Source organism: Oncorhynchus gorbuscha, linkage group LG11 (assembly GCF_021184085.1).
Source record: "Oncorhynchus gorbuscha isolate QuinsamMale2020 ecotype Even-year linkage group LG11, OgorEven_v1.0, whole genome shotgun sequence".
In the NCBI taxonomy this organism is placed as follows: Eukaryota; Metazoa; Chordata; class Actinopteri; order Salmoniformes; family Salmonidae; genus Oncorhynchus; species Oncorhynchus gorbuscha.
Window position 1 is genome coordinate 39,964,010 of NC_060183.1, and position 51,802 is coordinate 40,015,811.

General features: G+C 40.6%; 2 protein-coding genes and 1 pseudogene across 3 annotated transcripts; all 3 read left to right on the forward strand.

Annotated features, from left to right (window-relative positions):
• Positions 1-4,757: 4,757 nt before the first annotated feature.
• Positions 4,758-9,588, forward strand: LOC124047780 (procathepsin L-like). Its single transcript, XM_046368087.1, has 8 exons — positions 4,758-4,859; positions 5,994-6,132; positions 6,512-6,634; positions 7,258-7,410; positions 7,674-7,898; positions 8,167-8,335; positions 8,558-8,675; positions 8,876-9,588. Exons 2-8 carry the CDS (start codon positions 6,004-6,006, stop codon positions 8,973-8,975), a joined length of 1,017 nt encoding a protein of 338 aa, XP_046224043.1. The 5' UTR covers positions 4,758-4,859; positions 5,994-6,003; the 3' UTR covers positions 8,976-9,588.
• Positions 9,589-19,576: 9,988 nt separating this feature from the next.
• On the forward strand, positions 19,577-24,165 carry LOC124047781 (procathepsin L-like). Its single transcript, XM_046368088.1, has 7 exons — positions 19,577-19,709; positions 20,089-20,211; positions 20,834-20,986; positions 21,250-21,474; positions 23,313-23,481; positions 23,703-23,820; positions 24,021-24,165. Exons 1-7 carry the CDS (start codon positions 19,581-19,583, stop codon positions 24,118-24,120), a joined length of 1,017 nt encoding a protein of 338 aa, XP_046224044.1. The 5' UTR covers positions 19,577-19,580; the 3' UTR covers positions 24,121-24,165.
• An 11,506-nt stretch (positions 24,166-35,671) lies between these two features.
• LOC124047782 lies at positions 35,672-42,217 on the forward strand (annotated as a pseudogene). The gene is made up of 8 exons (XR_006841129.1): positions 35,672-35,773; positions 36,891-37,029; positions 37,409-37,532; positions 38,156-38,308; positions 38,572-38,796; positions 40,811-40,979; positions 41,202-41,319; positions 41,519-42,217. The product of XR_006841129.1 is annotated as a procathepsin L-like (transcript).
• Positions 42,218-51,802: the final 9,585 nt, after the last annotated feature.

Below are 51,802 nucleotides of genomic sequence, written 5' to 3' on the forward strand. Positions count from 1 at the left end.
TCTTTGTTAACCCCTCAACACAGAATAGCCACACTCCCTCAAATCGTTTGGAGAAACATCCTTTCTATTTTATTCAGCTATGTTCAATTGCATTCTTCATGCTATAAAATAATGCCACAGAATTCTAAGCAATTCTTGTCTGCTAAGATAACTAGTGTAGCTCACAGCGATTTGGCATAGCCAGATCAGGGAGTAACATAAGGATACCTCAGAGTATGCTATTCCGTTCTTCTGAAATAGACTACATTTTCTTCCTCTCATGTTTCTTTAGACCTGTGGAAAATAAATAATGGATGTGATATTGTGGATATTGTGATGGTGTAGGCAATATTACATGGATTTATTCGACTTTTTAAAATGAAAATGTTCCAAAGGTCTGCATCGGTGTCTTTTAGGCTATACGTGGAAGCCAGGAGATGCTAAGTGTGTTTATGTTAATTAACGGTCAATTACCGTGAGACCGGCAGTTATTTGCTTGACAATCCCCGGCTGACACATTTTCATGACCACCACAGCCCTAGTCATGACTCATGACAACTGGTGTGGCGGTAATACATTCGTGGCAACAGCCCTAGTCATGGTCGAGTGTTTTAGTCCCCTTCCTGTGTGCATTGAGCAGTGTGTTTAAGCTCGTGTTCATTTGAGAAGACTGGGCGGGCGGAGAGAAGCTGTGAAACTCGGCCTCCTTTGAGTAGTTGATTCCAGACTTTTGACTGGTAGTGTATATACTGTATTCTCGACATCCTAATATAGCTACTACTGTACATACTCTTCCATAATATACTGTTCATGTTCTGTTTATATTCTGACACATTCTCATGCGTATATCTATTCTGGATTGTTAATTGGACTTGTTCTGTCATTTGTGTATTTATTTGTGTATTTTTATTGTATTTGCTAGACATTCTACTGCACTGTGGGAGCTAGTAACATAAGCCTTTCGTGCCATCTGCTAGAACACCTGCAAATCTGTCTACACAACCAATAAAGTTTGATTTGATTTAGAGCGATATTATCCCTGTGTTTTTATTTTACACACTCTAGTCCATTTAGTTGAAACTGACAGAGAGAAGTGTAAGGTTAACATAGGGTTTTCTACCACACACAAGTTTACCTGCCTTTAGTTCTCTTTCATTAAGTCAAGTTATCATTTGTCAGAGTAGGCTAAACTTGTTCATTGTAGGCCTGGGATCTACTGCTGAGCTGAATAACCGTTAGAAAGTCGCTCTCTAGTGGGAAAGAGGAGGAGAAGCTGAAAAATAAGTGGATCTGCTTTCTCGACCTCTGAATGTTCGGCAATGAAAAGCCAACTGACATTTACTCCTGAGGTACTGACCTGTTGCACACTATACAACCACTGTGATTATTATTTGACCCTGCTGGTCTTCCATGAACGTTTGACTACTCGCGGCTGTAATCAATATCATAGGGGCTTGAGTTTGAGTTTATTTTTATTTTTTACAGGGACAGTGCACATTAATCAACGTTTCAGTAAAAATGCCGGTTTTAGCCAGCCGGCTAACTTTCAACCGCAGTCCCTGGGCAGGTTATTAAAAACAATTACAATATAGACAATAGCAACATAGAACAAGCAAGACATAGCAACATAGGACAAGCAAGACGTAGCATACAGACAGAGCAACATAGACCAAAAAGCAGCAAGACAAAATTCATAAAAGCAACAAAGTGTTTCCACACCTCACAAGCTACAGACAACAGACAACATGGAAAGCGGCAACACACAGCTAGGGACCATGTTCACAAATCTGATTGACCTTTAGCCATGTCTTCAAGCATTTTGTGAAAGTGTGATATGTGGTGCAGTTATGTGTGTCTGATGGCAGTGTATTCCAGACATGGGAAGCTCTCACAGAGAATGCAGATTTACTAAAGGTGCTTTTCCTTAGGGGAACTATACAGTCACCTCTCATGGCAGACCTTGTGGATCTGCTGCCATATGTCTGGGTTTTCTGTTTCACAAAAGTATTGAGTGGAGGGGGAGCCAGGCCATTAAGGATCTTGAATACAAGACATGCGTCGGTGTATTGCACAAGATTTTCCCAACTCAAGAGCTCATGCTTTTGTAACATTATAATTTTAAACCGTCCCCTCACCCATACCCAGGCGCGAACCAGGGACCTTCTGCACACATCAACAACAGTCACCCACGAAGCATCGTTACTACTACTACTTCAAGGTCTTAGAGCAAGTGACGTAACCGATTGAAACGCTATTTAGCGCACACCGCTAACTAAGCTAGCCGTTTCACATCCGTTACACTCACCCACCCCCCTTTTGACCTTCCTCCTTTTTTCCGCAGCAACCAGTAATCCGGGTCAACAGCATCAATGTAACAGTATAATTTTAAACCGTCCCCTCGCCCATACCCGGGCGCAAACCAGGGACCTTCTGCACACAACGACAACAGTCACCCTCGAAGCATCGTTACCCATCGCTTCACAAAAGCCGCGGCTCTTGCAGAGCAAGGGGAACTACTACTTCAAGGTCTCAGAGCAAGTGACGTAACCGATTGAAATGCTATTTAGCGCACACCGCTAACTAAGCTAGCCGTTTCACATCCGTTACACTTTCTAAGGATGTGACAATGATGATGGCTATTGGGCTTCCTATCAAGCACTTTGAGAGCCTGTTTGTCGACAGACTGAATAGGGCTTGGGCCCAACTAGTCAAGCAGTATGTTAAGTGGGGGAGTATCATAGATTTGAAGTACAGTTTTGCTACCTCTGTAGTCAAACAATTTCATATAAATTCGAAATTAGCTAGGTTGAATTTGGTTATCTGAATTACCTTTTTAACATGCTTTTTAAAAGAGAGGTTGGAATCAAGTATGATGCCAAGGTACTTAAAATCAGATACCACCTGGAGCTTCTCCCCTGACACATAGACATCTGGCTCAGTAGCATCTGTTGCCTTCTTTGTGAAGAACATGCAAACAGTTTTTTTCACATTGAGATGCAAACACGAGTCACTGAGCCACTTTGTAACCTGGACCATTACAGTAGTGAGTTCTTGTGCAGCTTGTTGTTTGCTCTTTGCATGCACATATATCACTGTATCATCTGCATACATTTGAACTTCAGACCCAGTACAGACAGAAGGCAGATCATTAATGTACAGGCTGAACACCTAGGATAGGATAAAGTAATCCTTCTCACCCCCCTTAAAAGATTTAGATGCACTATTGTAAAGTGGCTGTTCCACTGGATGTCATAAGGTGAATGCACCAATTTGTAAGTCACTCTGGATAAGAGCGTCTGCTAAATGACTTAAATGTAAATGTAAATGAACAGGAGGGAGCTTCTACAAAGTACTGAGTAAATGGTCTGAATACTTATGTAAATGTGATATTTTTGCTTTGTCATTATCGTATTCTGTGTAGATTGATGAGGAAAAATACGATTGAATCAATATTAGAATAAGGCTGTAATGTAACAAAATGTGGAAAAAGTGAATGGGTCTGAGTACTTTCCAAATGCACAGTTTTCAACTCTGTATTGAACTCAATGGTCATGACAGTTACATTACCTGTAGTACACTTCAAGTCTGACAGGGGGAGTAAAGTGCATTTGTTTCTGTTAGATTGTAATCAGTGTCAGCAAAAGTTTGAAGTTACACAGATACATTACTGCATTGTTATCAAAACATACTTCTTAGTATGATCGATCAATACTAGGAAATCTTAAACAAACCTAATGAACTATTCAATACCCATCCATTCATTGATTTCCCCGTAGTGTTTTTGTAGACACACCAATACCAATCAAGGAATCACTTTACTAACCACATATATACAGGGTTTGTGTGTGTGTGTGTGTGTTTCCTATCAGTAACAACAGATTCAGCAGCAGCCCAAGAAGATAATCCCTCCCCTTCTTCCTGTGTGAATGTTTGGTCGACAGGCAGAAATTCCTAAAGCTGACAAGGCAAAAGTGACATTACACAATTGTTTAGAAACAATGTATTGATTAATGTGTTTTCTGTGTGCTTTGATTAAGTGGGTTTAAAATGTATTATCAATGTTTAAAAAGAAAACATGTTAAGAAGAGGTAGGAAAACACTGAAAGGCTTGTAAGAAACCTTTCAAATGAAATTGGAATGATTATTTACACAAACAAATGATTTACAAGAGTATCACACAATAATTAATCACTATCTAAAGAATGCAGATAATCTTAATATTTGAGCTAGATAAATGTAGGTTAATTTGTTCATTCTCTCAACTTCAGGCTATTATTTGAATCTATCATATTAGGACATGAACAAACACTGAAGCTGTTGTATGCTTCACAGAGCAGGAACATATGTGGCGTTTGTTGTTGGCCACTCAGTTTCAGGTACTAGACTACATGTAACCTTTCTACCCATATTCATGTCATTACTGTTCAATGAACATGTTTAGCATTTTTTTCTGGTTATTTCTTTGTCATTGCTGTATAAGCATCAGCGTGCCATGCTCTCATCTCCTCCGCGCCCGCACATGATGAGAGAACTGTTACAAAGTAACCGAAGATGAAAAAATGAAAAGGGATGTGTCTTTCTACCCTTTTGCTTCCCAGTAATCTAATCCACCCACTAAAGATGTTTAATCAAATTTGATGTTTTATCTTTACGGAGTCGATGAAAACGGCCAAGTGGTCAGGAATCACGTGCTGGGCTATTTAAATTATCTTTCAGCGGGCCGGCAGTGTGATATACGGTCCCCTTTCAGCCAATCACAAGCCAGCCCCCACCACTATAGGACATATAGCTGGCTGTATAAATTGTCGTGTCTTGTTCACTGACTACACAGCAACAGCAGCATAAATCATCACCCTGCTACTGCAAATTGACGGGAAAAAGTAAGTACTGCTTTCCATTCTGTCCTTTGCACAGTGTTAGGATCTTGGGTTATGGACATTTTCCAGGGGCATTTGCTCTTTGATTTGATTGATACAGAAAGACAATATTAGTCTACAGTTTCTGATGTTGCTTTTTCTGCCGGCTGTTACCAAACATTCCCTCGAATATTTCGGGATATCACATAAAGTAATACATAACAATTTATTTAATTTGGAATACCGGTAGTGTAGTATCCATATGTTTAATCTATTTTCTTGTGTTGAGCGGAAGGTAGTTTGGAGGTTTTTTTGTTTTGTTCTCACAAACCACATTTCCATCCAACGGTGGTAAAGCAAGTAAAGTACATATCGGATAAAAGTAATGACACACCTGATGGAAACAATTTTTCAGTTAACTTTCCAAATGTCGACAACACAAAATAGTCTAGGTGACTAAGTGGACTAGGTGGAGTCTTTTTGTGTCAGTAAAATTAATTTTGTGATTGTTGGTGAATATAATAACCATCATATCGAAGTAAACTTGGAGTAGTAGTGTGGACCTCACTTTACTACTCGTTGGGAAAGCATGCAGTTTATTAGGCTGCAGATTAAATACATTATGATGAATTAACTTCACAGGATGGTGAAAGTGCAAGGTGATGTGTTTGTGGACCCTAGGTTGAATTAAAACAATAGCTGCTGATGACTTCACAAGTGATTTATTGGCGTAAATATTACAATTGATATGACTTATAAAGGATGGTTAAATTTCACTTTCTCTGTTAAAGCTACCCTTTGTAATGACTTCATAGTAACAGCGATTTAAAAAAAAAACATTTTTATTAAACGTAATTTAAAAACAAATTAAATTGAGATTTTTCAATCATTCACACAATACCACATTGGTAGTAGTCAGTGACATGTCAAAGCTAAACTGGCCTTGGTTAAAACACTGGATGGGAGACCAAATGGATAGTTGTTGATCAAATCTCCAGTAGGAGGTACTGCCCAGATTTTTTGTTGTTGTATATAACGTTGAAGATCTGCCGTTGTTTCAAAGGTACAAATTCAACATTTTAGCCTATATAGCTTCTTTACACTGAAAATACAAGGCTGACTCAGCTCTTCTCTCTCTCTCTCTCTCTCTCTCCACAGCTGTTTGACCATGATGTCCCTGTACTTGGCAGCGTTGGTGCTCTGTATGAGTGCTGTGTATGCAGCCCCTATGTTTGACTCTCAGTTGGAGGGCCACTGGCACTTGTGGAAGAACTGGCACAGCAAGAACTACCATGAGGTGGGTGTTTCAGCACAAGTAGAGGAGCACATAGTTATAGGAACCCCTCAGTAGCTACCAACGGGTGGAGGCTGGTGGGATGAGCTTTTGGAGGATGGGCTTATTGTAAAGACTGGAATGGAATTATTGGAATGGTATCAAACATTTAGAAACCACTTTTGACTCAGTTCCATTACAGCCAGTACAATGAACCTGTCCTCCTTTGACTCCTCCCACCATCCTCCACTGTTCTCAACAAGGGGCTCAAATTGATCAAGTGGTGCATACATGTAGCTGTAAATTACACCTATGTATCATTAATTGCATGGATTGTGCACATAGTTCTGGGACAGTATATGATTGTGTATATTTTCTCACTGTTTTTCACTCATTGTTACAGAGCGAGGAGGGCTGGAGGAGGATGGTTTGGGAAAAGAACCTGAAAAAAATTGAGATGCACAACCTGGACCATTCTATGGGAAAACACTCCTACCGTCTGGGCATGAACAACTTTGGTGACATGGTAAGAAGAATCACCTTGCTGAGCAGTGCTTGACATGGATGAAATGGGTGCCGCTACTCATTCTTGGGCCCTGTACTGTATATATTTATATCCAGGAACACTGCAGGACTTTTGAGCTAATATTCTATGAGGTGCAGGAACTAAAGCAGTGGACATTTTCAGGTGCTGATATCAGTTCCAGTGAACTTCTGTCCAAGTCTGTTGCTGAGACATTTTACTGTGGAGCAGGAGCTACTTTTCAGCAGCTCTTTCCCATACTGTGTGTGTGGTGTAGCTGGATCTTTTTGTTGCCATGCCATAGATTTGCTGAAGCACATACAGTATGAAATATTTCACAGGCACAGGTATCTGCGTTGACAATGAAAGCAGGAATGTATTCAGACTCGCAGGTTAGGTTTCTTCAACTATCAAGCAGAAATGGAATAGTTCTCCCGAGAAGAGAATTGAAACTTACTCGTAGTATTTTAAAGATGCACACAGGATTTATGGCTAAGTGCACAACTTTTAAAACAGCCCTAAGACGTTAAAAAACATTACATTTCCCATTCAGATGGTAAATTACAAACCACATATTTTCAGGGAAGACATTACATTTCAACGTGTTCTGATTCTGTCCTCCCTAGACCAACGAAGAGTTCAGGCAGCTCATGAACGGCTACAAGCAGACGACTGAGAGGAAGTACAAGGGCTCTCTGTTCATGGAACCCAATTACCTGCAGGTCCCTGAAGCTGTGGACTGGAGAGAGAAGGGCTACGTCACTCCCATCAAGAACCAGGTGAGACTTGAATCAATCATGAGTCATGACTCATCCACACACTACTGTGTCACTAAATAAGCTTTTACTTCCAGAGAACTATCTGGCTTGTTTGCGTGCTGTTTACCATGATTGTAATTTACAGTATCCTGAAGATAAGGTGGCAAATTGCGCATACATATTGTTATTTATATTTTAAATGTATTTATTACTGGCGTAATATGCACATGTCGTTTTCTGGCATGAAAAAGTAACAAGATGTTTAACAACCTTTACCCCCTCAGTGCTCATGTGGGTCTTGCTGGGCGTTCAGTTCCACCGGAGCCATAGAGGGCCAGCAATTCAGGAAGACTGGCAATCTGGTGTCTCTGAGTGAACAGAACCTGATGGATTGCTCCAGACCCCAGGGCAATGAGGGCTGTAATGGAGGTCTCATGGACTTGGCGTTCCAGTATGTAAAGGACAACGGCGGCCTGGACACAGAGGCGTCCTACCCCTATGTGGGCAAGGTAAGGCCCTGTGTTCTATTAGTCTGAATTCAAATATAATAGGGTATGAAGATGCATTTATTAAAAGTAAGGTCCTGTTCTTTTAGCCTGGTCCCAGATCATGCAGTTTTTGCTGTCGATCTGGAATGACTTACAACTTCAACTTTGAAAATTTGAGTTTCCACTTCATTACAGTGGGATTTGTCTCCAAGAATGACCGACTTGTTTGAATATTTGGAATATGTTGTTTTTTACTAATCATGGCCATTGTTCTTCCCTGGTAACTCAGGATGATGATCTTTGTCACTACCGACCCGAGTTCAGTGCTGTCAATGAAACTGGCTTTGTGGACATCCCCAGTGGCAAAGAACACGCTCTGATGACGGCTGTGGCGTCTGTCGGCCCCGTCTCTGTCGCCATCGATGCCAGCCACGAATCCTTCCAGTTCTACCAGTCTGGTGAGTAGCAGTTAGCGGTGCAACTTACATTTTGTGTAACATTATTTGCAAGGATTGGATTCCCTACCTACTATTTTTTGAGGTAGCAGTGATCTGTACTGGTCTATTGTCCTGTTCACCATGTACAAATGGTGATGTCTTTGAATCAGATCAGGTGGTTTTACATACTGAGGTAAACTCCGTATCTTAGCCCACTAATTGAACCATGTCCTCTCCCTGTAGGGATCTATTATGAGGAGAAGTGCAGCAGTGAGGAGCTTGACCATGGAGTTCTGGTGGTGGGATACGGTTTTGAAGGAGAGGATGTAGATTGCAATAAATTCTGGATTGTCAAGAACAGGTACAGTACATAGTATCTTCCTAGGATGTTTTTTGTTTGTTACATCACCACTACGGGATTGGTTGATTTCCTCATCGGGGAATATGCCTCTCTTGTCCTGATACTATGGTCTAAGTCATACATTTTTCTAAAGCAGCAGTGAATCTATAATTTCCTACTAACTAGAACTGTGGGACTAACATGTTTTGTCTCTTCCTCAGCTGGAGCGAGAAATGGGGAGACAAAGGCTACATCTACATGGCCAAAGACAGGAAGAATCACTGTGGCATTGCCACGGCAGCCAGCTACCCACTGGTCTAGTGTTCTGTAAGTTCTCGAACACTAGACCCAGAGTTGTAGTTTTAGAGATGTTTGACGAACGTTCTGAAAAAAGAGCCATGATGACTGCAGTGCTGCCTTAACTAAGTCTGTGAAATGCGCAAGAGAAACCTGCTGCATGGGTTTTAAAGAAACACTGTTTTAGGGAAATTATGAAAATTCTACCAATTTTGTTTTATACTTGATTTTATGTGTGTCGGTGCGATTGTATGTGTGTGTATAGTTCTATTTGAGTTAACCATTCCGTTTATTTGTAACTTTACTTGATGAGACCAGCTAGACTACATTCTCTAGCACATGTCAGTTTGTGCTTACTGTTTGTGTTTACAAGACACAGAATATATATATATTCCTGAGGTTTGTTTCTGAAAGTGAGGGACAAAAAGAGAACGGTACACCTGGGTTTGTTTCCCCCACTGCCTTTTATCTGCAGCTTGTGTTTGAGTAAAGGTGTTGAATAGTAATGCCTAGACAAGAGCCTAGTGATGCTGAGACTGATATGCCTCCGGGTGGTGAGAGGAGATGTATAACATTCTAACACACACATGTAGATGAGTTCAAATTGTGTTTAATAATAATAAACTACATTCATCAATCTGACTCCATTATCATGTGACTAACGGCTATAGATCATAAATGTATACTGGTGAATCTAGCCCACTTGTGAATCTACACATTATCACTCAGATGCTATAATTACATTTGTTCTAAGATAACTGATTATTAAAAGGATTATGCGCTGTCTATAGCACCCATCGTCCAAGCTTTAATTTATCTAGTTGATCTTAGACCAAGATGTAAAGTACCAATGTGTAATCTAATGTGTATAGTGTACATAACATTTACCATTAGACTTCATGAAATATTAGCACAACTGTAGTCTCAAGTTTAAAGTCATCTGACGTGTTACAGTTTAAACAGTAAGCATACTATTATCAAATGGTACGTCACAGTGGTCGTAACACCTTAGAAAATACACCCCTATGACATAAAATGTACATCAAAAGATTGGTTTACCATTGACTCCACTAATTTATGAGCTTATATTCAATCAAAGAATGGCTCTGTAAAACGAGGACTTCATTTACTCAATTCAACTAACAGGATGTATTACTCACAAAACAATTGACAAAAACGATTACAGTGTAGGATACATACAACACATGATACTTTTACGGAATAATTCAGAGTAAATGACTACATCTAATAGGCAAAAACTTACAATGCCTTCAGAAGGTATTCACACCCTTGATTTTTAAATGTTTTTGTGTTACAGCCTGAATTTAAAATGAATTAAATTGAGATATATTGAGTCAATAAGTATTCAACCTCTTATGGCAAGCTTAAATAAGTTTAGGAGTCACAAGTTGCATGGACTCATTATGTGTGCAATAAGTGTTTAACATGATTTTTGAATGACCACCTCATCTCTGTACCCCACACATACAACTATTTACTAGTTCCCTCATTCGAGCAGTGAATTTCAAACACAGATTCACCACAAAGACCAGGGATGTTTTCAGATGCCTCGCAAAGAAGGGCACCTACTAGTGGATGGGTAGAAATGAAAAAAGGCAGATGTTGAATATCCCTTTGAGCAAGGTAAAGTTATTAATTACACTTTGGATGGTATATCAATAAACCCAGTAACTAGAAAGACACAGTCCTTCCTAACTCAGTTGCCGTAGAGGAAGGAAACTCGTCAGGGATTTCACCATGAGGCCAACGGTGTTACGGCTCTCGTTTGTGGTAGGAAGAGGGGACCAAGATGCAGCGTGGAAAGTATTCATGATTTTAATATTCAAAAAGCACTCAAACAAAATAACAAACGTGAAAATGAAAGCGAACAGTTCTGTCAGGCAAAAACACTAATCAGAGAACAAGATCCCACAAAACCTAAAAGGAAAATTACAACTTAGATATGATCCCCAATCAGAGACAACGATAGACAACTGCCTCTGATTGGGAAACACACACGGCCACAACCAAAGAAATAGAAAACATAGACTTTCCCATCCGAGTCACACCCTGACCTATCCAAACATAGAAAATAATAAGGAACTCTAAGGTCGGGGCGTGATAAACGGTGACTTTAAAAAAGTTACAGATTTTAATGGCTGTGATGGGAGAAAACTGAGGATGGATCAACAACATTGTAGTTACTCCACAATACTAATCTAATTGACAGAGTGAAAAGAAGGAAACATGCACAGAATACAAATATTGCAAAACATGCATCCTGTTTACAATAAGGCACTTAAGTAAAACTGCAAAAAAAAATAAAAAAATGATGTCCTGAATACAAAGCATTATGTTTGGAGCAAATCCAACACAACACATCACCGAGTACCACTCTTCATATTTTCAAACATGGTGGTGGCTGCATCATGTTATGGGTATGCTTGTCATCGGCAAGGACTAGGGAGTTTTTATTTTTATTAAAATAAACGAAATAAGGCTAAGCACAGACACAATCCTTGAGGAAAAGACTGGGGGACAAATGTACCTTTCAGTAGGACAATAATTTATAACACAAGGCCAAATATACACTGAAGTTGCTTACCAACACGACATTGAATGTTCCTGACAGTGCAGGAAATTGTACTATTTTGTCATACTTGAGTAAAAGTAAAAATGCCTTAATATTTAATGACTCAAGTAAAAGTGAAAGTCACCAAGTAAAATATTATGAGTAACAGTTTAAAAGTATGGTTTTAAATATACTTAAGTATCAAAATTAAATGTAATAGCAAAATATACTTAAGTGTCAAAAGTAAAAGTGTAAAAATGTCTAATTCCTTATATTAAGCAAACCAGATGCATGGCAAGGGGCACACTCCAACACCCCCGACAAATTAAGCATGTGTGTTTAGTGAGTCCGCCAGATCAAAGGCAGTAGGAATGACCAGGAATGTTCTCTTGATAATTGAGTTATTTGACCATTTTCCTGTCCTGCTAAGCAATCCAAATGTAATGAGAACTTATTGGGTGTCAGGGTATATGTATGGAGTAAAAAGTAAGATGTCAAATATATAAATAGTAAAGTACAGATACCCCCCAAAACACTACTTAACTAGGACTTTAAAGAAGTTTTACTTAAATATTTTACACCACTGGTTCCCGAGTAGCCTATTTACAGTTTTGACTTAAATTGGCTTAAAAATCTATGGCAAGACTTGAAATTGGCCGTCTAGACAATGATCAACAACCAACTTGACAGAGCTTGAAGAATTAAAAAAAATTATAATGTGAAATATTGTAAAATCTAGGTGTGCAAAGCTCTTACAAATTTACCCAGAAATACTCACAGCTGTAATCTCTGCCAAAGGTGATTCTAATATGTACTGTATTGACTCAGGGGTGTGAATACTTATGTAGGCTAAATTAGATGTTTCTTTATTTAATTTTCAATACATTTGAAAACATTTCTAAATTTGAAACATGTTTTCATTTTGTCATTATGGGGTATTGTGTGTAGATGGGTGAGAAATATAATCTCTAAGAGAAAAACTGTGTGTCTGATACACACAAGAGGTTTGTCAACAAGCAAATGAGCGAATTCACTTCCCTTTTTACCAAATTCAAGAGGAAACACCCATAACCTGAATGAACAATTGCTTGCACTTTACTAGTGAAAACAAAATGTAGGAACAGCACACCCAGAATCTAATATAATCATCTCAACCTTTTTAATTTCCACATGTAGGAAGCTTTTGTGTTTTGTGTTTTACAATAATCTACATTAGTAGTAGGTGAGTCAGAGACAATAGGCCTATCATTGTCATGCATCTAATTGGCCTATTGCTCAACGGAAGGAGACAGCCTGCCCCACCTACTTACTTAATTGGCAATCAAGTTCAAAAAAGTAAGTTGAATCAGCAGGTCGAACTCAGATACAGAGAGTGGGATGGATAAACAAAAGGCAGGACCAAGTGATGCACAAAAACAGGCTTCAGGATGCAGAGGAACATTTTACAGTGTCTGTGTTCAATGCTACTTTGATATTTTAACCACACAGCTCAAACGCCGGTTCACCAGTATGAATGAAATCGCAACCCTCTTTCTTTGATTGAGCCGTCAAGAACTGTTGTCCGCTAAAGATTATAATATGTTTGCATCTGCCAGTTTATTGGCTGCCCAGTATCCAGACGACTTGTACCCAGAGCTTCCTATACAGTAAATATCTTTCCGTAACTTGTTGAGGCTGGAAATTAAGGAGAATATGAGATGAAGCACCAATCCCTTCTGCCCAGTTTCCCTGACGTTACTACTGCAATCCAACTATTTTTAACCATCCATGCAACTGTCACTTCTGCAGAGAGATCGTTCTCTAAACTAAAACTAAACTAAAACTCATAATGAACAACCTTAGAAGCACAACGTTTCAGGAAAGACTGTCTGGGTTGTCAATACTCAGTACAGAAAACAATTCGGCCCGCAACCTGGACCTACAAGCTGTGGTGAAAACATTTGCACACAAAACTGCAAGGCGATGCATTCTGATACTGTAGCAATAGGCCTCTAAATTGATTTTTTTTGAGAGAATCACAGACCCAAAGAGATACTTTTTTCTAAAATAAGGAAATAGTGAAAAAAAAACTTAAACGTTCAATTTTCACCTAAAATGACATACCCAAATCGAACTGCCTGTAGCTCCGGCCCTGAAGCAAGGATATGCATATTCTTGGTACCATTTGAAAGGAAACACTTTGAAGTTTGTGGAAATGTGAAAGGGATGTAGGAGAATGTAACACAATAGATCTGGTAAAAGATAATACAAAGACAAAACCAACCGTTCTTTTGTATTTTTTGTACCATCATCTTTGAAATGCATGGGAAAATCCATAATGTATTTTTCCAGCCCATGTGAAATTTAGATTTTGGCCCCTAGATGGCAGCAGTGTGTATACAACATTTTTGACTGATCCAATGAACCATTGGATTTCTGTTCAACATTTTGTATCAAGACTGCCCAAATGTGCCAAATTTGTTTTATATTATCGTTCATGTTAAAAAATCTGCAGTCTCCTCAAACAATTGCATGGAATTATTTCACGGTAATAGCTACTGTAAATTGGACAGTGCAGTAAGATTAACACGACTTTAAGCTCTCTGCCAATATCAGATATGTCCTGGGAATTGTTTTTGTTACTTACAACCTCATGCTAATCACATTAGCATATGTTAGCTTAACAGTCCCGTGGACGGCACACTGATCCCCCCCAAAATAAATAATAATAATAAAAAATTGGATTGAATTATACTGAACAAAAATATAAATGGTATAAAAATACAAAATATAAATATAAATCCAACAATTTCATTGATTATACTGAATAACAGTTCATGTGAGGAAATCAGTCAATTGAAATAAATTCATTAGGCCCTAATCTCTGAATTTCACATGACTGGGAAAAAAGATATGCATCTTTTGGTCACAGATACCTTTAAAAAATGTGGCCTCACAATGGGCCTCAGAATCTCATCACGGTGATTTTGTGCATTCAAATTGCCATGGATAAAATGCAATTGTGTTCGTTGTCCGTAGCTTATGTCTGATCATACCATGAGAGTAAATAGAGACTGATGTATTGATAAAAGTCCTCTTGTCCGAGAGAGGTTATCAAAACGTTACTCTAGGGTAAGCCTACACAAAACACAGCCATTATTTGAGCTGTTTCTAAAATCCCATATGGGAAAATGAATGGTGGAAAAACGATTGGAACCATTTCCCTGTTTGACCGCTAGGTTTTATGGGTATTATGACTCATATTGTGGTGCTCTGTTTGTGTAGGCTATTAGCCAGACAAAACCATCTGAGTGCTTTTGTCACTTCTAGGTTAGACTACTGCAATGCACTACTTTCCAGCTACCCGGATAAAGCACTAAATAAACTTAGTTAGTGCTAAATACAGCTGCTAGAATCCTGACTAGAACCAAATAATTTGATCATAATACTCCAGTGCTAGCCTCCCTACACTGGCTTCCTGTCAAGGCAAGGGCTGATTTCAAGGTTTTACAGCTCACCTACAAAGCATTAAATGGGCTTGCTCCTACCTATCTCTCTGATTTGGTCCTGCCGTACATACCTACACGTACACTACGGTCACAAGACGCAGGCCTCCTAATTGTTCCTAGAATTTCTAAGCAAACAGCTGGAGGCAGGGCTTACTCCTATAGAGCTCCATTTACAATATAGACAATAGCAACATAGAACAAGCAAGACATAGCAACATAGGACAAGCAAGACTTAGCATACAGACAGAGCAACATAGACCAAAAAGCAGCAAGACAAAATTCATAAAAGCAACAACGTGTTTCCACACCTCACAAGCTACAGACAACAGACAACATGGAAAGCGGCAACACACAGCTAGGGACCATGTTCACAAATCTGATTGACCTTTAGCCATGTCTTCAAGCATTTTGTGAAAGTGTGATATGTGGTGCAGTTATGTGTGTCTGATGGCAGTGTATTCCAGACATGGGAAGCTCTCACAGAGAATGCAGATTTACTAAAGGTGCTTTTCCTTAGGGGAACTATACAGTCACCTCTCATGGCACACCTTGTGAATCTGCTGCCATATGTCTGGGTTTTCTGTTTAACAAAAATATTGAGTGGAGGGGGATCCAGGCCATTAAGGATCTTGAATACAAGACATGCGTCGGTGTATTGCACAAGATTTTCTCAACTCAAGAGCTCATGCTTTTGTAACATTATAATTTTAAACCGTCCCCTCACCCATACCCGGGCGCGAAACAGGGACCTTCTGCACACATCAACAACAGTCACCAACGAAGCATCGTTACCCATCGCTCCACAAAGGCTGCGGCCCTTGCAGAGCAAGGGGTACTACTACTTCAAGGTCTCAGAGCAAGTGACGTAACCGATTGAAACGCTATTTAGCGCACGCCGCTAACTAAGCTAGCCGTTTCACATCCGTTACACTCACCCCCCTTTTGACCTTCCTCCTTTTTTCCGCAGCAACCAGTAATCCAGGTCAACAGCATCAATGTAACAGTATAATTTTAAACTGTCCCCTCGCCCATACCCGGGCGCGAACCAGGGACCTTCTGCACACAACGACAACAGTCACCCTCGAAGCATCGTTACCCATGCTCTTGCAGAGCAAGGGGAACTACTACTTCAAGTTCTCAGAGCAAGTGACGTAACCGATTGAAACGCTATTTAGCGCACACCGCTAACTAAGCTAGCCGTTTCACATCCGTTACACTTTCTAAGGATGTGACAATGATGATGGCTATTGGGCTTCCTATCAAGCACTGAGAGCCTGTTTGTCGACAGACTGAATAGGGCTTGGGCCCAAATAGTCAAGCAGTATGTTAAGTGGGGGAGTATTATAGATTTGAAGTACAGTTTTGCTACCTCTGTAGTCAAACAATTTCATATAAATTCGAAATTAGCAAGGTTGAATTTGGTTATCTGAATTACCTTTTTAACATGCTTTTTAAAAGAGAGGTTGAAATCAAGTATGATGCCAAGGTACTTAAAATCAGATACCACCTGGAGCTTCTCCCCTGACACATAGACATCTGGCTCAGTAGCATCTGTTGCCTTCTTTGTGAAGAACATGCAAACAGTTTTTTTCACATTGAGATGCAAACACGAGTCACTGAGCCACTTTGTAACCTGGACCATTACAGTAGTGAGTTCTTGTGCAGCTTGTTGTTTGCTCTTTGCATGCACATATATCACTGTATCATCTGCATACATTTGAACTTCAGACCCAGTACAGACAGAAGGCAGATCATTAATGTACAGGCTGAACAGGAGGGAGCTTCTACAAAGTACTGAGTAAATGGTCTGAATACTTATGTAAATGTGATATTTTTGCTTTGTCATTATCGGGTATTCTGTGTAGATTGATGAGGAAAAAATACGATTGAATCAATATTAGAATAAGGCTGTAATGTAACAAAATGTGGAAAAAGTGAATGGGTCTGAGTACTTTCCAAATGCACGGTTTTCAACTCTGTATTGAACTAAATGGTCATGACAGTTACATTACCTGCAGTACACTTCGTGTCTGACAGGGGGAGTAAAGTGCATCTGTTTCTGTTAGATTGTAAACAGTGTCAGCAAAAGTTTGAAGTTACACAGATACATTACTGCATTGTTATCAAAACATACTTCTTAGTATGATCGATCAATACTAGGAAATCTTAAACAAACCTAATGAACTATTCAATACCCATCCATTCATTGATTTCCCCGTAGTGTTTTTGTAGACACACCAATACCAATCAAGGAATCACTTTACTAACCACATATATACAGTGTGTGTGTGTGTGTGTTTCCTATCAGTAACAACAGATTCAGCAGCAGCCCAAGAAGATAATCCCTCCCCTTCTTCCTGTGTGAATGTTTGGTCGACAGGCAGAAATTCCTAAAGCTGACAAGGCAAAAGTGACATTACACAATTGTTTAGAAACAATTGATTGATTAATGTGTTTTCTGTGTGTTTTGATTAAGTGGGTTTAAAATGTATTATCAATGTTTAAAAAGAAAACATGTTAAGAAGAGGTAGGAAAACACTGAAAGGCTTGTAAGAAACCTTTCAAATGAAATTGGAATGATTATTTACACAAACAAATGATTTACAAGAGTATCACACAATAATTAATCACTATCTAAAGAATGCAGATAATCTTAATATTTGAGCTAGATAAATGTAGGTTAATTTGTTCATTCTCTCAACTTCGGGCTATTATTTGAATCTATCATATTAGGACATGAACAAACACTGAAGCTGTTGTATGCTTCACAGAGCAGGAACATATGTGGCGTTTGTTGTTGGCCACTCAGTTTCAGGTACTAGACTACATGTAACCTTTCTACCCATATTCATGTCATTACTGTTCAATGAACATGTTTAGCATTTTTTTTCTGGTTATTTCTTTGTCATTGCTGTATAAGCATCAGCGTGCCATGCTCTCATCTCCTCCGCGCCCGCACATGATGAGAGAACTGTTACAAAGTAACCGAAGATGAAAAAATGAAAAGGGATGTGTCTTTCTACCCTTTTGCTTCCCAGTAATCTAATCCACCCACTAAAGATGTTTAATCAAATTTGATGTTTTATCTTTACGGAGTCGATGAAAACGGTCAAGTGGTCAGGAATCACATGCTGGGCTATTTACACCCGGCACACCCGGCGGGACCTGAGATATTTAAATGATCTTTCAGCGGGCCGGCAGTGTGAGATACGGTCCCCTTTCAGCCAATCACAAGCCAGCCCCCACCACTATAGGACATATAGCTGGCTGTATAAAGTGTCGTGTCTTGTTCACTGACTACACAGCAACAGCAGCATAAATCATCACCCTGCTACTGCAAATTGACGGGGAAAAAGTAAGTACTGCTTTCCATTCTGTTCTTTGCACAGTGTTAGGATCTTGGGTTATGGACATTTACCAGGGGCATTTGTTCTTCAATTTGATTGATACAGAAAGATAATATTAGTCTACAGTTTCTGATGTTGCTTTTTCTGCCGGCTGTTACCAAACTTTTCCCCTTATATTTCGGGATATCACATAAAAAGAAATACATAACAATTTATTTAATTTGGAATACCGGTAGTGTAGTATCCATATGTTTGATCTTTTTTCTTGTGTTGAGCGGAAGGTAGTTTGGAGTTTTTTTTTGTTTTGTGCTCAGAAACCACATTTCCATCCAACGGTGGTATAGCAAGTAAAGTACATGTCGGATAAAAGTAATGACACACCTGATGGAAACAATTTTTCAGTTAACTTTCCAAATGTCGACAACACAAAATAGTCTAGGTGACTAGGTGGAGTCTTTTTGTGTCAGTAAAATTAATTTTGTGATTGTTGGTGAATATAATAACCATCATATCGAAGTAAACTTGGAGTAGTAGTGTGGACCTCACTTTACTACTCGTTGGGAAAGCATGCAGTTTATTAGGCTGCAGATTAAATACATTATGATGAATTAACTTTACAGGATGGTGAAAGTGCAAGGTGATGTGTTTGTGGACCCTAGGTTGAATTAAAACAATAGCTGCCTATGACTTCACAAGTGATTTATTTATTACAATTGATATGACTTATAAAGGATGGTTAAATGTCATTTTATCTGTTAAAGCTACCCTTTGTAATGACTTCATAGTAACAGCGATTTAAAAAAAAAAACATTTTTATTAAACGTAATTTAAAAAATAAATAATTGAGATTTTTCAATCATTCACACAATACCACCTTGGTAGTAGTCAGTGACATGTCAAAGCTAAACTGGCCTTGGTTAAACCACTGGATGGGAGACCAAATGGATAGTTGTTGATCAAATCTCCAGTAGGAGGTGCTGCCCAGATTTTTTGTTGTTGTATATAACGTTGAAGATCTGCCGTTGTTTCAAAGGTACAAATTCAGAATTTTATGCTATATAGCTTCTTTACACTGAAAATACAAGGCTGACTCTGCTCTGCTCTCTCTCTCTCTCTCTCTCTCTCTCTCTCTCTCTCTCTCTCTCTCTCTCTCTCTCTCTCTCTCTCTCTCTCTCTCTCTCTCTCTCTCTCTCTCTCTCTCTCTCTCCACAGCTGTTTGACCATGATGTCCCTGTACTTGGCAGCGTTGGTGCTCTGTATGAGTGCTGTGTATGCGGCCCCTATGTTTGACTCTCAGTTGGAGGGCCACTGGCACTTGTGGAAGAACTGGCACAGCAAGAACTACCATGAGGTGGGTGTTTCAGCACAAGTAGAGGAGCACATAGTTATAGGAACCCCTCAGTAGCTCCCAACGGGTGGAGGCTGGTGGGATGAGCTTTTGGAGGATGGGCTTATTGTAAAGACTGGAATGGAATTATTGGAATGGTATCAAACATTTAGAAACCACTTTTGACTCAGTTCCATTACAGCCAGTACAATGAACCTGTCCTCCTTTGACTCCTCCCACCATCCTCCACTGTTCTCAACAAGGGGCTCAAATTGATCAAGTGGTGCATACATGTAGCTGTAAATTACACCTATATATCATTAATTGCATGGATTGTGCACATAGTTCTGGGACAGTATATGATTGTGTATATTTTCTCACTGTTTTTCACTCATTGTTACAGAGTGAGGAGGGCTGGAGGAGGATGGTTTGGGAAAAGAACCTGAAAAAAATTGAGATGCACAACCTGGACCATTCTATGGGAAAACACTCCTACCGTCTGGGCATGAACAACTTTGGTGACATGGTAAGAAGAATCACCTTGCTGAGCAGTGCTTGACATGGATGAAATGGGTGCCGCTACTCATTCTTGGGCCCTGTACTGTATATATTTATATCCAGGAACACTGCAGGACTTTTGAGCTAATATTCTATGAGGTGCAGGAACTAAAGCAGTGGACATTTTCAGGTGCTGATATCAGTTCCAGTGAACTTCTGTCCAAGTCTGTTGCTGAGACATTTTACTGTGGAGCAGGAGCTACTTTTCAGCAGCTCTTTCCCATACTGTGTGTGTGGTGTAGCTGGATCTTTTTGTTGCCATGCCATAGATTTGCTGAAGCACATACAGTATGAAATATTTCACAGGCACAGGTATCTGCGTTGACAATGAAAGCAGGAATGTATTCAGACTCGCAGGTTAGGTTTCTTCAACTATCAAGCAGAAATGGAATAGTTCTCCCGAGAAGAGAATTGAAACTTACTCGTAGTATTTTAAAGATGCACACAGGATTTATGGCTAAGTGCACAACTTTTAAAACAGCCCTAAGACGTTAAAAAACATTACATTTCCCATTCAGATGGTAAATTACAAACCACATATTTTCAGGAAGACATTACATTTCAACGTGTTCTGATTCTGTCCTCCCTAGACCAACGAAGAGTTCAGGCAGCTCATGAACGGCTACAAGCAGACGACTGAGAGGAAGTACAAGGGCTCTCTGTTCATGGAACCCAATTACCTGCAGGTCCCTGAAGCTGTGGACTGGAGAGAGAAGGGCTACGTCACTCCCATCAAGAACCAGGTGAGACTTGAATCAATCATGAGTCATGACTCATCCACACACTACTGTGTCACTAAATAAGGTTTTACTTCCAGAGAACTATCTGGCTTGATTGAGTGCTGTTTACCATGATTGTAATTTACAGTATCCTGAAGATAAGGTGGCAAATTGCGCATACATATTGTTATTTATATTTTAAATGTATTTATTACTGGCGTAATATGCACATGTCGTTTTCTGGCATGAAAAAGTAACAAGATGTTTAACAACCTTTACCCCCTCAGTGCTCATGTGGGTCTTGCTGGGCGTTCAGTTCCACCGGAGCCATAGAGGGCCAGCAATTCAGGAAGACTGGCAATCTGGTGTCTCTGAGTGAACAGAACCTGATGGATTGCTCCAGACCCCAGGGCAATGAGGGCTGTAATGGAGGTCTCATGGACTTGGCGTTCCAGTATGTAAAGGACAACGGCGGCCTGGACACAGAGGCGTCCTACCCCTATGTGGGCAAGGTAAGGCCCTGTGTTCTATTAGTCTGAATTCAAATATAATAGGGTATGAAGATGCATTTATTAAAAGTAAGGTCCTGTTCTTTTAGCCTGGTCCCAGATCATGCAGTTTTTGCTGTCGATCTGGAATGACTTACAACTTCAACTTTGAAAATTTGAGTTTCCACTTCATTACAGTGGGATTTACATTTAACATTTACATTTAAGTCATTTAGCAGACGCTCTTATCCAGAGCGACTTACAAATTGGTGCATTCACCTTATGACACCATTGGGGAGCCAGAGCAGCGAACAGTTTTGACTGAGCTGAGCGGGAACTGTACTTCCTCAGTGGTAGGGAGGCGAGCAGGCCAGAGGTGGATGAACGCAGTGCCCTTATTTGGGTGTAGGGCCTGATCAGAGCCTGGAGGTACTGAGGTGCCGTTCCCCTCACAGCTCCGTAGGCAAGCACCATGGTCTTGTAGCGGATGCGAGCTTCAACTGGAAGCCAGTGGAGAGAGCGGAGGAGCGGGATGACGTGAGAGAACTTGGGAAGGTTGAACACTAGACGGGCTGCGGCGTTCTGGATGAGTTGTAGGGGTTTAATGGCACAGGCAGGGAGCCCAGCCAACAGCGAGTTGCAGTAATCCAGACGGGAGATGACAAGTGCCTGGATTAGGACCTGCGCCGCTTCCTGTGTGAGGCAGGGTCGTACTCTGCGGATGTTGTAGAGCATGAACCTACAGGAACGGGCCACCGCCTTGATATTAGTTGAGAACGACAGTTTGTTGTCCAGGATCACGCCAAGGTTCTTAGCGCTCTGGGAGGAGGACACAATGGAGTTGTCAACCGTGATGGCGAGATCATGGAACGGGCAGTCCTTCCCGGGAGGAAGAGCAGCTCCGTCTTGCCGAAGTTCAGCTTGAGGTGGTGATCCGTCATCCACACTGATATGTCTGCCAGACATGCAGAGATGCGATTCGCCACCTGGTCATCAGAAGGGGAAAGGAGAAGATTAATTGTGTGTCGTCTGCATAGCAATGATAGGAGAGACCATGTGAGGTTATGACAGAGCCAAGTGACTTGGTGTATAGCGAGAATAGGAGAGGGCCTAGAACAGAGCCCTGGGGGACACCAGTGGTGAGAGCGCGTGGTGAGGAGACAGATTCTCGCCACGCCACCTGGTAGGAGCGACCTGTCAGGTAGGACGCAATCCAAGCGTGGGCCGCGCCGGAGATGCCCAACTCGGAGAGGGTGGAGAGGAGGATCTGATGGTTCACAGTATCGAAGGCAGCCGATAGGTCTAGAAGGATGAGAGCAGAGGAGAGAGAGTTAGCTTTAGCGGTGCGGAGCGCCTCCGTGATACAGAGAAGAGCAGTCTCAGTTGAATGACTAGTCTTGAAACCTGACTGATTTGGATCAAGAAGGTCATTCTGAGAGAGATAGCGGGAGAGCTGACCAAGGACGGCACGTTCAAGAGTTTTGGAGAGAAAAGAAAGAAGGGATACTGGTCTGTAGTTGTTGACATCGGAGGGATCGAGTGTAGGTTTTTTCAGAAGGGGTGCAACTCTCGCTCTCTTGAAGACGGAAGGGACGTAGCCAGCGGTCAGGGATAAGTTGATGAGCGAGGTGAGGTAAGGGAGAAGGTCTCCGGAAATGGTCTGGAGAAGAGAGGAGGGGATAGGGTCGAGCGGGCAGGTTGTTGGGCGGCCGGCCGTCACAAGACGCGAGATGTGAGATTTGTGATGTGAGATTTCGAGATGTGAGACGCGAGATTTGTCTCCAAGAATGACCGACTTGTTTGAATATTTGGAATATGTTGTTTTTACTAATCATGGCCATTGTTCTTCCCTGGTAACTCAGGATGATGATCTTTGTCACTACCGACCCGAGTTCAGTGCTGTCAATGAAACTGGCTTTGTGGACATCCCCAGTGGCAAAGAACACGCTCTGATGACGGCTGTGGCGTCTGTCGGCCCCGTCTCTGTCGCCATCGATGCCAGCCACGAATCCTTCCAGTTCTACCAGTCTGGTGAGTAGCAGTTAGCGGTGCAACTTACATTTTGTGTAACATTATTTGCAAGGATTGGATTCCCTACCTACTATTTTTGAGGTAGCAGTGATCTGTACTGGTCTATTGTCCTGTTCACCATGTACAAATGGTGATGTCTTTGAATCAGATCAGGTGGTTTTACATACTGAGGTAAACTCCGTATCTTAGCCCACTAATTGAACTATGTCCTCTCCCTGTAGGGATCTATTATGAGGAGAAGTGCAGCAGTGAGGAGCTTGACCATGGAGTTCTGGTGGTGGGATACGGTTTTGAAGGAGAGGATGTAGATTGCAATAAATTCTGGATTGTCAAGAACAGGTACAGTACATAGTATCTTCCTAGGATGTTTTTTGTTTGTTACATCACCACTACGGGATTGGTTGATTTCCTCATCGGGGAATATGCCTCTCTTGTCCTGATACTATGGTCTAAGTCATACATTTTTCTAAAGCAGCAGTGAATCTATAATTTCCTACTAACTAGACCTGTGGGACTAACATGTTTTGTCTCTTCCTCAGCTGGAGCGAGAAATGGGGAGACAAAGGCTACATCTACATGGCCAAAGACAGGAAGAATCACTGTGGCATTGCCACGGCAGCCAGCTACCCACTGGTCTAGTGTTCTGTAAGTTCTCGAACACTAGACCCAGAGTTGTAGTTTTAGAGATGTTTGTGAACGTTCTGAAAAAGAGCCATGATGACTGCAGTGCTGCCTTAACTAAGTCTGTGAAATGCGCAAGAGAAACCTGCTGCATGGGTTTTAAAGAAACACTGTTTTAGGGAAATTATGAAAATTCTACCAATTTTGTTTTATACTTGATTTTATGTGTGTCGGTGCGATTGTATGTGTGTGTATAGTTCTATTTGAGTTAACCATTCCGTTTATTTGTAACTGTACTTGATGAGACCAGTTAGACTACATTCTCTAGCACATGTCAGTTTGTGCTTACTGTTTGTATTTACAACACTGTTGTAGACACAGGATATATATATATATTCCTGAGGTTTGTTTCTGAAAGTGAGGGACAAAAAGAGAACGGTACACCTGGGTTTGTTTCCCCCACTGCCTTTTATCTGCAGCTTGTGTTTGAGTAAAGGTGTTGAATAGTAATGCCTAGACAAGAGCCTAGTGATGCTGAGACTGATATGCCTCCGGGTGGTGAGAGGAGATGTATAACATTCTAACACACACATGTAGATGAGTTCAAATTGTGTTTAATAATAATAAACTACATTCATCAATCTGACTCCATTATCATGTGACTAACGGCTATAGATCATAAATGTATACTGGTGAATCTAGCCCACTTGTGAATCTACACATTATCACTCAGATGCTATAATTACATTTGTTCTAAGATAACTGATTATTAAAAGGATTATGCGCTGTCTATAGCACCCATCGTCCAAGCTTTAATTTATCTAGTTGATCTTAGACCAAGATGTAAAGTACCAATGTGTAATCTAATGTGTATAGTGTACATAACATTTACCATTAGACTTCATGAAATATTAGCACAACTGTAGTCTCAAGTTTAAAGTCATCTGACGTGTTACAGTTTAAACAGTAAGCATACTATTATCAAATGGTACGTCACAGTGGTCGTAACACCTTAGAAAATACACCCCTATGACATAAAATGTACATCAAAAGATTGGTTTACCATTGACTCCACTAATTTATGAGCTTATATTCAATCAAAGAATGGCTCTGTAAAACGAGGACTTCATTTACTCAATTCAACTAACAGGATGTATTACTCACAAAACAATTGACAAAAACGATTACAGTGTAGGATACATACAACACATGATACTTTTACGGAATAATTCAGAGTAAATGACTACATCTAATAGGCAAAAACTTACAATGCCTTCAGAAGGTATTCACACCCTTGATTTTTAAATGTTTTTGTGTTACAGCCTGAATTTAAAATGAATTAAATTGAGATATATTGAGTCAATAAGTATTCAACCTCTTATGGCAAGCTTAAATAAGTTTAGGAGTCACAAGTTGCATGGACTCATTATGTGTGCAATAAGTGTTTAACATGATTTTGAATGACCACCTCATCTCTGTACCCCACACATACAACTATTTACTAGTTCCCTCATTCGAGCAGTGAATTTCAAACACAGATTCACCACAAAGACCAGGGATGTTTTCAGATGCCTCGCAAAGAAGGGCTCCTACTAGTGGATGGGTAGAAATGAAAAAGGCAGATGTTGAATATCCCTTTGAGCAAGGTAAAGTTATTAATTACACTTTGGATGGTATATCAATAAACCCAGTAACTAGAAAGACACAGTCCTTCCTAACTCAGTTGCCGTAGAGGAAGGAAACTCGTCAGGGATTTCACCATGAGGCCAACGGTGTTACGGCTCTCGTTTGTGGTAGGAAGAGGGGACCAAGATGCAGCGTGGAAAGTATTCATGATTTTAATATTCAAAAAGCACTCAAACAAAATAACAAACGTGAAAATGAAAGCGAACAGTTCTGTCAGGCAAAAACACTAATCAGAGAACAAGATCCCACAAAACCTAAAAGGAAAATTACAACTTAGATATGATCCCCAATCAGAGACAACGATAGACAACTGCCTCTGATTGGGAAACACACACGGCCACAACCAAAGAAATAGAAAACATAGACTTTCCCATCCGAGTCACACCCTGACCTATCCAAACATAGAAAATAATAAGGAACTCTAAGGTCGGGGCGTGATAAACGGTGACTTTAAAAAAGTTACAGATTTTAATGGCTGTGATGGGAGAAAACTGAGGATGGATCAACAACATTGTAGTTACTCCACAATACTAATCTAATTGACAGAGTGAAAAGAAGGAAACATGCACAGAATACAAATATTGCAAAACATGCATCCTGTTTACAATAAGGCACTTAAGTAAAACTGCAAAAAAAATGAAAAAAATGATGTCCTGAATACAAAGCATTATGTTTGGAGCAAATCCAACACAACACATCACCGAGTACCACTCTTCATATTTTCAAACATGGTGGTGGCTGCATCATGTTATGGGTATGCTTGTCATCGGCAAGGACTAGGGAGTTTTTATTTTTATTAAAATTAACGAAATAAGGCTAAGCACAGACACAATCCTTGAGGAAAAGACTGGGGGACAAATGTACCTTTCAGTAGGACAATAATTTATAACACAAGGCCAAATATACACTGAAGTTGCTTACCAACACGACATTGAATGTTCCTGACAGTGCAGGAAATTGTACTATTTTGTCATACTTGACTAAAAGTAAAAATGCCTTAATAAATAATGACTCAAGTAAAAGTGATAGTCACCAAGTAAAATATTATGAGTAACAGTTTAAAAGTATGGTTTTAAATATACTTAAGTATCAAAATTAAATGTAATAGCAAAATATACTTAAGTGTCAAAAGTAAAAGTGTAAAAATGTCAAATTCCTTATATTAAGCAAACCAGATGCATAGCAAGGGGCACACTCCAACACCCCCGACAAATTAAGCATGTGTGTTTAGTGAGTCCGCCAGATCAAAGGCAGTAGGAATGACCAGGAATGTTCTCTTGATAATTGAGTTATTTGACCATTTTCCTGTCCTGCTAAGCAATCCAAATGTAATGAGAACTTATTGGGTGTCAGGGTATATGTATGGAGTAAAAAGTAAGTTGTCAAATATATAAATAGTAAAGTACAGATACCCCCCAAAACACTACTTAACTAGGACTTTAAAGAAGTTTTACTTAAATATTTTACACCACTGGTTCCCGAGTAGCCTATTTACAGTTTTGACTTAAATTGGCTTAAAAATCTATGGCAAGACTTGAAATTGGCCGTCTAGACAATGATCAACAACCAACTTGAAAGAGCTTGAAGAATTTAAAAAAATTATAATGTGAAATATTGTAAAATCTAGGTGTGCAAAGCTCTTACAAACTTACCCAGAAATACTCACAGCTGTAATCTCTGCCAAAGGTGATTCTAATATGTACTGTATTGACTCAGGGGTGTGAATACTTATGTAGGCTAAATTAGATGTTTCTTTATTTAATTTTCAATACATTTGAAAACATTTCTAAATTTGAAACATGTTTTCATTTTGTCATTATGGGGTATTGTGTGTAGATGGGTGAGAAATATAATCTCTAAGAGAAAAACTGTGTGTCTGATACACACAAGAGGTTTGTCAACAAGCAAATGAGCGAATTCACTTCCCTTTTTACCAAATTCAAGAGGAAACACCCATAACCTGAATGAACAATTGCTTGCACTTTACTAGTGAAAACAAAATGTAGGAACAGCACACCCAGAATCTAATATAATCATCTCAACCTTTTTAATTTCCACATGTAGGAAGCTTTTGTGTTTTGTGTTTTACAATAATCTACATTAGTAGTAGGTGAGTCAGAGACAATAGGCCTATCATTGTCATGCATCTAATTGGCCTATTGCTCAACGGAAGGAGACAGCCTGCCCACCTACTTACTTAATTGGCAATCAAGTTCAAAAAAGTAAGTTGAATCAGCAGGTCGAACTCAGATACAGAGAGTGGGATGGATAAACAAAAGGCAGGACCAAGTGATGCACAAAAACAGGCTTCAGGATGCAGAGGAACATTTTACAGTGTCTGTGTTCAATGCTACTTTGATATTTTAACCACACAGCTCAAACGCCGGTTCACCAGTATGAATGAAATCGCAACCCTCTTTCTTTGATTGAGCCGTCAAGAACTGTTGTCCGCTAAAGATTATAATCTGTTTGCATCTGCCAGTTTATTGGCTGCCCAGTATCCAGACGACTTGTACCCATAGCTTCCTATACAGTAAATATCTTTCCGTAACTTGTTGAGGCTGGAAATTAAGGAGAATATGAGATGAAGCACCAATCCCTTCTGCCCAGTTTCCCTGACGTTACTACTGCAATCCAACTATTTTTAACCATCCATGCAACTGTCACTTCTGCAGAGAGATCGTTCTCTAAACTAAAACTAAACTAAAACTCATAATGAACAACCTTAGAAGCACAACGTTTCAGGAAAGACTGTCTGGGTTGTCAATACTCAGTACAGAAAACAATTCGGCCCGCAACCTGGACCTACAAGCTGTGGTGAAAACATTTGCACACAAAACTGCAAGGTGATGCATTCTGATACTGTAGCAATAGGCCTCTAAATTGATTTTTTTTTGAGAGAATCACAGACCCAAAGAGATACTTTTTTCTAAAATAAGGAAATAGTGAGAAAAAAAAACTTAAACGTTCAATTTTCACCTAAAATGACATACCCAAATCGAACTGCCTGTAGCTCCGGCCCTGAAGCAAGGATATGCATATTCTTGGTACCATTTGAAAGGAAACACTTTGAAGTTTGTGGAAATGTGAAAGGGATGTAGGAGAATGTAACACAATAGATCTGGTAAAAGATAATACAAAGACAAAACCAACCGTTCTTTTGTATTTTTTTGTACCATCATCTTTGAAATGCATGGGAATATCCATAATATATTTTTCCAGCCCATGTGAAATTTAGCTTTGGCCCCTAGATGGCAGCAGTGTGTATACAACATTTTAGACTGATCCAATGAACCATTGGATTTCTGTTCAACATTTTGTATCAAGACTGCCCAAATGTGCCAAATTTGTTTTATATTATCGTTCATGTTAAAAAATCTGCAGTCTCCTCAAACAATTGCATGGAATTATTTCACGGTAATAGCTACTGTAAATTGGACAGTGCAGTAAGATTAACACGACTTTAAGCTCTCTGCCAATATCAGATATGTCCTGGGAATTGTTTTTGTTACTTACAACCTCATGCTAATCACATTAGCCTACGTTAGCTTAACAGTCCCGTGGACGGCACACTGATCCCCCCCCAAAATAAATAATAATAATAAAAAATTGGATTGAATTATACTGAACAAAAATATAAATGGTATAAAAATACAAAATATAAATATAAATCCAACAATTTCATTGATTATACTGAATAACAGTTCATGTGAGGAAATCAGTCAATTGAAATAAATTCATTAGGCCCTAATCTCTGAATTTCACATGACTGGGAAAAAAGATATGCATCTTTTGGTCACAGATACCTTTAAAAAAATGTGGCCTCACAATGGGCCTCAGAATCTCATCACGGTGTTTTTGTGCATTCAAATTGCCATGGATAAAATGCAATTGTGTTCGTTGTCCGTAGCTTATGTCTGATCATACCATGAGAGTAAATAGAGACTGATGTATTGATAAAAGTCCTCTTGTCCGAGAGAGATTATCAAAACGTCACTCTAGGGTAAGCCTACACAAAACACAGCCATTATTTGAGCTGTTTCTAAAATCCCATATGGGAAAACCGCTAGGTTTTATGGGTATTATGACTCATATTGTGGTGCTCTGTTTGTGTAGGCTATTAGCCAGACAAAACCATCTGAGTGCTTTTGTCACTTCTAGGTTAGACTACTGCAATGGACTACTTTCCGGCTACCCGGATAAAGCACTAAATAAACTTAGTTAGTGCTAAATACAGCTGCTAGAATCCTGACTAGAACCAAATAATTTGATCATAATACTCCAGTGCTAGCCTCCCTACACTGGCTTCCTGTCAAGGCAAGGGCTGATTTCAAGGTTTTACTGCTCACCTACAAAGCATTACATGGGCTTGCTCCTACCTATCTCTCTGATTTGGTCCTGCCGTACATACCTACACGTACACTACGGTCACAAGACGCAGGCCTCCTAATTGTTCCTAGAATTTCGAAGCAAACAGCTGGAGGCAGGGCTTTCTCCTATAGAGCTCCATTTTTATGGAATGATCTGCCTACCCATGTAAGAGACGCAAACTCTGTCTCAACCTTTAAGTCTTTACTGAAGACTCATCTCTTCAGTGGGTCATATGATTGAGTGTAGTCTGGCCCAGGAGTGGGAAGGTGAACGGAAAGGCTCTGGAGCAACGAACCGCCCTTGCTGTTGTAACGGATGTGAAACGATAAGAAGGACCGAATCAGTTGAGTCCCCGATGTGCCTGTCAGATGCCTGTGAGAAGAATCTGATCACGTGAGAAGAATCTGATCACTTGAGAAGCATTGGTTAATAAGAATTTAGATATCTGAGAGCCATGTGAGTGAGAGGTGCTTTGGAACATGCAACTGGGAGAATGGAATTATACATATTATATTCAGCCCAAGGGCACTACGGCATGGATTTCTTTAGGGGGCATTATGGCCACAGTAGGAGGATGCCGCCAGGAAATTCAAGGTATTATCAAGTGCTTGTCAAATTGTGAATGAGAGACTGATGAAGAGTGTATACGAAACAAAGCAGAGCTCATGCCTTTAATGCAGCTTTTTTCAAATCATCATTAAGAGTTGCATCATGCAGCCTCAGAATGTATAAAACATCTAAACATATAGCCCAACGTTTGTATCACAACCACAGTTGCATAAATAACTCTAAATTAAGCAAATAGGAGGACCTGTTTCTTTGTTAACCCCTCAACACAGAATAGCCACACTCCCTCAAATCGTTTGGAGAAACATCCTTTCTATTTTATTCAGCTATGTTCAATTGCATTCTTCATGCTATAAAATAATGCCACAGAATTCTAAGCAATTCTTGTCTGCTAAGATAACTAGTGTAGCTCACAGCGATTTGGCATAGCCAGATCAGGGAGTAACATAAGGATACCTCAGAGTATGCTATTCCGTTCTTCTGAAATAGACTACATTTTCTTCCTCTCATGTTTCTTTAGACCTGTGGAAAATAAATAATGGATGTGATATTGTGGATATTGTGATGGTGTAGGCAATATTACATGGATTTATTCGACTTTTTAAAATGAAAATGTTCCAAAGGTCTGCATCGGTGTCTTTTAGGCTATACGTGGAAGCCAGGAGATGCTAAGTGTGTTTATGTTAATTAACGGTCAATTACCGTGAGACCGGCAGTTATTTGCTTGACAATCCCCGGCTGACACATTTTCATGACCACCACAGCCCTAGTCATGACTCATGACAACTGGTGTGGCGGTAATACATTCGTGGCAACAGCCCTAGTCATGGTCGAGTGTTTTAGTCCCCTTCCTGTGTGCATTGAGCAGTGTGTTTAAGCTCGTGTTCATTTGAGAAGACTGGGCGGGCGGAGAGAAGCTGTGAAACTCGGCCTCCTTTGAGTAGTTGATTCCAGACTTTTGACTGGTAGTGTATATACTGTATTCTCGACATCCTAATATAGCTACTACTGTACATACTCTTCCATAATATACTGTTCATGTTCTGTTTATATTCTGACACATTCTCATGCGTATATCTATTCTGGATTGTTAATTGGACTTGTTCTGTCATTTGTGTATTTATTTGTGTATTTTTATTGTATTTGCTAGACATTCTACTGCACTGTGGGAGCTAGTAACATAAGCCTTTCGTGCCATCTGCTAGAACACCTGCAAATCTGTCTACACAACCAATAAAGTTTGATTTGATTTAGAGCGATATTATCCCTGTGTTTTTATTTTACACACTCTAGTCCATTTAGTTGAAACTGACAGAGAGAAGTGTAAGGTTAACATAGGGTTTTCTACCACACACAAGTTTACCTGCCTTTAGTTCTCTTTCATTAAGTCAAGTTATCATTTGTCAGAGTAGGCTAAACTTGTTCATTGTAGGCCTGGGATCTACTGCTGAGCTGAATAACCGTTAGAAAGTCGCTCTCTAGTGGGAAAGAGGAGGAGAAGCTGAAAAATAAGTGGATCTGCTTTCTCGACCTCTGAATGTTCGGCAATGAAAAGCCAACTGACATTTACTCCTGAGGTACTGACCTGTTGCACACTATACAACCACTGTGATTATTATTTGACCCTGCTGGTCTTCCATGAACGTTTGACTACTCGCGGCTGTAATCAATATCATAGGGGCTTGAGTTTGAGTTTATTTTTTATTTTTTACAGGGACAGTGCACATTAATCAACGTTTCAGTAAAAATGCCGGTTTTAGCCAGCCGGCTAACTTTCAACCGCAGTCCCTGGGCAGGTTATTAAAAACAATTACAATATAGACAATAGCAACATAGAACAAGCAAGACATAGCAACATAGGACAAGCAAGACGTAGCATACAGACAGAGCAACATAGACCAAAAAGCAGCAAGACAAAATTCATAAAAGCAACAAAGTGTTTCCACACCTCACAAGCTACAGACAACAGACAACATGGAAAGCGGCAACACACAGCTAGGGACCATGTTCACAAATCTGATTGACCTTTAGCCATGTCTTCAAGCATTTTGTGAAAGTGTGATATGTGGTGCAGTTATGTGTGTCTGATGGCAGTGTATTCCAGACATGGGAAGCTCTCACAGAGAATGCAGATTTACTAAAGGTGCTTTTCCTTAGGGGAACTATACAGTCACCTCTCATGGCAGACCTTGTGGATCTGCTGCCATATGTCTGGGTTTTCTGTTTCACAAAAGTATTGAGTGGAGGGGGAGCCAGGCCATTAAGGATCTTGAATACAAGACATGCGTCGGTGTATTGCACAAGATTTTCCCAACTCAAGAGCTCATGCTTTTGTAACATTATAATTTTAAACCGTCCCCTCACCCATACCCAGGCGCGAACCAGGGACCTTCTGCACACATCAACAACAGTCACCCACGAAGCATCGTTACTACTACTACTTCAAGGTCTTAGAGCAAGTGACGTAACCGATTGAAACGCTATTTAGCGCACACCGCTAACTAAGCTAGCCGTTTCACATCCGTTACACTCACCCACCCCCCTTTTGACCTTCCTCCTTTTTTCCGCAGCAACCAGTAATCCGGGTCAACAGCATCAATGTAACAGTATAATTTTAAACCGTCCCCTCGCCCATACCCGGGCGCAAACCAGGGACCTTCTGCACACAACGACAACAGTCACCCTCGAAGCATCGTTACCCATCGCTTCACAAAAGCCGCGGCTCTTGCAGAGCAAGGGGAACTACTACTTCAAGGTCTCAGAGCAAGTGACGTAACCGATTGAAATGCTATTTAGCGCACACCGCTAACTAAGCTAGCCGTTTCACATCCGTTACACTTTCTAAGGATGTGACAATGATGATGGCTATTGGGCTTCCTATCAAGCACTTTGAGAGCCTGTTTGTCGACAGACTGAATAGGGCTTGGGCCCAACTAGTCAAGCAGTATGTTAAGTGGGGGAGTATCATAGATTTGAAGTACAGTTTTGCTACCTCTGTAGTCAAACAATTTCATATAAATTCGAAATTAGCTAGGTTGAATTTGGTTATCTGAATTACCTTTTTAACATGCTTTTTAAAAGAGAGGTTGGAATCAAGTATGATGCCAAGGTACTTAAAATCAGATACCACCTGGAGCTTCTCCCCTGACACATAGACATCTGGCTCAGTAGCATCTGTTGCCTTCTTTGTGAAGAACATGCAAACAGTTTTTTTCACATTGAGATGCAAACACGAGTCACTGAGCCACTTTGTAACCTGGACCATTACAGTAGTGAGTTCTTGTGCAGCTTGTTGTTTGCTCTTTGCATGCACATATATCACTGTATCATCTGCATACATTTGAACTTCAGACCCAGTACAGACAGAAGGCAGATCATTAATGTACAGGCTGAACACCTAGGATAGGATAAAGTAATCCTTCTCACCCCCCCCCCCCCTTAAAAGATTTAGATGCACTATTGTAAAGTGGCTGTTCCACTGGATGTCATAAGGTGAATGCACCAATTTGTAAGTCACTCTGGATAAGAGCGTCTGCTAAATGACTTAAATGTAAATGTAAATGAACAGGAGGGAGCTTCTACAAAGTACTGAGTAAATGGTCTGAATACTTATGTAAATGTGATATTTTTGCTTTGTCATTATCGGGTATTCTGTGTAGATTGATGAGGAAAAAATACGATTGAATCAATATTAGAATAAGGCTGTAATGTAACAAAATGTGGAAAAAGTGAATGGGTCTGAGTACTTTCCAAATGCACAGTTTTCAACTCTGTATTGAACTCAATGGTCATGACAGTTACATTACCTGTAGTACACTTCAAGTCTGACAGGGGGAGTAAAGTGCATCTGTTTCTGTTAGATTGTAATCAGTGTCAGCAAAAGTTTGAAGTTACACAGATACATTACTGCATTGTTATCAAAACATACTTCTTAGTATGATCGATCAATACTAGGAAATCTTAAACAAACCTAATGAACTATTCAATACCCATCCATTCATTGATTTCCCCGTAGTGTTTTTGTAGACACACCAATACCAATCAAGGAATCACTTTACTAACCACATATATACAGGATTTGTGTGTGTGTGTGTGTGTTTCCTATCAGTAACAACAGATTCAGCAGCAGCCCAAGAAGATAATCCCTCCCCTTCTTCCTGTGTGAATGTTTGGTCGACAGGCAGAAATTCCTAAAGCTGACAAGGCAAAAGTGACATTACACAATTGTTTAGAAACAATGTATTGATTAATGTGTTTTCTGTGTGCTTTGATTAAGTGGGTTTAAAATGTATTATCAATGTTTAAAAAGAAAACATGTTAAGAAGAGGTAGGAAAACACTGAAAGGCTTGTAAGAAACCTTTCAAATGAAATTGGAATGATTATTTACACAAACAAATGATTTACAAGAGTATCACACAATAATTAATCAGTATCTAAAGAATGCAGATAATCTTATTTGAGGTAGATAAATGTAGGTTAATTTGTTCATTCTCTCAACTTCAGGCTATTATTTGAATCTATCATATTAGGACATTAACAAACACTGAAGCTGTTGTATGCTTCACAGAGCAGGAACATGTCATTACTGTACAATGAACATGTTTAGCATTTTTTTCTGGTTATTTCTTTGTCATTGCTGTATAAGCATCAGCGTGCCATGCTCTCATCTCCTCTGCGCCCGCACATGATGAGAGAACTGTTACAAAGTAACCGAAGATGAAAAAAATTATAAGGGATGTGTCTTTCTACCCTTTTGCTTCCCAGTAATCAAATCAACCCACTAAAGATGTTTAATCAAATTTGATGTTTTATCTTTACGGAGTCGATGAAAACGGCCAAGTGGTCAGGAATCACGTGCTGGGCTATTTAAATTATCTTTCAGCGGGCCGGCAGTGTGATATACGGTCCCCTTTCAGCCAATCACAAGCCAGCCCCCACCACTATAGGACATATAGCTGGCTGTATAAATTGTCGTGTCTTGTTCACTGACTACACAGCAACAGCAGCATAAATCATCACCCTGCTACTGCAAATTGACGGGAAAAAGTAAGTACTGCTTTCCATTCTGTCCTTTGCACAGTGTTAGGATCTTGGGTTATGGACATTTTCCAGGGGCATTTGCTCTTTGATTTGATTGATACAGAAAGACAATATTAGTCTACAGTTTCTGATGTTGCTTTTTCTGCCGGCTGTTACCAAACATTCCCTCGAATATTTCGGGATATCACATAAAGTAATACATAACAATTTATTTAATTTGGAATACCGGTAGTGTAGTATCCATATGTTTAATCTATTTTCTTGTGTTGAGCGGAAGGTAGTTTGGAGGTTTTTTTGTTTTGTTCTCACAAACCACATTTCCATCCAACGGTGGTAAAGCAAGTAAAGTACATATCGGATAAAAGTAATGACACACCTTCAGTTAACTTTCCAAATGTCGACAACACAAAATAGTCTAGGTGACTAAGTGGACTAGGTGGAGTCTTTTTGTGTCAGTAAAATTAATTTTGTGATTGTTGGTGAATATAATAACCATCATATCGAAGTAAACTTGGAGTAGTAGTGTGGACCTCACTTTACTACTCGTTGGGAAAGCATGCAGTTTATTAGGCTGCAGATTAAATACATTATGATGAATTCACTTCACAGGATGGTGAAAGTGCAAGGTGATGTGTTTGTGGACCCTAGGTTGAATTAAAACAATAGCTGCTGATGACTTCACAAGTGATTTATTGGCGTAAATATTACAATTGATATGACTTATAAAGGATGGTTAAATTTCACTTTCTCTGTTAAAGCTACCCTTTGTAATGACTTCATAGTAACAGCGATTTAAAAAAAAAAAACATTTTTATTAAACGTAATTTAAAAACAAATTAAATTGAGATTTTTCAATCATTCACACAATACCACATTGGTAGTAGTCAGTGACATGTCAAAGCTAAACTGGCCTTGGTTAAAACACTGGATGGGAGACCAAATGGATAGTTGTTGATCAAATCTCCAGTAGGAGGTACTGCCCAGATTTTTTGTTGTTGTATATAACGTTGAAGATCTGCCGTTGTTTCAAAGGTACAAATTCAACATTTTATGCTATATAGCTTCTTTACACTGAAAATACAAGGCTGACTCAGCTCTTCTCTCTCTCTCTCTCTCTCCACAGCTGTTTGACCATGATGTCCCTGTACTTGGCAGCGTTGGTGCTCTGTATGAGTGCTGTGTATGCGGCCCCTATGTTTGACTCTCAGTTGGAGGGCCACTGGCACTTGTGGAAGAACTGGCACAGCAAGAACTACCATGAGGTGGGTGTTTCAGCACAAGTAGAGGAGCACATAGTTATAGGAACCCCTCAGTAGCTCCCAACGGGTGGAGGCTGGTGGGATGAGCTTTTGGAGGATGGGCTTATTGTAAAGACTGGAATGGAATTATTGGAATGGTATCAAACATTTAGAAACCACTTTTGACTCAGTTCCATTACAGCCAGTACAATGAACCTGTCCTCCTTTGACTCCTCCCACCATCCTCCACTGTTCTCAACAAGGGGCTCAAATTGATCAAGTGGTGCATACATGTAGCTGTAAATTACACCTATATATCATTAATTGCATGGATTGTGCACATAGTTCTGGGACAGTATATGATTGTGTATATTTTCTCACTGTTTTTCACTCATTGTTACAGAGTGAGGAGGGCTGGAGGAGGATGGTTTGGGAAAAGAACCTGAAAAAAAATTGAGATGCACAACCTGGACCATTCTATGGGAAAACACTCCTACCGTCTGGGCATGAACAACTTTGGTGACATGGTAAGAAGAATCACCTTGCTGAGCAGTGCTTGACATGGATGAAATGGGTGCCGCTACTCATTCTTGGGCCCTGTACTGTATATATTTATATCCAGGAACACTGCAGGACTTTTGAGCTAATATTCTATGAGGTGCAGGAACTAAAGCAGTGGACATTTTCAGGTGCTGATATCAGTTCCAGTGAACTTCTGTCCAAGTCTGTTGCTGAGACATTTTACTGTGGAGCAGGAGCTACTTTTCAGCAGCTCTTTCCCATACTGTGTGTGTGGTGTAGCTGGATCTTTTTGTTGCCATGCCATAGATTTGCTGAAGCACATACAGTATGAAATATTTCACAGGCACAGGTATCTGCGTTGACAATGAAAGCAGGAATGTATTCAGACTCGCAGGTTAGGTTTCTTCAACTATCAAGCAGAAATGGAATAGTTCTCCCGAGAAGAGAATTGAAACTTACTCGTAGTATTTTAAAGATGCACACAGGATTTATGGCTAAGTGCACAACTTTTAAAACAGCCCTAAGACGTTAAAAAACATTACATTTCCCATTCAGATGGTAAATTACAAACCACATATTTTCAGGGAAGACATTACATTTCAACGTGTTCTGATTCTGTCCTCCCTAGACCAACGAAGAGTTCAGGCAGCTCATGAACGGCTACAAGCAGACGACTGAGAGGAAGTACAAGGGCTCTCTGTTCATGGAACCCAATTACCTGCAGGTCCCTGAAGCTGTGGACTGGAGAGAGAAGGGCTACGTCACTCCCATCAAGAACCAGGTGAGACTTGAATCAATCATGAGTCATGACTCATCCACACACTACTGTGTCACTAAATAAGGTTTTACTTCCAGAGAACTATCTGGCGTGATTGAGTGCTGTTTACCATGATTGTAATTTACAGTATCCTGAAGATAAGGTGGCAAATTGCGCATACATATTGTTATTTATATTTTAAATGTATTTATTACTGGCGTAATATGCACATGTCGTTTTCTGGCATGAAAAAGTAACAAGATGTTTAACAACCTTTACCCCCTCAGTGCTCATGTGGGTCTTGCTGGGCGTTCAGTTCCACCGGAGCCATAGAGGGCCAGCAATTCAGGAAGACTGGCAATCTGGTGTCTCTGAGTGAACAGAACCTGATGGATTGCTCCAGACCCCAGGGCAATGAGGGCTGTAATGGAGGTCTCATGGACTTGGCGTTCCAGTATGTAAAGGACAACGGCGGCCTGGACACAGAGGCGTCCTACCCCTATGTGGGCAAGGTAAGGCCCTGTGTTCTATTAGTCTGAATTCAAATATAATAGGGTATGAAGATGCATTTATTAAAAGTAAGGTCCTGTTCTTTTAGCCTGGTCCCAGATCATGCAGTTTTTGCTGTCGATCTGGAATGACTTACAACTTCAACTTTGAAAATTTGAGTTTCCACTTCATTACAGTGGGATTTACATTTAACATTTACATTTAAGTCATTTAGCAGACGCTCTTATCCAGAGCGACTTACAAATTGGTGCATTCACCTTATGACATCCAGTGGAACAACCACTTTACAATAGTGCATCTAAATATTTTAAGGGGGGGGGGGGGGGTGAGAAGGATTACTTTATCCTATCCTAGGTATTCCTTAAAGAGGTGGGGTTTCAGGTGTCTCCGGAAGGTGGTGATTGACTCCGCTGTCCTGGCGTCGTGAGGGAGTTTGTTCCACCATTGGGGAGCCAGAGCAGCGAACAGTTTTGACTGAGCTGAGCGGGAACTGTACTTCCTCAGTGGTAGGGAGGCGAGCAGGCCAGAGGTGGATGAACGCAGTGCCCTTATTTGGGTGTAGGGCCTGATCAGAGCCTGGAGGTACTGAGGTGCCGTTCCCCTCACAGCTCCGTAGGCAAGCACCATGGTCTTGTAGCGGATGCGAGCTTCAACTGGAAGCCAGTGGAGAGAGCGGAGGAGCGGGATGACGTGAGAGAACTTGGGAAGGTTGAACACTAGACGGGCTGCGGCGTTCTGGATGAGTTGTAGGGGTTTAATGGCACAGGCAGGGAGCCCAGCCAACAGCGAGTTGCAGTAATCCAGACGGGAGATGACAAGTGCCTGGATTAGGACCTGCGCCGCTTCCTGTGTGAGGCAGGGTCGTACTCTGCGGATGTTGTAGAGCATGAACCTACAGGAACGGGCCACCGCCTTGATATTAGTTGAGAACGACAGTTTGTTGTCCAGGATCACGCCAAGGTTCTTAGCGCTCTGGGAGGAGGACACAATGGAGTTGTCAACCGTGATGGCGAGATCATGGAACGGGCAGTCCTTCCCCGGGAGGAAGAGCAGCTCCGTCTTGCCGAAGTTCAGCTTGAGGTGGTGATCCGTCATCCACACTGATATGTCTGCCAGACATGCAGAGATGCGATTCGCCACCTGGTCATCAGAAGGGGGAAAGGAGAAGATTAATTGTGTGTCGTCTGCATAGCAATGATAGGAGAGACCATGTGAGGTTATGACAGAGCCAAGTGACTTGGTGTATAGCGAGAATAGGAGAGGGCCTAGAACAGAGCCCTGGGGACACCAGTGGTGAGAGCGCGTGGTGAGGAGACAGATTCTCGCCACGCCACCTGGTAGGAGCGACCTGTCAGGTAGGACGCAATCCAAGCGTGGGCCGCGCGGAGATGCCCAACTCGGAGAGGGTGGAGAGGAGGATCTGATGGTTCACAGTATCGAAGGCAGCCGATAGGTCTAGAAGGATGAGAGCAGAGGAGAGAGAGTTAGCTTTAGCGGTGCGGAGCGCCTCCGTGATACAGAGAAGAGCAGTCTCAGTTGAATGACTAGTCTTGAAACCTGACTGATTTGGATCAAGAAGGTCATTCTGAGAGAGATAGCGGGAGAGCTGACCAAGGACGGCACGTTCAAGAGTTTTGGAGAGAAAAGAAAGAAGGGATACTGGTCTGTAGTTGTTGACATCGGAGGGATCGAGTGTAGGTTTTTTCAGAAGGGGTGCAACTCTCGCTCTCTTGAAGACGGAAGGGACGTAGCCAGCGGTCAGGGATAAGTTGATGAGCGAGGTGAGGTAAGGGAGAAGGTCTCCGGAAATGGTCTGGAGAAGAGAGGAGGGGATAGGGTCGAGCGGGCAGGTTGTTGGGCGGCCGGCCGTCACAAGACGCGAGATGTGAGATTTGTGATGTGAGATTTCGAGATGTGAGACGCGAGATTTGTCTCCAAGAATGACCGACTTGTTTGAATATTTGGAATATGTTGTTTTTTACTAATCATGGCCATTGTTCTTCCCTGGTAACTCAGGATGATGATCTTTGTCACTACCGACCCGAGTTCAGTGCTGTCAATGAAACTGGCTTTGTGGACATCCCCAGTGGCAAAGAACACGCTCTGATGACGGCTGTGGCGTCTGTCGGCCCCGTCTCTGTCGCCATCGATGCCAGCCACGAATCCTTCCAGTTCTACCAGTCTGGTGAGTAGCAGTTAGCGGTGCAACTTACATTTTGTGTAACATTATTTGCAAGGATTGGATTCCCTACCTACTATTTTTTGAGGTAGCAGTGATCTGTACTGGTCTATTGTCCTGTTCACCATGTACAAATGGTGATGTCTTTGAATCAGATCAGGTGGTTTTACATACTGAGGTAAACTCCGTATCTTAGCCCACTAATTGAACTATGTCCTCTCCCTGTAGGGATCTATTATGAGGAGAAGTGCAGCAGTGAGGAGCTTGACCATGGAGTTCTGGTGGTGGGATACGGTTTTGAAGGAGAGGATGTAGATTGCAATAAATTCTGGATTGTCAAGAACAGGTACAGTACATAGTATCTTCCTAGGATGTTTTTTGTTTGTTACATCACCACTACGGGATTGGTTGATTTCCTCATCGGGAATATGCCTCTCTTGTCCTGATACTATGGTCTAAGTCATACATTTTTCTAAAGCAGCAGTGAATCTATAATTTCCTACTAACTAGACCTGTGGGACTAACATGTTTTGTCTCTTCCTCAGCTGGAGCGAGAAATGGGGAGACAAAGGCTACATCTACATGGCCAAAGACAGGAAGAATCACTGTGGCATTGCCACGGCAGCCAGCTACCCACTGGTCTAGTGTTCTGTAAGTTCTCGAACACTAGACCCAGAGTTGTAGTTTTAGAGATGTTTGACGAACGTTCTGAAAAAAGAGCCATGATGACTGCAGTGCTGCCTTAACTAAGTCTGTGAAATGCGCAAGAGAAACCTGCTGCATGGGTTTTAAAGAAACACTGTTTTAGGGAAATTATGAAAATTCTACCAATTTTGTTTTATACTTGATTTTATGTGTGTCGGTGCGATTGTATGTGTGTGTATAGTTCTATTTGAGTTAACCATTCCGTTTATTTGTAACTGTACTTGATGAGACCAGTTAGACTACATTCTCTAGCACATGTCAGTTTGTGCTTACTGTTTGTATTTACAACACTGTTGTAGACACAGGATATATATATATATTCCTGAGGTTTGTTTCTGAAAGTGAGGGACAAAAAGAGAACGGTACACCTGGGTTTGTTTCCCCCACTGCCTTTTATCTGCAGCTTGTGTTTGAGTAAAGGTGTTGAATAGTAATGCCTAGACAAGAGCCTAGTGATGCTGAGACTGATATGCCTCCGGGTGGTGAGAGGAGATGTATAACATTCTAACACACATGTAGATGAGTTCAAATTGTGTTTAATAATAATAAACTACATTCATCAATCTGACTCCATTATCATGTGACTAACGGCTATAGATCATAAATGTATACTGGTGAATCTAGCCCACTTGTGAATCTACACATTATCACTCAGATGCTATAATTACATTTGTTCTAAGATAACTGATTATTAAAAGGATTATGCGCTGTCTATAGCACCCATCGTCCAAGCTTTAATTTATCTAGTTGATCTTAGACCAAGATGTAAAGTACCAATGTGTAATCTAATGTGTATAGTGTACATAACATTTACCATTAGACTTCATGAAATATTAGCACAACTGTAGTCTCAAGTTTAAAGTCATCTGACGTGTTACAGTTTAAACAGTAAGCATACTATTATCAAATGGTACGTCACAGTGGTCGTAACACCTTAGAAAATACACCCCTATGACATAAAATGTACATCAAAAGATTGGTTTACCATTGACTCCACTAATTTATGAGCTTATATTCAATCAAAGAATGGCTCTGTAAAACGAGGACTTCATTTACTCAATTCATTTCCAGTTGTCTTGAACTCACTGAAGTCTGAGATTTCCCAGTTCCTAGTTCCAGTTGTTTTGAATGCAACAGAAGTCATGATGGATTGACAGTATGGACAATGTATTCAACCTTTTCTGGCCCATGGTGTTGCGTGTGAATGTTTATCCTTTTAAGCTTGGACAAGAGGCCCTTAAATCCAGACTTGGACCACACACCTTCTCCATCGAATAGCAGGCAGGACAAGCAAAATAGTGATTACTTTGATTCGGATTCCTTCCAAACCACTCATTGTTGTCAATTTCCAACTTGTTGTGTAATGTTTATGTCCAATGGCCAATGAGCACCAATACATTTTATCTATCATTTGTCTTCATATGACAATGATTGAAAAGGATTTGCCAGTAGTTTGTCGACGTGATTGGTAATGATGACTGCTTGTCTAGCTTGCTAGCTAAGATTTTTAAAGCACGATGTTGACATGATCAGTCCAATCAAAGCTACGGTAGATACAACGTGATTTGACATCAATTTATCTGTGACCAATGCCCTTGAGCCTTCTTGGATGGGCACTTCTACTGTAAAATCTATGGCAGCACCCAATGAGGCTTGACTGCCTAGCTCTCCCTGTAGATTCTGCAATGACGTTTGTCCCCATGAGTGACAGAACACTTAGCCAATCACGGCGCAACTAGAGAAGATTACCAATGCCTACGCTCTGTATTTTCCTCTGGCTGCCCCTCCACCACAGAAAGCATTGAACTAGGCTGAAACACCTGCATTTTGGAGCTGCCTTCCTCAAGAAATCAAAAATGTTTGTATTCTGTTTTATTAACTCAATACAAATGTTTTTACAGTGTTATAAAACAGACTATGTGGCATAGCTAGGCTAGCTATGACCAAAGAGTTGACAGAACATTTTTCTGACTGGAGCACATATCTTCTGACAGTGACACAGGGACCCCTTGTTGACTGAAGCGGAACTTCAGTAAAACATGATTTATGACCCGTTTAAAAATTAGCAATAGTGGTAGAACTGACCAAATTAAATTAATCATAGAGAAATGAATCATATAACCTATTACATTCTACAGGTTAACATGCCTGACTCATGTCAGTTATTTCATTATAGGTTATGCAAGTGTTTTCTTTCTGTTAGTCACGTGCAACATCTCAGGAAGCACTGGCCTGATTTTGATGAAACTTGGAAGAATGATGAGTCTTGCCATAGAGATCCGACATTTACAAAATTACATTGACTGGCCCAAGGCGCGAGCTATAGTAATTAACTGAAATTTGTGAGTCAAACCAGAGAAGAAAAGGCAAAGCGAGAGGGATAACCAAACTCTGTCTTCTCCAGCAGGTGGTAATTTTTCTTTGGCACGTGAAAAAGATACCCAGGCTTACTGCCTTCCATTTTTTTAGACATTTATTTTCATTGTTAGAGCTGCCACTTGAATAATCTGTGTTGCGCAATCGATAACTGAAATGTGTTAGTCACACACACAATAACTCAATTAGCCTAAGGGGTGGGGGACGGGGATGGGGGGGGGCATGTTAACTATGCCTTATTTTATTGAGCTTTTATTTTTTATTACCTTTTATATTTACTTGGGTCCTGATTCCGACACCAGTTAAGCGTGCATAAATGGAACTTAATTCCCTCTTTATGCACTTTTCTCTTTAACCTTGAACTGAAGCATGAGAATAGCAGGTTATTAGGGTATAGCCTACTATTGTACACTATTCTTCCTATTCTAATTTTATGTACACTAATCTTCCAACATAACCAAGGGTTGAAGAACTGAATGTGGCAATTTTCTGAATGAATCAAACCACCTTTTTCTTTTTTTCGAGAATAAAGGCTCTCCAAACCAGTTTTTTATGATTCATAATTACTTTCCTAAACCTAAATAATTTACAAGATCAGAGTATTTACCAATTGGTGCAGAAACAGAGGTAAATATGCATATATTTAGATGGATTTATTTCATTGTTCCCTAATATCCTGAACCCGTTCTCTCATGTCTGTCCACAAAATTCTAACTAAAGTGGACACCATATTGAATGAAAACTCCACGTGAAAATATTTAGGCCAGTAAGTGGGAGGGTTTTCAGGGGTCGAATTACATTAATTCAGCGTGTGCAACGGAACCATGCCTGCAAAGCCTGTTATATGCACGTTCATAAGGTAAGTCTGAATACCAACTACTGGGAAGTGCGTAGTAAAGGCGTGCGTAAGAAAGGCATCATTTCCTAAATCGGAATTGGGCCCTTAGCTACTTGGTCCTTCTGTAGCTCAGTTGGTATAGCATGGCGCTTGTAACGCCAGGGTACTGGGTTCGATTCCCGGAACCACCCATACGTAGAATGTATGCACACATGACTGTAAGTCGCTTTGGATAAAAGCGTCTGCTAAATGGCATATATTATTATATATTATTATATTACTTACTTTTTCTGTTGTTGCATTGTCAAGAGGTTAAGTTATCTGTCCTCAAATGTTATGTATTCTCAAAATCTCACATTAGCCGGTAGAACTGAATAACTGAAAAAAAAAAAAAAAAAAAAAATCAAAAGACTGCTGGTCTCACGGTAATTGACCTTTAATTAACCTTAACACTTGTGCTCTGTTCCTTGCCTCAGGCTGCACAGCTGTTCTCTCATCATTTTTACCCATTAAACTATTCTCAATTTCATCTTGTCTTTACTAGTATGTCAAATAAATTTAGATTTAGAATGGCCCATTATCAAATGAGCAGGAACAGAGGCAGGGGAAAAAATACATGTCATCTGTATGCACTCAAATAGTGAATGAATGGGGAATGGAGACTGCTTGCTTTCCACCAGCCCGTTTTTCAATGATGCCAGTGTCAGGACCCAGTTACGAACCCGGGTCTCCGGAGTGAGAAACAGTAACTTAACCAACTGAGCCACGAATAGTCGGCAGAACCCAGAAGATGAGGCAGACACAGCAGTACTTGAGACGGTGTATTTAATGAAGTAAAAAGTGAAGTCCTTCAGGAAAACATGTAACTCCACAACCTCAAAAGGAATTCCACAAGAACAAAGGTAATCCTCCAAGACAAAAAGGTAACTCCACAAGGTGGTAGGTATAGCATAAAAAGCCTCAAAAGATACTCAAAAATAAATAAACAAGAACAAAAAACAGAATTCCACAAGCGAGTCCACCGGGATCAACAAGAGTTCACAGAATACTAGGGCTGGGTGCTAACATACAAACACAGAGCAAAGAACTGAGGAAAACTAAGGGTTTAAATACAATCAGGGGAAACGAGGCACAGGTGCAAATAATAATGGGGATCAATGGAAAACAAAAGGTCAAAAAGCACAATGGGGGCATCTAGTGACCAAAAACCGGAACAACCCTGGCCAAATCCTGACAGCCAGGTAGGCAGATTTCTCATTAAATGCTTTCAATATTTGTACAATATTTGTACATGAATTTCTACAATTTATAGTTGGTTTGAGATTTAAGTAATCGAAATTTGGGACTATTGGGATTTTAACATATTATTCGATGCACATTGTGTAATTTGCTAATGGTCCCAAACTAGCCCCATAACGATATCCAAAGCCAACCCAAATTTACCACATTACCGCCACACAGGCAGCCATGTGTAACGGTTTTCCTCTTCTTCTGAGGAGGAGTAGGAAGGATCTGACCAATATGCAGCGTGGTACGTGTCCATGTTAATATTTATTTAAACTGAACACAAAAACAAAATAACAAGAGAACGAACGAAAACGAAACAGTTCTGTCTGGTGCAGACATATAGACAGAAAACAACTACCGACAAATCATAGTGGGAAAACAGGCTGCCTATGTATGGTTCTCAATCAGAGAAAACAATAAACAGCTGCCTCTGATTGGGAACCATACCAGGCCAAACACAGAAATACAAAAACATAGAACACATAGAATGCCCACCCCAATGCCCACCCCAACTCACCTGACCAAACTAAAACAGAGACATAAAAAATGAACTAAGGTCAGGACGCGACAGCCACAGAATAATCTAATATGATGGAGAGAGACACCAGAAGAACAGAACAGGTCATAAAAGAACAGTATAGACAAATGCGACAGTAAAAAAACAAGAATCTGAGACAGCAACAGATAAGACAGACAGCAACAGACGAGACACAGTGAATATGACTGAAGAGGGCAGATGGGAGAGTGAACAGAGGTGGCTTGAGTAGACAGTAAACTGTATCAATTCAATATGCTCTATAGACTCTAATTAGTTGTATTTATTGCACAAATTATAACAGTAGAAATATAGACAGTAAAAGAGTAAAACATGGTTTACAAAGAATTTGCAGTTGAGGTGAAAAAGCCTATTCATATTAAAACATTTGTTTATTTTTTACACTTTTTACAAGCAGGACAGGATGTGAGAGAGTAGACAACAGAGACATCAACAGAAGAGGGCAGACAAGAGAGACAGAAATAGACAACACAGAGAAAGCAATGGACAGAGACAGGAGGACAGGTGAGCACACAGCAGACTGTATCGTAGATATGCCCCTGGTTGAAACAAGAACAAACAAAAGGGGGGATGAGAGACACATATTTAGGCTCATTTCAAGTGATATGACAATGGTTATGTCATCAAGTAGTAGTGATATATTGATTACAATGACCACCTTATCAAACTGTATTTGGGTGTGTTTGCAATGGCATAACTGGTATCAGTAGAATTGACAATGTCTTGTCTAAAGAGAAATTACTCACTGGGAAATGCAGGCTTTGCTATGCTATTTAGATTGTATTGTTCTTACCCAATACCCAATAATCTGTTCCCCCTCCCCATCTACAGACTACTACATCTACATAACTTTGACATGTTTAAGAAAGACCTTGAAACCTTCTTAGCCATACTTTTACTTAGGTTGCTTTTAGTCATACTTTAACGTGTACTCTAATAATCGGGAAGCAAGTACAGGGAGTGAATTGAATAAATGAACAAACATGGAACAACACAAGTAGCGTACAGACATGTAACATGCAAACAGAAACAAAAACGCCTGGGGAAAGAACCAAAGGGAGTGACAGATATAGGGGAGGTAACGAGGAAGGTGATGGAGTCCAGGTGAGTCTCATGAGGCGATGGTGGCAGGTGTGCGTAATAATGAGTAAACTGGCTACAACGAGCGCCAGAGAGGGGGAGCGGGAGTAGACGTGACACACGCTATCTATTTTAGTCTCTCACATCCACTGTTATTTTATTATTGTTTTACTATTTTAATTTGTCTCATGTACGTTTTATTCATGTATTTATTTTTCTCACCTTTTATTATTTTATTTGTGAAGCCCTTTCAAATGCATCCCCTGTAAGAAATGTGCTCTATAAATAAAGTTGGGTTTTGATTTGAAACAGACAAGCATTGCAATGCTGTAAAATCCTTGAGATAAGATCATATGACAGATCTTATCGCAAGGTAGGGTAAGTAAGTAACTCATAAACCTAATTTGCATGGCAAGATCAACAACAACACGTTGATAACAGGGTCCCTATTTGAATACTGTCATCATCACACATTTGTGATACATGCTGATGACTACTGGAGGCATTGTCCAGACAGGCCTACTTTCTGCTGGGTCAGTGCTATCCGGTATCCTTGGGACGTCCCTACCCTAACCCTTAACCATAACCATTTTACATTTCAACTATGGGCTAGGGATGTCCCAAGTTGTCCAGGATAGAGTGACCATTTCTGCTGGTCTGGCTTTTCAAAAGCATTGTGACTCCTCTTTGCTTGTCACAGGATATTGTTTCTGCTATTTCAGCTTCAAACACATAGAGATCCTATTAAATTACTATTCCAATTCCTAATTCTATGTTCAAACATGTCAATCAGATATCTAATAATCATACTACAGAGAACACAAGAGAGCACAACGCTGTCCCGAAAGCTGTCTTTCTGCTCTTTTACCGTGTCATGGTTCCACTTCACTGATTATTAAGGTTTTCTTCTTTTACTTTCCCAGACTCAGGGCTGTACAGCCCCGTCACCAAGGCCACAGGATGATGCCTTTTGGCTTGGGTCAGATGGAGCTAGTAGCATTTAGTGTGACGTGGGTGTTATATTGTGTAATCTAGAATCATGTGTCAAGCCTTGTCATGGCAAGCGACTTCCACTTCTGGTTTTAGTCAAATTCACTTGTTTTTCTATTTTTGCCATTGGTCGTCTTAGCAGAAAATATGGTTATAACGTGCAACGTAGAGAAATTATGCACAATTCTAAACAGATTAACACGATTGACAATGACATATTGTACATAGCTTTGGCATGTTGGTTACCAGAGTACTCTACTAAATATTTTTTCTTTGGCACCCATGTCAAATGAGTATTGGATAACACTTTTAAGGGGTCCTTATTACAGTCTAACTACATTGTAATTACACTGTACCAAGCATTGTAGTTGACTGTAACAACTCATAGTTACAAATTAATAGCAACATGTACCTGGTAATAATTACGGTATCTAATTACAGAAGTGTAGCAACAAATGCTTGTTATAAATTGGCAGGCTTCCACTAGGCTTCTCAGCTGCATTCGATGTTGTTGCTAGCACTTGCCCCCAAAATAAAGCGTACCATCTTGGTTAACTTGGTTGAGCTGACAAAAAAACAGATCTAAAACGTGTGTCATCCCTGACGAGGAATAAGACAGTATTTTAAAAGCGTAGTACATATCATGTAAAGTACAATGACATTTCGAGTTGTTTGCCAGGATTTCGCTAGATAAAATGACGTGCAACACTTAGTAATTACATTGTACAAATATTACACGTACTCTGTAGTGTACTAGTGAGTTTATTCTCCCCCTTGGATTTCCAGAAGCTTTAAATTGAGAGTCAGGTTGTGAGGATGGGTAATGTACTATATAAGTGCTCCTCAAGATACACTTAATGATAACTAGCTCAATCCTGTGTAACACTTAGTTATTACAATACACTCATGCACATCTGTACATCTGTGATGCACTAGTGTGTTTCTTTCTCACTTGGATGGCGCTTTCAGAAGCTGACGATTAGATCATCACAATGTGTAACATACTTCGTAGGTACACTATAATTACAAGTAAGTATCCTTCAATATACATTTCATTTTACCTAGTTAAATCCTGTGTAACACATAGGCTGATCTACACAGGCATCCCAATTCTGATCTTTTTTTCACTAATTGGTCTTTTGACCTATCAGATCAGCCCTCAAAAATATCTGATGTGATTGGTCAAGAGACCAAATAGGGGGAAAAATATCAGAATTGGGATGCCTGTGTAAATGCAGCCTTTGCAATTTTATTAAACTTATGCAGATTACACATGTACTCTGTGGTGTGCAAGTGTGGTTATTCTCTCATTTGGATCTCGCTTCCAGAAGCTTTAAATTGAGGGCTAGGTTGTCAGGATGTGTAATGCACTGTAAAAGAACACATTCATCAAATCATATCAAACTTTATTTGTCACCTGCGCCTAATACAACTTGTGTAGACCTTACTGTGAAATGCTTACTTACAAGCCCTTAACCAACAGTGCAGTTCAAGAAAGAATTAAGAAAATGTTTTAAATAACAATAACGAGGCTATATACAAGTGGGTACCTATACAGGGGGTACAGAGTCAATGTGTGGGGGGTACAGGCTAATCGAGGTAATTTGTACATGTAGGTAGGGGTGAATTGACTATGCATAGATAATATACAGCGAGTAGTAGCAGTGTAAAAAAATATATAGATTAATTGTTGAGCAGTCTTATGGCTTGGGGTGGAAACCGTTTAATGAGCCTTTTCGTCCTAGACTTGGTGCTCTGGTACCGCTTGTCGTGCGGTAGCAGAGAAAACAGTCTATGACTTGGGTGACAGGAGTCTTTGACAATTTTTTGGGCTTTCCTCTGACACCTCCTAGTATTTAGGTCCTGGATGGCAAGAATCTTGGCCCCAGTGATGTACTTAGCCATACGCATTACCCTCTGTAGCGCCTTACGGTCAGATGCTGAGCAGTTACCATACCAGGCAGTGATGCAACCGGGCAGGATGCTCTCGATGGTGCAGCTGCAGAACTTTTTAAGGATCTGGGGACGCATGCCAAGTGAGTCTCCTGAGTGGTAAAAGGTGTTGGCGTGTCCTTTTCACGACTGTCTTGGTGATGTGGACACCAAGGAATTTGAAACTCTCGAACCCGCTCCACTACAGCCCTGTCGATGGTAATGGTGGCCTGTTCAGCCTGCCTTTGCCTGTAGGTCACAATCAGCTCTTTGTCTTGCTCACATTAAGGGAGAGGTTGTCCTGGCTCCACATTGCCACGTCTCTGACCTCTTCTCTATAGGTTGTCTCATCGTTTTCTGTGTTCCGGCCTACCACTGTTGTCAGCAAACTAAATGGTGTTGGAGTCGTGTTTGGCCATGCTGTTGTGGGTGAACAGGGAATACAGGAGGGGACAAAGCACACGATCGAGAGGGGCCTCTGTGTTGCGGATCAGCGTAGCAGACGTGTTGTTGCCTACCCTTACCAACTGGGGGCGGCCCGTCAGGAAGTCTAGGATCCAGTTGCAGAGACAGGCGTTTAGTCTCAGGGTCCATAGCTTGGTGATGAGCTTTGTGGGCACTATTTTGTTGAACGCTGAGCTGTAGTCAATGAACAGCATTCTCAAATAGGTTTTCCTTTTGTCCAGGTGGGAAAGGGCATTGTGGAGTGCGATTGAGATTGTGTCATCTGTGGATTTGTTGGGGCGGTATGCAAATTGGAGTGGGTCTAGGGTATCCAGGACAATGCTGTTGATGTGAGCCATGACCAGCCTTTCAAAGCACTTCATGGCTACCGATGTGAGTGCTACTGTGCGGTAATCATTTAGGCAGGTTAGCTTCGCGTCCTTGGGCACAGGGATTATGGTGGTCTGCTTGAAACATACAGGTATTTCAGACTCGGTCAGGGAGAGGTTGAAAATGTCAGTGAAGACACTTGCCAGTTCGTCTGCGCATGCTTTGAGTACACGTTCTGGTAATCTGTCTGGCCTCGCGGCTTTGCGAATGTTGACCTGTTTAAAGGTATTG

Excerpts from the sequence above, each read along its gene's own strand:
- LOC124047780 (XM_046368087.1), top strand. The coding sequence starts at position 6,004 with ATGATGTCCCTGTACTTGGCAGCGTTGGTGCTCTGTATGAGTGCTGTG. Across the intron at positions 7,411-7,673 it reads TCACTCCCATCAAGAACCAG|TGCTCATGTGGGTCTTGCTG; the intron begins GTGAGACTTGAA and ends TTACCCCCTCAG. Across the intron at positions 8,676-8,875 it reads TTCTGGATTGTCAAGAACAG|CTGGAGCGAGAAATGGGGAG; the intron begins GTACAGTACATA and ends TCTCTTCCTCAG.
- LOC124047781 (XM_046368088.1), top strand. The coding sequence starts at position 19,581 with ATGATGTCCCTGTACTTGGCAGCGTTGGTGCTCTGTATGAGTGCTGTG. Across the intron at positions 20,212-20,833 it reads TGAACAACTTTGGTGACATG|ACCAACGAAGAGTTCAGGCA; the intron begins GTAAGAAGAATC and ends TGTCCTCCCTAG. Across the intron at positions 21,475-23,312 it reads CCTACCCCTATGTGGGCAAG|GATGATGATCTTTGTCACTA; the intron begins GTAAGGCCCTGT and ends CTGGTAACTCAG.